Source organism: Silurus meridionalis, chromosome 1, assembly GCF_014805685.1.
Source record: "Silurus meridionalis isolate SWU-2019-XX chromosome 1, ASM1480568v1, whole genome shotgun sequence".
NCBI lineage: Eukaryota > Metazoa > Chordata > Actinopteri > Siluriformes > Siluridae > Silurus > Silurus meridionalis.
In genome coordinates, this window is record NC_060884.1 from 34,522,982 (window position 1) to 34,580,202 (window position 57,221).

General features: G+C 43.0%; 1 protein-coding gene and 1 pseudogene across 1 annotated transcript; both read right to left on the reverse strand.

Annotated features, from left to right (window-relative positions):
* Positions 1–1,567: 1,567 nt before the first annotated feature.
* On the reverse strand, positions 1,568–4,549 carry LOC124386175 (annotated as a pseudogene).
* A 16,324-nt stretch (positions 4,550–20,873) lies between these two features.
* Positions 20,874–39,636, reverse strand: LOC124382821 (transmembrane protease serine 9-like). Its single transcript, XM_046845095.1, has 14 exons — positions 39,457–39,636; positions 38,242–38,262; positions 37,964–38,135; positions 37,580–37,848; positions 37,241–37,380; positions 36,949–37,124; positions 24,862–24,874; positions 24,543–24,618; positions 22,586–22,606; positions 22,324–22,492; positions 21,951–22,219; positions 21,561–21,706; positions 21,292–21,467; positions 20,874–21,188 (listed from the first exon to the last, which is right to left on the reverse strand). Coding segments are annotated over exons 1-14 (1,698 nt in total). The 5' UTR covers positions 39,506–39,636; the 3' UTR covers positions 20,874–21,187.
* Between the last annotated feature and the right edge of the window lie 17,585 nt (positions 39,637–57,221).

Consider the following 57,221-nt stretch of genomic DNA (forward strand, 5'->3'; position numbering starts at 1 on the left):
TCTAAAGATGTCCTGTACAATTGAGTGCCTCCAGCTTTGTGGTAACAGTTTGGAAAGGAACAGATACAGCAACAAAGGTCAGGTGACCCAATACTTTTGGAAATATCGTGTATGTCTCACATGTAACAACAAATAATAGAAAGGAGTGGGCCATGAACTGATAGTAGCTAAATGTGAAAATGAGTAGGATAGGAAAAGCCTGTAACTCCAGTGCATATGCAGCAGTTTGAAAGAATATAGAGGTTGGTTTGATGTAGATGTTGGTAGATAGTGAGTGGAATCACATTGGACACTGCTGCCATGAGACACAGCAGCCTCTGGAACTGCTTCACAGTGAGTGGAGGACAAATAGGAGGACCTGGTATTGGTAAGCTTTGTCCCCATAAGCAAACCACAGGAACCTCCTGTGTGTGGGAAGGACATGGAAGTAAGTGTCCTTCAGATTGATCGTGACAAACCAGTCTTTGGACTTGATTTGATCTTTGAGAGTGAGCATCCTGAACCTGAGCCTCATGAGTGAGCGGTTCAGAATTGGAAGCAAACCCGTCATCCTTATTTGGAACAAAGAAGTACGGGCTGTAGTAGCCTGACTCTCTGACCGTGGGGGGAACCAGCTGAATAGCCCCTTTCCCCTGGGAAGCGTGCACCTCCTGTTCCAGGACCAGAGCCTACTCGGGACCCACCACGGTGGAACACACCCCGTTAAACCGGGGAAGAGCAGAGCCGAGCCGAGCCGGGAACCGAAGTGCGTTGAATGCGAGCGGAGCTGAGTCGGGAACCAGAGCGAGTTGTGCGTGAGCAGAGCCGAGCCGGGAACCGGAGCACGTTGAGTGCGAACAGAGCAGAGCTGAGATCCGTAACACTGAGGGGAGAGTTAGGAAAACAGGTGGGGTCGGGAAGCCAATTGTAGGTTTCTGGCGTCCTTATATGTGTTTGAAATATGGATGCCATTTCTGTGTAGCAGGTTGCAAGGGGGAGGTTCCTTGGTGATGGAGGCAGCAATGCTGGAAAGGTTCAAGCAGGCTGACAATTGTCCATTGTGAAAAGCGCTATAGAAATACACTTGACTTGACTTTACCTTGCATTACAAGTGATAACTGGTACAGTTTCTTTAAGTCTGTTTACAGATGCCTTATTTCCTACTCAATTGATATACAAAGCAATTAGTATCAACACAGTGCAGAAGCAGCATGTACTGCCTTTAAAGGCCCTTAAGGATGGGAGACACACCAAAACTGTTGGGCATTCGTGTAGTAATTATTCAAGGTGAAAACAATTATTTGATTAATTTACATTTATGGCATTTGGCAGACGCCCATTAGACAAGGTGGCCTGCAACTGAGCATTTGAGTGTTAAGGGCCGTGGGTAAGGGCAGCTTGGTGTTGGAGTCCAATGCTTTAACCACTGAGCTACCACATCCGATTACACCCTATTCCACAAAATGTTTTACAATCACATTTACATTCACCCATTCTTACCATCTTTATTACCACTTACCCACACTAACATTTCACTAATGAATCTATAACGTTCACGCCTAAAATAATGACTCGGACAAGAGGTTCATACAGGTAATTATATTTTTAATCAGGTGAGTAATTTAATAAGATAAATAGATTACATGAATAATATGTAATCTTGATGTAAACACGGAGTACTGTACAAGAGCATCACACGCTTCCTTATAATTAAAAAATATAAAACAGCTTTACATATAACTACTATGTATATCAGATTCATCGCGTTAAAAAAATAAATATAGACAAGCATAGTAAATAACATTTATATTAAATAATATACACAGTTTATTAAAGGAAAATTTTTTCATTGCACTTGTTCCATCGGTACGTCCATCAGTCCTTCTACTGTGTTAATACCTGCAAGATACAAGAACAAATTAGGACCAAAAACTACTGAGTTGAAGCTCAAGCCAGTTAGAGACTCATGGCCTAACATACTCCTAAGTAAATAATGTCTTACTAGATAAATCCTGGCAGGTTTTGGCTGATGACACTCGATAACCAGGTCTGGTACTGAGACACCTGAGTATACACACCAGGTGAATAGGACAGAGCACAACCTCTACCCCAGCTAGTGATACCAGCCTGAACCCAGACAGCACCCTGCTTAGTGACCAGCGGACCTCCAGAATCCCCCTTTCAAAAGAGAAATAAACTTTTGTCATTTTTTGATTGTTGAAGGTTGATACAAGTTGTATTTATTTACAAATGTCTTCTTAATGTGTGTTTACCTGGCAGGTATCTTTGCCGCCTTGGTAGTAACCAGCACACATCATGTTTGGGGTAATGGAGCCAAATCCCAGTAGAAAATCACAAATCTGTGTATTGATAGTAGGCACCATTGCCTCCTGAAGAACACCAGGAGCTGGCAGTTGCACTATACAAAAAAACAAAGACATACATTCTTATTTCAAAAAGTTATCAAATTATACCCAGGTTTGCCATAGAAACCCACCTCAACAACCCTTAACAACCAAACCCTGCATAACTACCATTTCTACTACAACTATTCCTGATGATGCAAACAAAACACCTCTGTAGGTGAGATTTTCCTGACAAGTACAATATGTTTGTTTTTTTTATTACAGAAACCTGTGTGTTCATGTCTATGTATTTTACCTCCAGAGGCAATGCTTCCCCAGCCTGTGATCCAGCAGCTGGTTTTATCTGGAAAACTGCTGCCTTGCCCTGCCAGACACACTGGTCTGATGTAGTCCGTGAAGTTGACTGAAGAATTCAGGCGTAGAAGGGCGATGTCATTGTTTTGGGTGGCGCTGTTGTAGCTGGGTGAACCATCACCTGAGTTACACCTCTCGTAATTTGATTGGGATTAGAACCGGTTAGAGTCTGTTTCCCCAAATGCACCGTCACAGCAGAAGAGATGGTGCTGTAGAATTAGATTCTTTTTATTCATTTAGAATAGAATAGCCTTTATTTGTCACATGTACATTACAGCACAGTGAAATTTTGTTCTTCGCATATCCCAGCTTGTTTAGAAGCTGGGGTCAGCGCGCAGGGTCTTCCATGATACGGCGCCCCTTGAGCAAAGAGGGTTAAGGGCCTTGCTCAAGGGCCCAAGAGTGGCAGCTTGGCGATACCGAGGATTGAACCCCTGACCTTCCGATCAGTAACCCAGCGGAGGTTGTGGTCTTGGTAGAGGGGATAAGCGGAGGCGGAGGGAAAACTTGTTTTTTTACTATCACTCCTGCACACTACGTATCCCTAAACTTTAAAATGTTTACCTTTTCTTCTTTGCTTATCTTAATTTTCGTCACAATCTTCGCTTTCTGGATTCGATTCGCCATCTAGCAGCGGCGTCTCGAGCTCGTATCTCAAGTTTTTGCTCGTGTATCAAAACAAAAAATCGACAGAGTGACCGCTCGTATCTCAAAAAACTTGTATGTTAGGGCACTCGTATGTCGAGGTACCACTGTAAAATGTATTTGAATGAAACAAACCTGGAGAAACAGTGGGCTGCTGTCAGAACAAAGTCTTTGTTGATCAGGGTTCCTCCACAGAAATGTCCATTATAATCAGGGCTCTGGAGACTAACCTGCCATGGCCACCCTCCTTCTGAGGAACTCTGCCCACCCACAATACGGGTGTTAAAAGGGGCACGACCGCATACTAAAGAAAGAGAAACATCAGTTACAATCCGAATGTCATCATTTAGCAGAACAGAGAAGAATAAAAATTAATTAAGACTAAGAGAAATACCCACCATCCAGCTGTGAAAGAGAACCTGGAATGAAAGAAAATGCTAAGTTCAACAAGATGCAGATGTAGATTTAGACAACTTTAATATTTAAAAAAAAATGCCAGAAGTTCAGGTGTTTAACAAACAGAATGGAAAGAGCAAGGCAAGATAAAAACACAAGTCAAGATTAAACTATTCTGTGCTTTAAACAAAACACACTGTTTAAAAGAATCTTTACAGAAATTAATAGGTATAAAATTACTAAATAATAAATTATTTACTAATAAATTAACTAATAAATATTTATACATTAGCACATATAAGTATGTCGCTAATAAGTGAGCAACTGGCAATTGTAGCAAAGAAAAACTCCCATGTGGTTGTCTTTTAGATGTCTGCATCATTTGTATGTTTTTATTATTTTATAAATTCAACAAATTCAAAATACAATGTGTGATAAAATAGTCAAGTGTTATCATTTCATAATCTTTACCTTCAATAAAATCTGTTTATAATCAAAGGTCAGTACATATTATAACAAAATAAAATGGAAAGCTACAGGATTTGCTGGATCAAGTTATACTTACAGCTATAGCTATTTGCACAATGACCAATGTTGTATAAATTTGCACATAGCCATTATTGTAAATAAAAGTAAATAAAGAAACATTCTTCAGTAATTATTGCTAAAGTCTTACCTTGTAAGCATAAGAGCAGAGCCACAGCCACACACTGGAATCTCACCATGTTTGGATCTAGTTCAGTATCTGTCTGTTCAACTTGCAGGTTAAAGTGACACTATAGCAGGTTCCTTGACGCTATTTTATAGCAGTCCTCCTACAATTAACAGTGTTAACATACTGATCTGTTACATCACCGGACTGTCCCACTTTATTTAGGAAACATTCCTATTAGTCTATCAGTAACAAACTTTCCAGTCTTCACACCTAGCATGTAATTATCTTCATGACAAGAATCCAGGTATACTAGAAACAAAACACACAGGAAATCTATTTATAGGTTTAAAATGTATACTTCCTCATCTATAACAGGGGACAATACTTCAATCTGAATTCATATTTACAAACAACATTTTACTATTACTGAAAAGAAATGTTGCCAGGGTCTAATCCGACATGATGGGTTTATTGAATCTTCGGCTTTTAAATGACTTTATTATTGTCTGACAACTTTATCTTATTGTTTACATGATCCCTTCACTGGAATCCATCACTCAGTACGTGATGGTATTTCTGAGGGGACAACATCCTTCAAGGGTCCTGGAGCTCCCTGGTTAAGGAGAGACACTGTCCCAATGCAGCTTTACAGAGATATATAGATTATGTATATACATTGTAAATCTATGAATTATTCTCCAAGTTTAACACTAATGAGTCAGGTGGTGGTGGTGGTGAGAAACTCCCAGAGCTGGTATGAGGCAAAAACCTTGTGAGGAACCAGACTCAAAATGTAGCCCCTCTACATGTGGGTGACACTAAAGGTTTATTCATTATACAAGGTCGTATCAAAAAGTTTAGAGACTAATGGTGCTACCTGGTGTTACTCTGACCCACGTGTATTATCACACCTGCAATTACATAATGGAAAGCAAGCCATAACAAAGAGCAAACGTGAAATAGTGCATGAAACTGTCCAAATCTGCCACAGAGATATTTGATCACAGGGCGACGAGAAGAGATCAGGAAGACCACCTTGAAAATTTACAATTACAGTACAATAACATTTGGCAGATGACTTCCTACAGAACACCTTGCAATTATCTTGCTCAGATGTTTATACATCTGAGCAAGTGAGGATTTAGGGCCTTGCTCAAGGGCCAAGCAGTTCCAGGTTGTGGTACTGGGATTTAAACTGACAACCATTTGAACAGTGTCCACTGAGGTGCCTACTTTACTTAAAACAAAACAAATATATCAGATTTATATATATATATATATATATATATATATATATATATATATATATATATATATATATATATATGGTAGAGGCCAGTGGTAGAGGCGATAAGCGGAGGTGGATGGACACTCGTTTTTTTAATAGAACTCCTGCACACTACGTATCCCTAAACTTTAATATGTTTACTTTTTCTTCTTTGCTTATCTTAATTTTCGTCAAAATCTTCGCTTTTTAGGTTCGATTCAGCATGTAGCAGTGGCACCTCCCTCAAGCTTGTATCTCAAGTTTTTGCTCTCGTATCAAAGCAAAAAATTGACCGATTGACCGCTCGTATCTCAAAAAACTCATATGTTAGGGCACTCGTATGTCGAGGTACCACTATGTGTATATATATATATATATATATATATATATATATATATATATATATATATATATATATATATATATATATATATATGGCCAGCAGGAGCCGCTTCTGCTCAACAAAACTGTTTTGAGTGCACTGACTGGGACATGTTTAGGAAGGCTGCAACCAATGGCGATTCCATCAACTTGGAGGAGTACACGTCACCAGTGACCAGATACATCAGCAAGTGCATTGATGACATGACCATCTCTTAAACTATTACTACATGCTCCAACCAGAAGCCGTAAATGATTGCAAAAGTGCGTACGCTGCTAAAACAAAGAGACTCTGCCTTCAGAGCAGGGGACAAGACGGCGTTAGGAACAACAAGGGCAAAACTGTCCCATGCCATCAGAGAGGGGAAGCGTGCACACGCAAAGAAAATCCACGACCACTTTCCAGACAGCAGAGACACCCGACGCATGTGGCAGGGCATCCAACCGATTTGGAGTACAGAAGTACAGACGTTTTGAAGTACAGAACAATGTGAAGGCAAGGAAGACCACCCTCCTCCTAGTGACCAGGTGCACCATTGACCAGACTGGTGTGAAGCCAACAACCTGTCTCTGAATGTTGAGAGATGGTTGTGGACTTCAGGAGAGCACAGAGTGACCATTCTCCACTGAACATCGATGGATCCTCAGTGAAGATCGTCAAGAGCACCAAATTCCCTGGTGTTCATCAGGCGGGTAACCTCACCTGGTCACTCAACATCAGCTCCATCACCAAGAAAGCCCAGCAGTGTCTCTACTTCCTGAGAAGGCAAAGTAAAGCTCATCTCCCTCCACTGATCCTGACAATGTTCTACAGAGGGACCATTGAGAGCATCTTGAGCAGTTGCATCACTGGCTGGTTTAGGATCTGCACCGTCTCAGACCGCAAGAACCGCAAGGATAGTTAGGACTGCTGGGAAGATCATCGGAGTCTCTCTCCCCTCTATTATGGACATTTACACCACACGCTGCATCTGCAAAGCCAACAGCATTGTGGCCAACCCCACACACACCTCATACACACACTCCTCACACACACCCACCCGTCACACACACTCTTCACCCTCCTGCCATCAGAAAAGTGGTTCCGAAGCATTCGGGCCGTCACATCCAGCTTTTTCCCGCAAGCCATTAGGTTCCTCAATACACAGAACTGAACTGGAACTCACACACACACACACACACACACACACACACACACACACACACACACACATTACTCATCTCAATCCATTCCTCCACTATTTATAAATTATTATTTATACTTAACCATATCACACTGTTTACATGCTGTTTTTTGCATCTCTTGACTGCTGCTACTGCTGTTTTTGTACTGCATTGTGTTTGTTTACATATAATTATTGGTTATAGTTTTTATAGTTCTCTTTGCACAGTAATGTATATTCAAAGTATACAGTAGGTTTACTAGTCTGCGCTATTTTGTGGTATTGTCTTGTCTTGTCTGTCTGTTTGTACTGTCTGTCTGTACTGTTTTTTGTCTGCACTGTTTGCACTCGGTTGCACTCGATGCACTTTATGTAGCTTTATGTTGTGTTGTAGCTCTATGCTGTTTAGTGTAGCACCAGGGTTCTGTAGGAACGTTGTCTCGGTTTTTACTGTGTACTGTGTACCGCTGTGTATAGTAGAAACGACAATAAAAGACTCTTGACTTAACTAATGATGAGAATCAACCTTTCTATCAGTGAATCAGAGGAATGCATTCATAGCAGACATGGAGAAGGAATCAGGCAAGCTAAGCAGAACCAGTAATGTGGTGTTCGAGGAAGTCCACTGAAAGGTGTGCCTATGAGTACTGGTAAAAATTTTAGCATGCCTGCCAGTAAATGACTGTGGCTTTTGGCTTAACAACAAAACAAGACCTAACCCAATTCTGAATTTCCCGCATGTAGAGTAGGCCTCCAGTCAAAATCTGACAATGATTCAAAGCAATTATCAAATTCTTACACTCCAACATAACTTAGCACAAGATGTGTTCCTTCTGTGCTTATTCCTGATTGTTTTCCTCATACCGTCTCAGAGACGCTTTTATTGTCACTGCTGTCGCAGGCTTGGCTACAGGGGGTACAGAAATAAATAGTCCTTGCTTTTGCTACCTTGACGGTGAACTATTATAATAACTATTATTATAAATTTCCCATAGCTGCATAACCTGAAATACTACAACATATGCAGCCTTATTGTCATAACTACTACAATAAAGAAAATGTTAAAAAAATCGTTTGTCCATGTGTCCATCCACATGTTCAAATCAATTGTGTTTATTTGTAGTTCCCCTTCAGGAACTCGAGCTGCGTCGAAACGCTATGGGAACGCCCCTGCGTGACCACGCTCTGAACCACGTGTGAAATCTAGCCAATAGGCAAGCCGTGACATCATAGACAGGTGATGTCGCGTAAACCAGGAAGCTACAAGATGGCTGTGCGGTGGTAGCGACATTAGCTTCTGCTCGTTTAGGTAAGCGCTTTGAGTGTGTTATCTGTGCAGTTAGGAGCTTATATGCAGGCAGAATTCCGTCTGCGTGTTTCCTGCTTGCACAGATTCATGGGTTGTTTGCTTAGATTAGGAGCGTGCTTAGTCGGCTCTCGAGGGTATCGGTTGTTAGCATTTTAGCCGTGTGGCTATGCGCTCCCAGCTGCGAGGCGAGCTCCCGTTCCCCAGGGATTGCACTCATTTGGCGGTTGCTTCTCCGGTGCGTGTGACGCGGTGCTCTGTATTCTTCCTCCGAGGTGGGAGAATTTTCAGAGAGCACTCTCCGAGGTGAGCACTCTCTCTCGCGGCTTCGGCTCTCGAAGGTATCGGCTGTTAGCATTTTAGCCGTGTGGCTATACGCTCCCGGCTGCTAGCCGAGCTCCCGTTCCCCAGGGTGAGCGCTCGTTTGGAAACGGTTCTTTTCCTGGTGTGTGTAACGCAGTGCTCCGTATTTCTTCCTCCGAGGTGGAAGAAATTTCGGGAGATTCGGGGAAGCATGCCTGGACAGCTGCTTCTTCTCCCGGTGCGGGCGGCGCAGCATTGCACGTCTCTCTCTCCAAGGAGGATAAGATGATGGATGCTGGCGAGCCTGCGGACTCCTCACAGCCTGTGCTGTACGTGGAGCTCCTTGAGGTCGTGGCACGGGCCAGGTCTGAGCTGGATCTAGCCGGTCATGTAGCAACAGCAGCGCACACCCAGTGAGCTGGATGAGCGTTTCCTGCACCATGTGCCACAGCCTCAGCGCCTTCCCTGATCTGCGCACCGAGGTGTCTGAGTCCTGGGAGGCCCGTGTGCGCGCGTGCTTTTCCAGTATTTCTTGCTGTGCGTGAATGTTATTGGAGCTAAGTAGCGCGGCTACGGGACGATGCCGCTTGTGGTAGAGACGCTAGCTAGCTATCTCTCCCCGAGTGATGCGTCTGTGATGGCTATCGGTTTGCCTACAAAGAGCCGCTTGGCTCTGGTGGGTAGGGCTACGCGGCAGGTCAGGCTGCAGGTTGCTTCCACACGATGAGTGTGTTGCAGGCATACCAGGCTGGCCTGCTATGGGGATGATGTGAGCTTCCTTCTGTGCACCACAGTGACCCCTCCTGGCCTGACCTGGTGATGCTGTAGGTGAGGGCGATTGCTGGCGGGTTCGGGAGACCGCGGTGGCGTTTCAGTGGTAGTTCCTCGCTGCTCCGATGGGGCTGCTCGGCGGCTCCGATTCCTGCGGGGAGGTCCTAGGGGCCCCTGGCAAAACTCTAAGCCTGAGGATGGGCTGGACGACCTGAGGTTCGTCCTCGCCTCTAGTGTACGGACTGTGGTGCGTAAGCCTGATGGCTAGCATCTTGGAATGCACCTTATGCTACAGTGCCCGTCCCTCCCCGGCACTGCCGGGAGGTTGGTCTGTCGGCCCTGCCACAGGGTGTTCAGGACGCTGCCCCCCTCCAGCGGTTAACTTCCTTATTCCACCCGAAAGTTCGTTGCAGATGGGGGTCATCCGCCGCCTCTCAGGATGCTTCAACGGCCGCAGTATGCTGCTTCTGCTGTTCGGGTTCTGGAGGACTGTCTGCTAGCCCTGCCATGGGTCGTGTTCAGGGCGCAGCTTTCTCCAGCGGTTTGCTCCACGTATTCCGCCCGTATGATCGCTGCGGATGGGGGGATCCGCCGCCTCTCAGGCCACTCTGAGTGGGTCAGGGGCCAGCCCCGAGGGTTTGGTTCTCCCTGTGGAGACTTTCTGTCAGTCTTGAGGGCTGCCAGGAGTCTCTCAGGGGTCCTGCGTACTGTGGAAAAGGGCTGCACGATTCAGTTCGCGTCTTCTCCTCCCCGGTTCAACGTGGTGTGTCCCACCCTGGTGGGACCCGTGCAGGCTCTGGTCCTGGGACAGGAGGCGCGTGCTCTCCTGAGGAAACGGGCCATCGAGGTGGTTCCTTCCTCCTTGTTCAGAGAGTCAGGCTGCTACAGCCCGTGCTTCAATGTTCCGAAGAAGGACGGTCTGTTGCATCCCATTCTGGATCTCCACTTTTTAAACCACTCACTTTTGAGGCTCGGGTTCGGGTTTCTCGTTTAGAGTGGTTGTGTCTAAGGTCAAGTCCGAGGACTGATTTGTCATACGTTAGATCTGGAGGTTACATGCTCCATGCAGCTGTCCTTCACCGCACACGGGAGGTTCCTGAGTTTGCTTTCGGGGCGAAGCTTACCAATATTGTTCGGCCTAGCACTCTCACCCCGTGCCTTCACAGAGTGCGTGAATGCGGCACTGACTCCGCTGCAGCTTTAGGGCATCCGCATTGTGTATTATATCGACGATTGTTTGATGTTGGTTTGTTAGAGCACCAGGCAGTTCGGCATTGAGATGCTGTTCTCGCCTGCATGAAGGTACTGAGGTTCAGACTGAAACGCCGGGTAAAGTGTACTTTCCCCAGTGCGGAGAACCACTTTCTCAGCGTGGTGTGGGACTCGGCCGGGTTGCGGGCACAGTTGTCTCCTGCCCGGTTTGTAGTCATCCTCACTGCAGTCAGGAGGGTAGGAGCAGGCCAGCCAGTCACTGTGAGGCAGTTCCAGAGGCTGCTGGGTCTCATGTTGGCTCATGTTGGATGTCTGAGCAGACGCCCTGTCGAGACAGTGGCTGCCATGGGACAGTCTTGGCCGAGGCTACGCCTGTACGCCTTTCCCCTAATCGCGCTGCTCTCAGGAGTTCTGGAATAAGTTTGCCGGGAGGGAGTCTGTCTCCTCCTGGTAGTGCCTCGATGGCGGGCGAAACCCTGGTTCCCCCCCGCCCGAAGTTGTGGAGGCTGTGGCCCCTGAGGGGGCGCGGTTCATAGCGGCTGTTCTCTCTACCGAGGTAGTAGAGGCCCTTCTCCACTCCAGAGCTCCCTCCACGAGGAGGTCGTACGCCGCACGATGGCGACTGTTCGCGTCATGATGTGAGCACCATGACTTGGACCCAGTTAACTGCCCGGTCGGTACAGTTCTGGAGTTTTTGCAGGTACAGTTTGCCGCAGGGTTAACCCCTTCGACCCTGAGGGTTTCCGTGTTCGCTGGGTAGGTCCCATTGGTGACACATTTCCTCCGCGGCGCCCGGAGGCTGAGGCCCGGGACGCGACTCAGAGTGCCTGTCTGGGACTTGGCAGTTGCCTCGTCCCGCCTGGAGTTGCCCCCTGGCATGGCCAGGGTGTTTCTTTATGTGAGGCTGGGTGCTCCCACACGATGTGTCGTGTTACAGGCATTCTGCCCTCCTCTGTTTATAGCCCCCGACCAGGGGTCAGGAGACCCGGCTGTGTCCAGTGTGAGCACTGGGTGCTTATCTTCACAGGATGGGTCCTTGGAGGTGGTCGGTGCAGCTGTTCGGCTGCGAGTCCTGGTCCCCGCTCTGATCGCGGTCAGGGCTCGCTCCGCCGGGAAGTGTGGCGGCCTCTACGGCCGAGTCCGCTGGAGTGTCACTCCAGGACGTCTGTGACACTGCGGGTTGGTCCACCCCGCTGAACTTTGTCAGGTTCGGGCTCCTCTGTCCTGCGTGCTGGTGCCGAGGCCCTCACTCTCTCTGCAGGGTCTGGTCAGTGTGGCGTGATTGGACACTCGTTCCCATAGCATTTCGACGCAGCTCGAGTTCCTGAAAGGGAACGTCTCTAGGTTACGAACGTAACCCTAGTTCCCTGAAGGAACGAGACGCTGTGTCTCCGTGCCACACTCCCTGCATCCCTGCGGCGCTTACCTGCTCTCTTTGCAGAAGCTAAGTCGCTACCACCGCACAGCCATCTTGTAGCTTCCTGGTTTACGCAACGTCGCCTGTCTATGACGTCACGGCTTGCCTATTGGCTAGATTTCACACGTGGTTCAGAGCGTGGTCACGCAGGGGCGTTCCCATAGCGTTTTGATGCAGGGTCTCGTTCCTTCGGGAAACTAGGGTTACGTTCGTAACCTAGAGACGAACATTTTTAACAATAGACATTGTGTCAAACCAGCTCTGCAGAGATAATGTGGTAATAATACCGCCCTCTTGGTCCACTTGGAGACTTTCTAGGAGAGATGGACACAGACTATGTCCATTGTGAAAAGCGCTTTAGAAATACACTTGACTACTCAGCACTTTCCATTTTGACAGCACTTCTCTGACAGTTCCTGGTGACTTCAACCTCCCATCAGACAAATTTAGTCATCATGCCTCCTGAGTTTTGTGAATACTTTCTCCTTGACATTTAACAGCTGCCTTATCACACAAAAGGGAGGAAATTAGATTAGATTCAACTTCATTGTCATTACACATGTACAAGTACAAGGCAACGAAATGCAGTTTGGGTCTAACCAGAGTGCAATAACAGCAAGTGCAGGATATATAGTTTTTACATGAATTTACATAGTTAAATAAAATTAAATATAGACTATAAACAGTAATTTAAAGATGTATATGTACTATAAATGTAGTATACAGATGAATTAAGATAAGATAAGATAAGATAAGATAAGATAAGATAAAACTTTATTCGTCCCACAGTGGGGAAATTTCTTTGTTACAGCAGCATGAAAAAAAAAGGAAAAATAAATGCAAATATATAAAAGAATAGATAAATAAGACATACTATAATATTACAAGTATATACACAACACAATATATAAATACAGATGAGGGAAAGTGCGTATTACAGGTGGTATTGCACATATTGCAGGTTGTATTGCACACAGGTGGTATTGCACGTATTGCAGGTAATATTGCACGTATTGCAGGTAATATTGCACACAGTAGTTTTATTAAATAGTTAAACAGTAAAAACAGTAATTGAATTGAAATTGAACAGTAATAGCAGTGTGTATTTTGATTAATGGTTTCACTGGGAGCAGCTTTTATTGTACAGTCTAATAGCAGCAGGGAGAAAAGATCTTCTGTATTGCTCCTTCAGACACCTAGGATGTAACAGTCTGTCACTGAAGGAGCTGCTCAACGAGGTAACAGTTACATACAGGAGTGTGGGAGGAGTTCTGCAGTAATGATGATAGTTTTGCTACCATCCTCCTTTTTCCCACCTCCTGTACAGTGTCAAGGGGAATCCCCATGACTGAGCTGGTCTTCCTGATCAGCTTGTCTAGTCTCTTCCTGTCTGCAGTAGAGATGCTGCTACCCCAGCAGATCACTCCATAGAATATGGCTGATGCCACAAAAAAGGTCAAAAAAGGTCTTCAGTAGCTCTCCCTGCACTCCAAAAGACCTTAGTCAAGTCAAGTCAAGTGGCTTTTATTGTCATTTTTACTATACACAGTGGTACACAGTACACAGTAAAAACGAAACAACGTTCCTCCGGAACCCTGGTGCTACACAAAAACAACAAAACAACATAAAGTGCATCGAGTGCAGCCTGGTGCAAACAGTGCAAACAAAAGAACAGTACAGACAGACAGAGTGCAGACAGACAACACAAGACAAGACAAAAGACAAAAACCAAGTATAGACAAAAACCAAGTATAAGACAAAAACCAAGTATAGACAAAAACCAAGTATATAAGTATATAGTCTCCTCAGCAGAAAGAGTCTGCTCTGCCCTTTCTTATAGATTGCCTTAGATTATCTATAGATTATTCTTATAGATAGTGTTGTCTGTCCAGTCCAGTTTGTTGTTTAGGTGAACACCCAGGTACAGTGGTCCCCCAGTTATTGAACCGCTCGGCTATCGAACATTCTGTTTAGCGAATGGTTTTCCGAACGAATTTTCGGTCCGGTGAATGAACAAAGTTCCAGTTATCGAACGCCACCCACGCTGCCCAACCCAGCGCGAGGGGAAGAAACTGCTTCCGCTTCAACCATCGCTGAGTAAGCATCTATCGCAACTTCTGTTTGTGAACAATATTAGTGATATTTAGCGGTAAGTACAGTAATCATTTTGTTTCTTACTCTTGTAAAGTTGTTAATTTATACTTTTACTGAGCCAACACAAAATACCCACAGAAATCGGGATAATCCGGCAAAAGGCAGTCCATAAATAATATCCACGGTGCTTTACGGAGGAAGCCCGATAGCGATGAGCTCAATGTGGGCGGGGCACGCATGAGCGAAGGAAAAGGGCATTCCTTCCCTGAAGCACCATGGCAGCCACCGTAGGGGCGTGGCAGGGGGATTCCTGACTAATGTCTGACTAAAACAGAAAAAAAAATTATTATTGGGTATTGGTGGAGTTCGGGAGCGGATTAATTGGTTTTCCATTATTTCTTATGGGATAATTAGGTCCGGTTTTCGAACATATCGGATTTCGAACGGTTTTAAGGGACGAATTAAGTTCGATAACCGGGGGACCACTGTATTTGTAAGAGTCCACTCTTACAATGTTCTTTCCCTGAATGTTTACCAATGGAAGTGATGGTGTGTTTGTGCCTACGGAAATCCACCACCAGTTCTTTGTTCTTTGGTTCTGCAAATCCTAGCCTGTAGGGCTACAATACTATGCATTAAATAATAATAGTGTATCCATTTGAGGAATCGACAAGAAAAAACAACTTGAACCCCCACTTAGTTGGCTTGGCTTTCATGTACGGTGTCCTCCCAGTGTTAGCTTTGCATGCTACCATCCTCTCATCCACAGCTAAATGTCTTCTAGTATGATCAATTGCTTTGCAGGTCTTACGGATTGTGTCCATAAGCGGTTTCACTCTGAACAGACGGTCATGTTCAGATGTGCCCCTCTTTCTGTCATTTTCTTTGTCTGCATCTGGGTGACTCATGTGTACATTCCATGAAATTGTCCTGTATCTGTCCCTTGACATAATTGTTGCTGGAAAGGGAACTGTGAAAATTCTGCTCTGTCGCCAGTAGTCTATGATGGAGGGTAACTTTACCACTGCCATGTAAAATAAGAGCCCAATGTATCGATACATCTCACTCACGGTTATATCTTTCCATTTGTATTTGTGTCCCTTGGCTATTGACTTGGCAGCTTGAGCATTTGTGTTGTGGCACAGAGTTGACAAACATTTGAAAAACATTTTAAATAGACTAAATGGAGAATGAGAGTCAGGAGACCTCAGTTGAGGTCCAGGTTCATGTGCGGGCAGGAATCGCAGAGTCTGTGGAACTGTGTCGTTATCTGTCTGATCCTTCCATGACATGGTGGACTGTGTGTGCTACCTTTGCCCTTTTTTGGAGCAGGTGCTTGATCACATCTGTTTATGAAACACACACACATTCACATTCTCGAGTCACAGGCTGTCACAGGCTGTCGGTTCTTGAATCTTGAACCCGGCTTCGGATCTCTTCCGGAAGTTCCATGCCGCTCCTCGCGGTTCAAAGCCACTGACGCCGACTCATGCAAGCGCAGCTGCGCCACGCCCCTACGAGAGCGCAAAGGGATTCCCGGCTCATTTTTCCGGAGAGAGCAGCGAACTGGGCGGATTTCTGAGGAGCATCGGCGAGTATGTGGAGGAAAATTTTTTCCGAACGAGCCAAGATCACCTTCTGCGTTTCCCTTCTGTCTGGTGATGCTCCCTCCAAAACCAGCAAATTATGGAGCGCCAAAGGGGGCAATTTTGGCTCACTCGCCGGGTTTTGTAAGCTTCTTCTGGGGATGTGTGGGATAGAGGTGGTGAATCCCCACGACAGTCCCCTCGGTGAGGACAATGCTTCGTTCCGGGGTTCTGCAGAGCATGTGACTTCGACTCAAGGTCCTCCAAGGCAAGCAGCTCTGGTTCAGGTGGTTCCAAGGTTTTCCCCGTCCCAAGGTTCTTCAGCGCACGTGAATCGGTCACAGGGTTCCTCGGAGTGCGCGGCTCTGGTTCAGGATTCCCCACGGTGCTCGGGTGCGGTCCAAGGTGCTTCAGAGCGTGCAGCTCCGTTCCAGGATTCTCACTGGTTCTCGGTTCCATCCCTGTGCATCCAAGAACGCGAGGCTCCATTCCAGGGCTTTCACGGACACACGGCTCTGCCCCTGGATCTGTACAAGTGCGCTGCTTTGTTCCAGGGTTCTCGTGGACGCTTTGCACCATCTCCGAGCGTCTGCGAGCGCGCCATGGCATCCCAGCATTCCCATGAGCTGTCCGTGCCACCACAGAACATCTACAAGTGTGCTGCCCTGTTTCGAGGTTCCCGTGGGCGCGCCTCTCCGTCACAGTGTCTCCAGGAGCGCGCCTCTCTCCGGCACTGTGACGGAGAGAGGCGCGCTCCTGAGGCACTGTGACGGAGAGAGGCACTGTGACGGAGCGCGCCTCTCTCCGTCACAGTGCCTCCAGGAGCGCGCCTCTCCGCCACAGTGTCTCCAGGAGCGCGCCTTTCTGCCACAGTGTCTCCAGGAGCGCGCCTCTCCGCCACAGTGCTTCCAGGAGCGCGCCTCTCCGCCACAGTGTCTCCAGGAGCGTGCCTCTCTGCCACAGAGTCTCCAGGAGCGCGCTTCTCCGCCACAGAGTCGTCACGAGAGCGCCGGGCCGCCACAGACCCGTCACGAGAGCGCCGGGCCGCCATAGACCCGTCACGAGAGCGCCGAGCCGCCACAGAGGTCCGCCCAGGGTGCCGCTTAGCCACAGAGTTCCGCCGAGGGTGCCGCTCAGCCACAGAGTTCCGCCGAGGGTGCCGCTCAGCCACAGAGTTCCGCCGAGGGTGCCGCTCAGCCACAGAGTTCCGCCGAGGGTGCCGCTCAGCTCCAGAGTTCCGCTGAGGGTGCTGCTCAGCCCACGTTCCAGAGTCCCCAAGAGAGCTCAGCCCCGTTCAAAGGCCACGAAGAGATCGTCGAACCGGCGCCTAGCCGCAAAGAGGTCGTCGAACCGCCGCCTGGCCGCGAAGAGGTCGTCGTACTGCCGCCTGGCACCCCAGAAGGCGACGGCTCGCCCCCGGGCTCCCCAGAAGGCGACGGCTTGCCCCCGGGCACCCCAGAAGGCGACGGCTCGCCCCCGGGCTCCACAGAAGGCGACGGCTTGCCCCCGGGCTCCACAGACGGGGACGGCTCGCCCCCAAGTCCTCCTCAGGGCGAAGGCTCGCCCCCAAGTCGTCCTCAGGGCGAAGGCTCGCCCCCAAGTCCCCCGCAGGTCGACGTCGGGCCTCCAGGTTCCCCACAGGATGACGTCGGGCCTCCAAGCTTCCTGCATGAAGACGTCGGGCCTCCAGGTTCCCCGCAGGGCGACGTCGGGCCTCCAGGTTCCCCGCAGGGCGACGTCGGTCCTCCAGGTCCCCCTGACGACGGCAAAGCTCTCCAGAGGCCCTCCGAGGGTGTCGTTACGGTTCAACGTCCTGCCGAGGGTGCCCCTGTGTTCCTGGTCTCCGCCGTGGACGTCACTCGGCCTCTGGTCTCCGCCGTGGACGTCGCGCTGCCGCTGATCTCCGCCAATAATCCTGCTCAGCTTCCGGTCTTTTCGAGGGCCACAGACCCTTTTCTGATCACGACCGAGGACACCGCTTTGCCTTGGGCCCCTTCCGATCTTCCCCTGTTCTGCTGCGATGCTCACGGGGCCTCCTTTGTCCCAGGTCGGTTGGAGAGGCCTTCCTCAGAGTGCCCTGGCCCGCCTGGCATTGGTGGGTTTCGTGGCGTCAGGTGCCGCCCCTGGAGGGGGGGTACTGTCAGGGATTCCCTTGCCTTGTCCCCCTCAGTAGTTGTCAGAGATGCACCCTGCCACTCCCCCCTCAGTAGCTGTCATGGTTCCTCGTTATCCCGTGCCTGCCCGAACGACCGACAGCTGTGGCTTGTTACGGATCAGACTATAAAGACTCACGTTCTCGAGTCACAGGCTGTCGGTTCGTGAATTGTCATGCTGGTGATACCCGTGGCTGCTCGACCGCCAGCATTCCCCGCTGGTTCCGTATCCTGGTTCTGTTCCTTATGGATTACTCTTTGCCGTTGCAGTTTACTTTCGTTTTCGGACTCTAAGTTTCGTTTAGGATTACTCGTCTCGAGCGGATATTCTTGGTTTGTTTTCCAGCCACGGCAACTGTGAGTGTTTCTTTGTTGAATTGACTGAATAAACGATGATTGACTTACTTCCGCTTCTGCGTCCTGTCCATCAGCCTGACAGTGTTAATGTTGAACGTATCAAATCAAATAAAATTTTATTCGTCACATACACATACATACAGAGTACGAGATGCAGTGAAATGCTTTATACGACTGACCGGCATGTGGGAATAGGGTGGGAAAATAAAACAAGGAAAAAAGGATAAATAAAACCAAAAAAGTATGTAAAATATATAAAGATATATATATATATATATATATATATATATATATATATATATATATATATATATATATATATATATAGGAGAATTGTATAAACAGGGTATGCTTATTATACAGGGTATGCTTATGTACAGTAAACAGTAATCACATAAGGTGGTTGATGTGATTGTCTTTAAAGTGAACGTGTGCAGTATGGTGTGGTATAAGCTTCAATTAGTTCAGAATGCGGCATCAAGTGTTCTTACTAGGTCAAGAAAATATGATCACATAACCACAATCTTATCGTCCCTACATTGGCTTCCGGTTAAGTTTCGAATATAATACAAACTACTGCTACTCACTTATAAAGCACTAAATGGTTTGGCTCCCATGTATCTCTCCAGTCTTTTAACACGCTACAATCCGTCACGCTCCCTGAGATCTCAAAACTCTGGGCTTCTAGTAGTTCCTAGAATAGCAAAGTCCACTAAAGGTGGTAGAGCATTTTCACATTTAGTTCCTAAACTCTGGAATAGTCTTCCTGACAGTGTTCGGGGCTCAGACACATTTTCCCAGTTTAAGTGCAGATTAAAAACATATCTTTTTAGCAAAGCCTAAACATAACATCATAAACTTGTGCTCCAGAACATCTGATCACATGCACATTATCAACTTGTGCTGTTAATATCATGAACAGCAGCTACGCTAATTCCTCTGCACTGCTTCTCCTTCTTTCCCCATCCCGAGGCTTCCTGAGGTTAGTACTCACTCTCCAGTGTTCTGTATTGTTTGATGATTTATGATCAAACTCTTGATGTCACACAAATGAGGATGGGTTCCCCTTTTGAGTCTGGTTCCTCTCAAGGTTTCTTCCTCATAACATCTAAGGGAGTTTTTTCCTTCCCACAGTCACCATGGCTTGCTCATCAGGGATAAATGCACACCGTTCACCTTGACTGTTGATTTCTGTAAACTGCTTTGAGACAATGTCTGTTGTGAAAAGCGCTATAGAAATAAACTTGACTTGACTCTTTTACACTTTACCTGCATCATGCATTCGAGTCCCTCTTGTCTGCTCTAATACAGTGATTTCCTAGACTTGATTCTTTAAACACAATTTATATTGATGCCTTTGGCTTTTCACAGATATAAAATTTACCTGGGTGAGTTGCATAAGTTAAATTCTTTGGATCTCTGGGACCCAGGTTGTCAAAGCTCAAGAGTGGCTTAGATATCCTGTCAAGCCAGATGTTTTAACCTTGATCATTTGATGGCCTTGATGTCCGGTTGATTCTGAATACTTCCACTGACAAACCTGCCAGATTTCAGAGCAGACTCTGAAAATTTTGGTTGAGCTTCTTTGCTTCAGGTTGAGGAGTCTCTCTTTAATCTTCTTGTTGAGGATATTGATGGAAAAGCTTTTTAAAGAGCTGAAAGAAGCATCTATGTAAAGTTATATGTTTAACACATTGGGAGTGTACACCTCTAAAACATATAGACTTTGTTTACATTTACATTTAAGTTTTTATGGCATTTATCAGATGCTCTTGTCCACAGCGACTTACAAATATCTTATATATACAACTGAGCAGGTTAAGGGCCTTGTGCAAAGGCACAGCAGTGGCACCTTAGTGGTGTTGGGATTTGAACTTATGACCTTTCGATCAAACAGCTTAATGAATTGGGCATTCTGGGGGAGTTTGGGAAGAATCACATATAGGTGTAATGTCCATACAATTTACCCAAATATGGTACAGTTTCTTTAAGTCGGATTACAGATTTCTTATTTCCTACTCAATTGATATACAAAACAATAAGTATCAACACAGATCATAAGCAGCATGTACTGCATTTAAAGGCCCTTAAGGATGGGAGTCACACCAAAACTGTTGGGCATCCGTGTAGTGAATATTCCAAGTGAGAACAATTCTTTTGTTTAATTACATTTACATTTATGGCATTTTGCAGACGCCTTTAGACAAGGTGACCTACAACTGAGCAACTGAGTGTTAAGGGCCTTGGGTAAGGGCAGCTTGGTGGTGGAGTCCAATGCTTTAACGACTGAGCTACCACATCCCATTACGCTTGCCCTATTCCACAAAATGTTTTACAATCACATTCACCCATTTTTACCATCTTTATTACCCCTTACCCACACTAACACTCACATTCGATCCATTTCACTCATGAATCTACAACTTTCACAATGTAGAAATGCGTAAAATAGTGACTCGGACAAAAGGTTCATACAGGTAATTATCTTTTAATCAGGTGTGTAATTTAAGAAGATAAATAGATTACATGAATAATATGTAATCTTGATGTAAACACGTGGTACTGTACAAGAGCATTATCACACGCTTCCTTATAATTACAAAATATAAAACAGCTTCAAATATAACTACTATGTATATCAAATTTATCACAGTAAAAAATAAATATAGACAAGCATAGCAAATAACATTTCATATTAAATAATAAACAGCTTATTAAAGGAAAATTGTTTCATTGCACTTGGTTCATCGGTACGTCCATCAGTCCTTCCACTGTGTTAATACCTGTAAGACAAAAGAACAAATTAGGACCAAAAACTACTGAGTTGCAGCTCAAACTAGTTAGAGACTCATGGCCTAACATACTCCTGAGTAAAAAATGTCTTACTAGATAAATCCTGGCAGGTTTTGGCTGATGACACTCGATAACCAGGTCTGGTACTGAGACACCTGAGTATACACAGCAGGTGAATAGGACAGAGCACAGCCTCTACCCCAGCTAGTGATACCAGCCTGAACCCAGACAGCACCCTGCTTAATGACCAGCGGACCTCCAGAATCCCCCTTTCAAAAGAGAAATAAACTTGTCATTTTTTTAATGTTGAAGGTTGATACAAGTTGTATTTATTTACAAATGTCTTCTTATTGTGTGTTTACCTGGCAGGTATCTTTGCCTCCTTGGTAGTAACCAGCACACATCATGTTTGGGGTAATAGAGCCAAATCCCAGGAGAAAATCACAAATCTGTGTATTGACAGTAGGAACCATCGCCTCCTGAAGAACACCAGGAGCTGGCAGTTGCACTATACACAAAAACAAAGACATATAAACATATTTTGGTTTGCCATAGGAACCCACCTAAACAAGACTTCAGATCATCTTTTGTGTCTCTGATTAACAACCAAACCCTGCATAACTACTGCTTCTACTACAACTATTCCTGATGATGCAAACAAAACACCTCTGTAGGTGAGATTTTCCTGACAAGTACAAAATGTTTGTTTTTTTGATCACAGAAACCTGTGTGTTCATGTCTATGTATTTTACCTCCAGAGGCAATGCTTCCCCAGCCTGTGATCCAGCAGCTGGTTTTATCTGGAAAACTGCTGCCTTGCCCTGCCAGACACACTGGTCTGATGTAGTCCGTGAAGTTGACAGAAGAGCTCAGGCGTAAAAGAGCAATGTCATTGTTTTGGGTGGCGCTGTTGTAGCTGGGGTGAACGATCACCTGAGTTACACCTCTCGTAATTTGATTGGGATTAGAACCGGTTAGAGTCTGTTTCCCCAAATACACCGTCACAGCAGAAGAGATGGTGCTGTAAAATTAAAAACGTTTATTCATTTCTTTACTTACATTCACAACTGATTAAAGTATTATATATGTATAAATACAAATAAAATGTAATTTAAAGAAACAAACCTGGAGAAACAGTGGGCTGCTGTCAGAATAAAGTCTTTGTTGATCAGGGTTCCTCCACAGAAATGTCCATTATAATCAGGGCTCTGGAGACTAACCTGCCATGGCCAACCTCCTTCTGAGGAACTCTGCCCACCCACAATACGGGTGTTAAAAGGGGCACGACCACATACTGAAGAAAGAAAAACATCAGTTACAATCCGAATGGCATCATTCAGCAGAACAGAGGAGAATAAAATTTATTAAGACTAAGAGAAATACCCACCATCCAGCTGGGAAAGAGAACCTGAAATGAAAGAAGAAGAAGTTAAGTTTAACAAGATGCAGATGTGGATTTAGCACATGTAGCACATATAAGTTTGTCACTAATAAGTGAGCAAGTGGCAATTGTAGCGAAGAAAAACTCCCTGAGAGGGTATGAGGAAGAAACCTTGTGGTTGTCTTTTAGATGTCTGCATCATTTGTATGTTTTTGATATTTTATAAATTCGACAACTCAAAATACAATGTGTGACAAAATAGTCAACAAGTGTTATCATTTCATAATATTTACCTTCAATAAAATCTGTTTATAATCAAAGGTCAGTCCATATTATAACAAAATAAAATGGAAAGCTACAGGATTTGCTGGATCAAGTTATACTTACAGCTATAGCTATTTGCACAATGACCAATGTTGTATAAATTTGCACATAGCCATTATTGTAAATAAAAGTAAATAAAGAAACATTCTTCAGTAATTATTGCTAAAGTCTTACCTTGTAAGCATAAGAGCAGAGCCACAGCCACACACTGGAATCTCACCATGTTTGGATCTAGTTCAGTATCTGTCTGTTCAACTTGCAGGTTAAAGTGACACTATAGCAGGTTCCTTGACGCTATTTTATAGCAGTCCTCCTACAATTAACAGTGTTAACATACTGATCTGTTACATCACCGGACTGTCCCACTTTATTTAGGAAACATTCCTATTAGTCTATCAGTAACAAAATTTCCAGTCTTCACACCTAGCATGTAATTATCTTCATGACAAGAATCCAGGTATACTAGAAACAAAACACACAGGAAATCTATTTATAGGTTTAACATTTATACTTCCTCATCTATAATAGGAGACAATACTTCAATCTGAGATCATATTTACAAACAACATTTTACTATTACTGGGAAAAAAAAGGGAATGTGCTGCTTGTAAATGACATTTATATTGTCTAATAACATTATCATATTGTTCATAAGATCGCTTCAGTGGAATCCATCGTTCAGTACGTTGTGGTATTTCTGAGAGGACAACATCCTGCAAGCTATAAAACATGTGATCTATATCTGATACAGAGAAGCTCGTCCATGCGTTCATGACCTTCAGCCTGGACTATTGTAATGCATTACTAGGTGGATGTCCTGCATTATTAATAAACAAGCTACAGTTTCTCCAGAATGCAGAAGCCAGAGTTCTCACAAGGTCGAGAAAATATCACCATATAACCCCAATCTTCTCGTCCCTACACTGGCTTCCTGTTAAGTTTCAAATCCACTACAAACTACTTCTTCTCACAACTGAGCAACTAAGTGTTTAGAGCCTTGCTCAAGGGCCAAGCAGGTGCAGGTTGTGATTCTGGGATTTGAATTTCACTTTAAACAAATAAATCAGAATTGTGTGGCTGATGATTACAATTAACATTTCTATCAGTGAATCAGAGGAATGCATTTATAGCAGACCTGGAAAACAAATCAGACAAACTAATCAGAACCAGTAATGTGGTGTTCGAGCAAGTCCACTGAAAGGTGTGCCTATGAGTACTTTTAAAAATTCTAACATGCCTGCCAGTAAATGTCTGTGGCTTTGGATTAAAAACAAAACAAGACCTGACCCAATTCTGAATTTCCCGCATGTAGTCCTCCAGTAGTTGGTCTCCTTTCTGTAGTTGGCCTCCAGTCAAGATCTGACAATGATTCAAAGCATTTATCAAATTCTTACACTCCAACATCACTCAGCACAAGATGGGTTCCTTTTGTGCTTATTCCTGACAAGGTTGTTTTCCTCATACCGTCTCAAAGATGCTTTTATTGTCACTGTTGCCGCAGGCTTGGCTACAGGGGGTACAGAAATAAATAGTCTTTGCTTTTGCTACCTTGAGGGTGAACTATTATAATATCACGCTATCTGAAATTTCCAGTATCTGCATAAACGAGCCATAAATACTACAAAATATGCAGCCTTACTGTCATAAGAATCATTTTCTGATATACTTGCAGTTCCATTGCTGAGGTGTGCAGTGATTAAAAGCAGACTGTGGTCCTGAGCACATTGTCGCAGAGTGTTAATATTAATTAGAGTTTAAATCCGTCCTCAAAGTTCTGGAGTTGATCAACAACTTTATGCATCTTTAGGCTGTTGATGTAGAACCATCCTCACAGAGTGATATCTAATTGAAGAGAACTCCATACAGAGGTAGGATGTCAGTATGAAGCAGGCAGATTTAAAGAGAGGAAAGGGACACTGATTACTCATACCACAGGTAGGGACTCCAATTATACTCACTTTGGCAGTAGAACTAAAAAGAAGGACTAAAAGGTAACATAGATATGAGGGATCTCTTTGGGATAAGAGACGTCACCACACCACCATCAACAAACCTAAATGAACGTGAGAGTGAGGGGATGACAGCCTACAAATATCCCAGTTCATAGAACACTCGATATCCACCTGCTGTAGTCTTCATTATTTGAGGTACCAACAAATAGCCTGTATCTTTTTGATAGAAATAGGTGTGGGGGTTCATAATGGCACAGAAGTTCACTCAGATAGTGTGTTGGGAGACTGTTAAGTGCTTTATACCTCAGTAGTATTTTGTAATCAATGTAATATTTATGTCCATCTATCAATCTATCTATCCATCCATCCATCCATTGTTGCTAGTGTAATAACATAAGAACAAATGTTTATATAATTTAAACGGAATTCTAATTTAAAACCCAGCCATTAGGGAGGCACAAGCCAGTGCACTCTTAGTGCCGGTCCCAAGCCCGGATAAATGGGGAGGGTTGCGTTAGGAAGGGCATCCAGCGTAAAACATGTGCCAAATCGAAAATATGCGGATTACAAATCACAATTTCATACCGGATTGGTCGAGGCCCGGGTTACCAACGACCGCCACAAGTATCGTTAGCCAACAGTGTACCTGTGGAAATTGGGCTACTGTTGGCCGAAGGAGGAGAAGGAGAGGAGGAAGACATCTACAGAGACAGCAGGTAAAGGAGAAGTGTAGGAGAGTGGAGGTTTGGGTTGGTGCTATGACTGGTAAAGGAAGAGAGGGAGCTGATATGATGGAGAGGAGAAAGGTATATATGTTGTGTGTTCAGGAGACCAAGTGGAAAGAGAGTAAGGCCAGGAACATTGGAGGTGTATAAACTGTTCTATCATGGTGTAGATGGAAAGAGAAATGGTGTAGGGGTGATTCTGAAGGAAGAATATAGTAAGAGTGTAGTGGAGGTGAAGAGAGTTTCTGATAGGGTGATGAACGTGAAGCTGGAAGTTGAAGGGCTGATGATAAATGTCATCAGTGCCTATGCTCCACAAGTCGGCTGTGAGATGGAGGAGAAGGAAAGATTCTGGAGTAAATTAGATGAAGTGTTAGATGGTGTACCTAGGATTGAACGATTAGTGATTGCGGCAGACTTAAATGGGCATGTAGGTGAAGGGAACAGAGGTGATGAGGAGGTGATGGGTAGGTATGGTTTTATTTAGAGGAAAGTAGAAGGGCAGATGGTGGTAGATTTTGCTAAGAGGATGGAAATGGCAGTGGTGAATATGTATTTTAAGAAGAAGGAGGATCATAGGGTGACCTATAAGAGTAAAAGATGGTGCACACAGGTGGACAGTGTTCTATGTAGGAGATCTAACCTGAAGGAGATTGGAGACTGTAAGATGTTGCCAGGGAAAGTGTAGCTAGACAGCATTGGATGGTGGTCTGTAGGATGGTTTTGGAGGTGAAGAAGAAGAGGAGGAGAGTCAGGACTGAGAGAAGAATAAGATGGTGGAAACTGAAGGAGGGAGACTATAGTGTGAGGTTTAGGGAAGAGGTCAGACAGGAGCTCGGTGGTGGTGAAGAGGTGCTGCGTGATTGGGTAATTACTGCAGGAGTGATGAGGGAGACAGCTAGAAAAGTACTTGGTATGACATCTGGAAATAGAAAGGAAGAGAAAGAGACATGGTGGTGGAATGAGGAAGGGCATAAGGAGAAAGAGGTTGGCAAAACAGGAGTGGGATCGACAGAGTGATGAGAAAAGTAGGCAGGAGAACAAGGAGATGCAGCAGAAGGTAAAGAAGGATGTGGCAAAAGCTAAGGAAAAGTCATATGAGGAGCTGTATGAGAGGTTGGACACTAAGGAAGGAGAGAAGGATTTGTACCGATTGTCCAAGCAGAGGGACTGAGCTGGGAAGGATGTGCTGCAAGTTAGAGCAATGAAGGATGGAGATGGAAATGTGTTGACTAGTTAGGAGAGTGTATTGAGAAGGTGGAGGGAGTATTTTGAGCAGCTGATGAATGAGAAATATCAGAGAGAGAGAAGGTTGGATGATGTGGAGTTGGTGAAGCAGGAAGTGGATAGGATTAGTAAAGAGGAAGTGAGAGCAGCGATTATAAGGATGAACAGTGGAAAGTCGGTTGGACCAGATGACATACCAGTAGAAGTATGGAGATGTTTAGGAGAGATGGCAGTCGAGTTTTTAACCAGATTGTTTAACAAGATTCTGGAAGGTGAGAGGATGCCTGAGGAATGGAGAAGGAGTGTGCTGGTACCGATCTTTAAGCATAAGGGAGATGTGCAGACCTGCAATATCTACAGGGGAATAAAGTGGATCAGTCACACCATGAAGTTATGGGAAAGAGTAGTGGAAGCCAGGCTGAGAGAAGAGGTGACCATCTGTTAGCAACAGTATGGTTTCATGCTGAGGAAGAGCACCACAGACACATTATTTGCTTTGAGAATGTTGATGGAAAAATATAGAGAAGGTCAGAAGGAGCTGCATTGTGTGTTTGTGGATTTAGAGAAAGCGTACGACAGGGTGGAGAGAGGAGTTGTGGTATTGTATGAGGAAGTCTGGTGTGTCAGAGAAGTATGTGAGGGTGGTGCAGGACATGTTTGAGGACAGTGTGACAACATTGAAGTGTGCAGTAGGAACGACAGACTGGATCAAGGTAAAGGTTGGACTGCATCAAGGATCGGCCCTGAGCCCTTTCCTGTTTGCAGTGGTGATGGACAGGTTGACAGACGAGGTCAGACAGGAGTCTCCCTCGACTATGATGTTTGCGGATGATATTGTGATTTGTGGTGAGAGTAGTTAGCAGGTGGAGAAGATCCTGGAGAGGTGGAGGTACACACTGGAGAGAAGTGGAATGAAAGTCAGTAGGAGTAAGACAGAGTACATGTGCGTAAATGAGAGGGAGGGCAGTGAAGTGGTGCGGTACATGTGCAGAGAAGAGGTGGAGAAGGTGGAGGAGTTCAGGTACCTGGCATCAACAGTGCAAAGTAAAGGAGAGAGTGTTAGAGAAGTGAAAAAAAGAGTGCAGGCAGGGTGGAGTGGGTGAAAAAGAGTGACAGGAGTAATTTGTGATAGTAGGGTATCTGCAAGAATGAAAGGAAAAGTTTATAAGACTGTGGTGAGACCTGCGATGTTGTATGGATTAGAGACAGTGGTATTGAGTAAAAGACAGGAGGTGGAGCTGGAGGTAGCAGAGCTGAAGTTGTTAAGGTTTTCGTTGGGAGTGGCGAGGATGGAAAAGATTAGAAATGATTTTATTAGAGGGACAGCCCATGTAGGACGTTTTGGTGACACGGTCAAGGAGGCAAGATTGAGATGGTTTGGACATGTGCAGAGGAGGGACATGGGGTATATCAGTAGGAGAATGCTGAGGATGGAGACACCAGGAAGGAGGAAAAGAAGAAAGCCAAGGAGGAGGTTTATGGATGTGGTGAGAAAAGACATGCAGGTAGTTGGTGTGAAAGAGGCAGATGTAGAGGACAGGGTGGTATGGAGACGGATGATCCGCTGTGGCGACCCCTAATGGGAGAAGCCGAAAGAAGAAGAAACGGAATTCTAATTAAGACCAGCAAAAGAACTGATTCATTTTTTTAACCGATCCAAACAGGGTGAAGTTTACAGTAAGCTCAAATTCCTGAAATAGTTTTATGGGTATCTTAAATCCTGTTTACAGTATTAGATTAGATTCAAATTTTTTGTCATTGTGCAAGGTACATGAACAGAGCCAATTAAAGCAATATATTTCAATGGCAAGTAAGAAGGACTAGACTTGTTGGCAGTGAAATCATCCCTTTCTACATGATCAGTGTCAGGTTTTAAAATAAAGGTGCTTCATGCTTAGCAAAAGTGCTTTTTACAGCACAGTGAAATTCTGTGAAACACAGTGAAATTTTTTTCACATATCCTACTAGTGTTATGAAGTTGGGGTCAGAGTACAGGGTCAGCCATGGTACAGCAGCCCTGGACAAGGGCCGCTGGATAAGGGCGTCCGCTAAATGCCGCAAATGTAAATGGACTACAGAGGGCTAAGGGCCTTGGTGAAGGGTTCTGAACGTGGCAGCATTGGGATACCAGGGCTTAAATCTCCAACCTTCCAAACAGTAACTCAGAACTACCATGTCCCAAATAAGCTTCAGTCAGTCAAGAATGCAGAAGCCAAAGTCCTTATTTAGGAGGTGAAAGCTTAGTGGACCCTGGTTTAGAACATTGTAAGTTTAAATCCAAGCCACACCAAGCTCCTACTCCTGGGCCCATGAGCAAAACACTTAACCCCATAGCTGCTCAGATGTATGAGCGAGATAAATGTAAGTAGCTCTGGATAGGGGCATCTGCCAAATACTGTGGCTTATAGCCCTGACCTTCCAATCAGTAACCCAGAGCCTTAACCACTGAGCTACCAACTAGTGTGATTTCATGCTCTCATTACTGCACTTTCACATCTGATTCTTAAAAAAAAAACTGTATAAACATAAATGGACTAAGGGTAATAGTTCAGGTACACAAATAATGGGATATCAGGAGCTGCAGAAATCGCAAACTTTAGATAAGGTAACAAGGCTCAGTTACAACAAAGTGTAAAGCAACTGAGCATATAATTCACAGATTTCTTTGGGGATCAAAAGTCTTTTTAAAGTACTTTTAGGTGAATAGGAGACAGGAGTGCCTAATCAGCAGCTCTGTGAATGGTAGCACTGTGAGTGTTGAGGTGTTGAAGGAGTTGAAGTTCATGTTGGTTATGAATGATCATAACCAACATTCCCACTACTACATTCCCCCCACACCTCACACTCTTTGCTAATGGACTCTCTGAACAAAAACTTATGCTCACCAAGACACTGATCATTTCTCACCTCACACTTTGTTGTTGCACAGACTGTTTACACAAACCTTGCTCATTTGCACACTGCTCTTTTTTTATTGCTGCTCACGATAAACTTATCACCACTGTACATATACCTGTTCTCTGTTTATAGCTATAGCAATATTATTATGTCCACTGCTTACATCCTTCTGTAAATCTTTGTGTATAGTAATAGGCATCTGTATAGCATGTTCATAATACATTTATATATATATATATATATATACATCTGTATATTATTGTTCATAGTACATATATACTCATCTGTAATTATATTTATATTTATAGTACATATATATATATATATATACACACTACTCTGTATATTGTGTTTTACATATATAACATATATTCATCTGTATACAACATTTATAGTACATATTCATCTTTTAATTACTGTTTATAGTCTTTATTTTATTTAACTGTAAATTCATGTTAAATCTATATATCCTGCACTTGCTGTTATTGCACTCTGGTTAGACCCAAACTGCATTTCGTTGCATTGTACTTGTACATGTGTAATGACAATAAAGTTGAATCTAATCTAATCTAATCTAATCATCAGGGATTGACCTGAAGAATGCAAATATTTTGAGAATCTAACAGGAAATGACCACACCAGTGGTTCTGTAATGCGAGAAGCTGAGGCGGAAGCCGAAGTAAAGCAAAACAATGTTTAATGTGAAATCCCAGGCAAGTCAAACACAAACACATGCAAAAGGTGATATCCAGTGGTGCGTTTACTGTAGCGCGGCCCACAGAGTCCCGAACCTGAGCGTGAAGTATAATCCAATGGTGCGCGAAGGGAAGTGCGGAGCTGAGCGAAACGGGAAGCGTAACGCCAAAACAAACGAAGGGAAACAACACACGTACAAACAATAACGGACCAGGAGTGCGTGTGAAGCGAGTGAATATATATGCGATGTGATGAGTGTGTGAATGAGCCTCAGGTGTTCTCCATGAAGCCCGATTCCGAGCAGCTCCATGCGGGCGGGGCACGCACGAGAGAAGGAGCGCGGTGCTTCGGGGAATGCCGAGGTTTGACAGCCCCAAAAGGGGGCGTGGCAGGGGGATTCCTGACAGGTTCACATAAAAATTAAAAGCTAAAAAACGCAACACTTTTTCATGGTAACTGGGCCAAATTTCTCCTCCAGTTATTACAGTTAAAATGCGATATGCTTCTTTTAGTGTTTATAAACAAAAAGAGGTGGAGTTTATTAATTAAATGATTAGATTGCTTACAATTTGAAGAATCTATCAATAACTTTTTTTAAGAAATTGGTTTGACATAAAAATATTCTATTCTATTCTATTCTATTCTATTCTATTCTATTCTATTATTTTCTGCGAAACTGACTTTTTAATGGTGTAACTCAAAAAGATTGTATGAATTGGTGTCCTGTCAGTAACTAAAAGCTGCTACAGTTATTGTTAATCCCAGTGGTGGGCCGTGCATTTGGTACCTGGGCCTTCAGTGGGGACGTACCTGACTTTATTCACCTCTTAATACCACCACTATCACATCGGAATTACAGAAACCATCAATACTATACAAAACACAATATAACAACACGTACATTACAGAGAGAAAGACATTTCACATATGGAGGTGAAAACTGTTTTACTAAACAAGAAACCCAGTTAAGACTCCAAACCTTTACACTACAACCACAACTGTGCACCTACAACATCTGGAGCAGTTCACAATCAACATTTGTTTATTAACACGACAAAAGCACAGAAACTTAAATAAAATACAACCTACTCACCAGAGATTCAGACTCATATTTTGCACCACTCCTCAGAGGCTGTAATCCAGTGGTACTGTTGTATTCACTGATCTGGAAGTGGAGAATAAACCCTTTCCCAGGCTGAGACATGCTAGCTAGCTTCGGGGTTGACTGACCTGCTCATGGTGTCTAGCTTTTCTTGAAAATGGATTGTAAGAATGTAAAAGATCAAATCAATATCTTTTCTTCCGTAGGCATAGAAAGTTTAACTCTGATGTATTAATGTGTGCAGAGCTACACACGGGTTTTACCAGTTGAACTCGGCTGTAACAGTTTCCCTCTGACCAACCAATCAGAGGATGGAAAAATGCTGACACTATTCTGGGGAAGCTAGCTGCCCTGTGAGGAGAATATGAAATCTGATTGGTTAAAGAAACAGATTTATTTATTATAGAGACGATGGTAAAAGGCCAGCAGTACTGACTCTGAAGGCTCTGGGCAGATTAGATTGACATGGCAGCACATAGAGGCTGAAATCTGATTGGACAAAAAAATCTAACATCCACATACACGTACTGGAAGCAGTGCATCCGAGAGAAACACTACGAAATGAAGAGAATAAACTCTTAGAAAAAATTGATACAATATTATGGAACAAATATTAGAAATTAGGTTGTAAATGTAGGTCAGTGCTTCTGACAGTGTTTAGACAAGCAGAGAAGGTTAATCCCTTTATTTTAACATTGCTAACTAGAGAAGCTAAATTGTTTGCATTTTTGCAGATTGCAAATGGGTTTTAAAGACTTTATATCAAGGGTTTCAAACTGAAATTAACAGTGGGCCAAAATTAAAACTGTGCTGAAGTCGCGGGCCAAACTCAATATTTATTGAAAAATTGACTGCAATTGTGCATGTTTTCCGTCTCTCCAGATGTGTAATGTTAAACTTTTTTTATATGGAAACAAACTTTAGATTTGCATAAACATTGAATCTGGAACAACCAAAGTTTAATATTATAAACACATGAAATCTATTTAAAATAAAACACACATCAGTGGTATTCATTTCTTATTATCTCTCTCTCTCTCTCTCTCTCTCTCTCTCTCTCTCTCTCTATCTATAGCCTTTAGAATTCCTTTTTAATGTAATTCTTTTTTTTTACAGGCCAACAACAAAACAACCAAAAATAATAATAATTTCCTTCAATTAAAAAAAAAAAAGCAATCTTTTAACTATTACCAGTTCATGCTTTGGAGTAGAAAAAGTACATAAAGACAACATTCATTCAAGCTCAGTTTGCTCAAAAGCTCAAATTTACTCTGATGCACATTGGTTGAAGCCATATACCTGGCACCATGTCTGGGTTTGGGCTCTGAGCTGTGCATCAGGTCTTGGTTTAGGCTCTGAGCTGAGCATCATGTCTGGGTTTAGGCTCTGAGCTGAGGAGATCCTCAGGATTGAGTGATGTTGTTCATCAGTGAGACTCCTGAGTGTTGTTTTGTTCATCTTCATTAAAGAGAACAGTTACACACACAGATATGTGCTGGTGAACATAGAGAGCGTTTGAGCAGCTTGGGCACGGAGTTGGAGCAGTGTGTTGGGGAGGAAACATGGAAACTGTGCAGCACACACAGAGTTGTATTTTGACTTGAGCGTTTCTCTACACTGGAGTTCAATCAGCTCCATTTGGAGGTTGGTTGGTTCGATTTCAAAATCAACCACAAACAGATTACTGAGCAGTTCAAATCTGCATTTCTGGGCTTCAAAGTCGGCAAATCGCCTAGTAAAATTCAGCGCTGAGTACCTGGTCTTGACTTACGCGCCAACGCACTAACAAAGCATTCTGGGATTTGTAGTATTAGCGGTGTATGCACTATATACTGGCAGGCCAGCTCTAATACACATTTGATATGATCTCGCGGGCCAAATATAATTACATCGCAGGCCAGTTTGACACCCCTGCTTTATATCAATCCAGCTCTTTTCAAAAGATCTACGGCAATGGTCCCAATATCATTCACTTGATCAAAAGTTGAAGAAGCAACAATCAAATTTGTTGCAGACGAGGCCTAAGACACTTCGATTCTGGAGAATAATTTATTCAACAGAGTAAGGTTTTTTACTCTTTACCTATGGACCATTAAATGAATCATATCACAAGGTTTCATGGTGCACAAATATTTAAGTACTACATAGAGATCTCCACTTTCATTTAATAATTTTTTTACTTATGTGCATTTTTTTTTAAATACACGGTATTGTCAACAAAATTGAAAAAACATGAAATCTTACATTCAACATAAAATTTTCCTGAATGCAGATATATTATTTTGACAATCACGTATCTGCTGCCTGACCACCACACTTTATCTTGTCCACAGGACTCCATATCACCATACTAGGCTGAGCAACACATTGTTAGCCTTGTGACCCAGTCACCACCAAGTCCTGGTTCCAAGGAAAGTGTCCTGGGAAACACCTTTTCAAGAGATTCTTTGTGATCTGCTCGCATCAAAATGTAATTGATACCAAATTGTTCACAAATAGTCTACAACTAAAATGAGACACAACAACCAAGACATTCGTTTATGAGTCATCATTTTAATAATGTTAAATAAGCAGATTATATTATTAGTACAACACTTCCTAACAGCTGTAACAACTATATATCTTTTATTTTATCTTCACCTCCAGTAAAAAAAAAGAGACACATAAATATAAATATAGACATTAACAAAATTTAATATAAGTCATAAAAAATTATAAATTTTGTTAAATTAAAATGTGTTTATCCTGCTTGGTCAATCAGTAGAACCACTGGTTCTTTGGCTGAATCAGTACCTGAGAGGACACAAGAACACATGACCAAGATTTTAGTGATTGCTTTAAAAGCCAGGCAAAGAATCATGACCCAGGGTTATAATGTTATATATATACAGTGCCTTGCGAAAGTATTCGGCCCCCTTGAACTTTGCGACCTTTTGCCACATTTCAGGCTTCAAACATAAAGATATGAAACTGTACTTTTTTGTGAAGAATCAACAACAAGTGGGACACAATCATGAAGTGGAATGAAATTTATTGGATATTTCAAACTTTTTTAACAAATAAAAAACTGAAAAATTGGGCGTGCAAATTTATTCAGCCCCTTTACTTTCAGTGCAGCAAACTCTCTCCAGAAGTTCAGTGAGGATCTCTGAATGATCCAATGTTGACTTAAATGACTAATGATGATAAATAGAATCCACCTGTGTGTAATCAAGTCTCCGTATAAATACACCTGCACTGTGATAGTTTCAGAGGTCTGTTTAAAGCGCAGAGAGCATCATGAAGAACAAGGAACACACCAGGCAGGTCCGATATACTGTTGTGGAAAAGTTTAAAGCCGGATTTGGATACAAAAAGATTTCCCAAGCTTTAAACATCCCAAGGAGCACTGTGCAAGCGATAATATTGAAATGGAAGGAGTATCAGACCACTGCAAATCTACCAAGACCTGGCCGTCCCTCTAAACTTTCAGCTCATACAAGGAGAAGACTGATCAGAGATGCAGCCAAGAGGCCCATGATCCCTCTGGATGAACTGCAGAGATCTACAGCTGAGGTGGGAGACTCTGTCCATAGGACAACAATCAAGTCAAGTCAAGTCAAGTTTATTTGTATAGCGCTTTTCACAACAGACATTGTCTCAAAGCAAAGCAATCAGTCGTATACTGCACAAATCTGGCCTTTATGGAAGATTGGCAAGAAGAAAGCCATTTCTTAAAGATATCCATAAAAAGTGTCGTTGAAAGTTTGCCACAAGCCACCTGGGAGACACACCAAACATGTGGAAGAAGGTGCTCTGGTCAGATGAACTTTTTGGTAACAATGCAAAACGTTATGTTTGGCGTAAAAGCAACACAGCTCATCACCCTGAACACACCATCCCCACTGTCAAACATGGTGGTGGCAGCATCATGGTTTGGGCCTGCTTTTCTTCAGCAGGAACAGGGAAGATGGTTAAAATTGATGGGAAGATGGATGGAGCCAAATACAGGACCATTCTGGAAGAAAACCTGATGGAGTCTGCAAGAGACCTGAGACTGGGACGGAGATTTGGCTTCCAACAAGACAATGATCCAAAACATAAAGCAAAATCTACAATGGAATAGTTCACAAATAAACATATCCAGGTGTTAGAATGGCCAAGTCAAAGTCCAGACCTGAATCCAATCGAGAATCTGTGGAAAGAACTGAAAACTACTGTACACAAATGCTCTCCATCCAACCTCACTGAGCTCGAGCTGTTTTGCAAGAAGGAATGGGCAAAAATTTCAGTCTCTCGATGTGCAAAACTGATAAAGACATACCCCAAGCGACTTACAGCTGTAATCGCAGCAAAAGGTGGCGCTACAAAGTATTAACTTAAGGGGGCTGAATAATTTTGCACGCCCAATTTTTCAGTTTTTTATTTGTTGAAAATGTTTGAAATATCCAATAAATTTCGTTCCACTTCATGATTGTGTCCCACTTGTTGATTCTACACAAAAAATTACAGTTTTATATCTTTATGTTTGAAGCCTGAAATGTGGCAAAAGGTCGCAAAGTTCAAGAGGGCCGAATACTTTCGCAAGGCACTGTATACACACACACAGTACATTTCACGGTTGTGTTCCAAAAACGCCCACCATAAACGATAAATGGACGCCACCCCAAAGGTTATAGTTGATTTATACAATACTGTATTAACATTTCACTTAAGTTTTTAATTAATAATTATATTTTTATTAATACATTTCATTATTTCAACATAAATCTTCATAAAAACAATTCTCTATAACAGTGGTCCCCAACCTTTTTTGCGCCACGGACCGGTTTATTGTCAGACAATATTTTCACGGACCAGCCTTTAAGGTGTGCACGGATAAATACAACAAAATTAAATGATACGACCATAAAAACTGGTATTTTCTAAATATAATAATAAACGTGAATCCACTATGGGTTTGAATTTAGCGGTGATGTATTATGTGTTAGCGGCCGGAGCCCCTTTAAGAATTTTCCAAAATAAAACATCGTTCAGAATCAAATAATAAATAAAACGGAAATAATGTAAGTTATGTATTCTTTCTGTGCGGCCCGGTACCAATTGGCCCAGGGGTTGGGGACCACTGATCTATAAGTTTTTTGGTCTATCGTGCTATCACAGATTTAGTTTTGTGCATGTGAGAAATCGTTGCCACTTCTGTTTTTCTGTCTCGTGATATGGATTCTTTAGCATTTTATGTATTAAAAATGTGAACTGATGATGTTCACAAATGTTAATAATAATAAACTGCGCTATTAAAAAATTACAAGCAATTTTATGTTTTGCATTTATTTCCCTCGAACTGTACAGAAATTTAACCAAACTGTGAACCTGTATGTATGTATATATATATATATATATATATATATATATATATATATATATATATATATATATATGCATATGTACAAAATTATCTTGTACCTGACAAATCCAGGAAGGTTTTTTTTGATGATGTTGGAGATCCAGATCTGGTACTGGGATATCAGAGTGTAAACACTGGGTGAGCTGTGCTGTGTACAGCCCTTACCCCAGCTAGTGATACCAGTTTGAATCCAGGCTGCACCCAGCTTGGTCACCATTGGACCTCCAAAATCTGCCTTTAAAAAAAAAAAATCTATGTTGTAAAAAAAAATTTCATTACATTCACACTAGAAAGTTGATATTATAAGGTTAATATTAAATAGTTGTTCATATTTTATGATATTAAATGTACCTGACAGATTTCCGGGTCCCCGTGTAGATACCCGGCACATATCATGTTTGTAGTAATGGGCTCGGGTTTTAGTAGAAAATCACAAAAAGCTGCATTAATAATGGGCGCCATCGTCTCCTGCAGCACACTGGGTGAAGGCACTACACACAATCACACAAATATATTACAATCTATTGGTACTATCATATACTTATATCTGTGTGTTTACGTGTTTGTGTATGGCCTGATGGACCAAAATTTGCATTCTGTTGTAAGGCAACCAGTTACACCTGCTGAACCAAAAATCTTCTCCCTATAACTGGCTACTGGACCAGAGAATGTGAATTGTGTGCAGTTTACCTGCAGTGTTGACGCTCCCCCAGCCTGTGCTCCAGCTTATGGTGCCATCAGGAAAACTGCTGTTTTGTCCAGCCAGGCACACTGGTCTGATGTAGTCAGAGAAGGTGACGGAAGAGTGCAGTCGCAGAAGTGCGATGTCATTGTTATTGGTTGTGCAGTTGTAGTTTGGGTGAACGATCAGTTCTTTAATGTGTCTGGTAATCTGATTTGGATTGGAACCATTGAAAGTCTGTTTCCCCAAATATACAGTAACTTTAGAATGTCTAGTCCTAAAAGAAAGAAAGAAAGAAAGAAAGAAAGAAGGCTGTTTAGTTCATTGGGCGTTTTTCTGTTCACTCTCAGTCTCAGTACAGTGTTATGTATAGAACTGTGTGTAATATTTACCTGGAGAAACAGCGGGCTGCGGTCAGAACCCATTCTTTGTTGATGAGGGATCCTCCACAGAAATGACCACCACGTATACCAGGCCTCTGTAAACTAACCTGCCATGGCCACGCCCCCTCTGAAGCACTCCGTCCATCCACAGAATGGATGTTAAGTGGTGCACGACCACATACTAAAATGAGAGGAACTCTATTAGATGATCATTTTATCATTTAAATTGCCTGAGCAGAACAGAACAAATATTAATGTAACTTCAGATAAAATTCAGATGAACCTACCACTGAGTTGGGAAAAGGAATCTGTAGTGCAAAAAGATCATAGAATATGCATTATAAAATCGTATGCTGACTATTTTGTTACTGTAAATTACAATGTGTACATACATTTCACTCTAAAATAAATTATATCCTGAACAAAATTATAAAACGCGACACTTGTTTTTGCACCCATTTTCATGAGCTGAACTCGAAGATCTAAGACTTTTTCTATGTACACAAAAGGCTAATTTCTCTCAAATATTTTTCAAAAATCTGTGTAAATCTCTGTTAGTGAGCACTTCTCCTTTGCTTAGATCATCCATCCACCTCACAGGTGTGGCAGATCAAGATGCTGATTGGACAGCATGATTATTGCACAGGTGTGCTTTAGGCTGGACACAATAAAAGACCACTCTAAAATGTGCAGTTTTACCGTATTGGGGGGTCCGGGGGGTCCGAAAACCAGTCAGTATCTGGTGTGACCACCATTTGCCTCACGCAGTGCAACACATCTTCACATAGAGTTGATCAGGTTGTTGATTGTGGCCTGTTGTATTTTGGTCCACTCCTCTTCAAGGGCTGTGTGAAGATGATGGATATCAGCAGGAACTGTAACACGCTGTCCCAAACGACGACGAGCCTGTGGATGAGCATCCCTGAGACGCTTTCCGACAGTTTGAGCAGAAATTCTCATTCAATTCACGGCCAACATCTCTGGTAGACGTTCCTGCAGTCAGCATGCCGATCACATGCTCCCTCAACACCTGCAACATCTGTGGCATCGTGCTGTGATAAAACTGTACATTTAGAGTGACCTTTTATTGTGTTCAGTCCAAAACACACGTGTGCAGTGATCATGCTGTTAATCAGCGTCCTGATCTGCTACACCTGTGAGGTGATGATTCTCTGGGTAAAAGAGAAGTGCTCACTAACACACATTTACACATTTATGAACATATTGGAGAGAAATAGACCTTTTGTGTACATCGAAAAAGTCTTAGATCTTCGAGTTCAGCTCATGAAAAATGTGTGCAAAAACGAGTGTTGCTTTTTTTTTTTTTTTTTTTTCAGTGTATATACTATATTATATATTATAGTAAGCAGATATCTATTAAATAAAATCTATTTCTTTGTAGCAGGACACATTTTTTTATATTCCATTTTCCTGTAATCTGATCTTCTTTATTCAAGAAAAACAAACAGCAATAAATGTAGAAACATTAAGAGATTTCTTACCTTTTAGCCATAAGACCAGGGCCACAGTCACACACTGAGCTTTAAGCATATTTGCATTCAGCCCTCTGTCTCTTATTGTGATCCAGCGAGTGTTTTTGTTTCCTGCTGTCACACTGTTATAACCACCCAGACTTCACACGGTGCAGTTTGTCAGACCTACTACATCACTGGAACGTCCTCCTTTAGTGTGGAAATAACCTTCTGTCACATTTCCAGTTGAAGCACATAGCATGCAATTATCTTCATGACTCGAGCTGCATGTGCTTGATGAAACAAAAGAAGCAGGAAATATGTGTAATGAGGTTAAAAATACTGCACCTTCTGAGCTGTGATCACAATTTTTCATTTACAAAGTTTGATAAATCTGCATCCATCATGTAAGTGCATTCATAATTCATAAACATGTTCTTATATTGGTTTATTAAGACACAGACTACAGTATATTAACTACCACCACCATCACCACCACAACCTCCACCGCAACCACAAATACCACAACCACCACCTCCACCACTGCCACCATAACCACCAGCTACTTTGGTCTCATACAATTTGAAAATTATTCACTGAAATCTCACATTCACCTGCTGATGGTTCATCTTAGATGGAGTCGGACAGGTTTGTGTCGTTCGGCTGAGATTTTTTACATTTTCAAACATTTCATATTGTTATTTTAATAAATAACTTCTGCATCACTGCATCAATTACAGCACTGGTCACATGATTTTCAGTCTTAACACATGCCAGGTAATTATCTGCTGGAAATTCAGGTTATGAGCACACGCACACACACACACACACACACACACACACACACACACACACAAACATGAGTCATGAGAAACGGCAAAGAAAGTAAAATGTTGTAAATATTATTGGTGATGATGAAGTCATTACTATTTCCTGTCAATAAAAGCGCCGCATCCTAATCACTAGACCACCAATAATAATAATAATTATTATTATTATTATTATTATTATGACTATTATTAATATGATTATTGTTATTATTATTATTATAACAATAATATAAAAAAACTATATAAAATATTATTTACAAAGTTCAGGGAAAATATATATTAAATATAACCTTATATGGACAGAAAATCATTTTGAACTGACAAACAGGAAGTGCTCCTGAAATTCAGATTCAGATGAACACTTACTTTAGTGAACACAGTAGTACTGAATTTTTTTCATTTTAAATAAAATACAAAAAAAAAAAATTAAAACTAGGTTTTTGACCACAGCTTGCATAGTCATTCAACAATTCGGGAAGATTAATGTAAAGTTCTGTAGATGCTTTCTCATGGAGACATTAGGACAAGGTCTCACAAGTATCTTGTGATTCAATTTGCCAGTACATTACAGGGGACTGGTTTCAATACCAAAATCCCTTCAATAGTCAGAATGGTGTTCAGTGAAGCTTGGACAAAGCTGGAAAAAGAAAGAGGAGGAGCAAAATTGAATGAAATCGTGGGCATGTTATTGTAACATTTGACCAGTAGGTGGTGCTAGCTGGAGATTTGTTGCATAGTATCAGGTCCTGGTCCTGGCGATTCCCACCAAAGTTTGTGTTAGTGCTCAAAGTCATTGCTGCGATACAGCCTCACTTTTACTGGTGGATTTGATGTTGAATTTGTTGGCTGATTATGGGTGATTATGGGTGAACTGTGTTCAAAATTCTTTTGATAACCTTTGCCCAGGTTGGGCTTTTTGGAGACAATGTCTTAAAGATCACATCTCTGAAGATCTTCCTTTAGAGGCAATGCTCTCTGGAAGAGCAGACGAGGATGTGCTGGATCATGTGCTAGTTTATAAGCTGCTAAATCGGTGTATTTAATGTTGTAGAATGTCCTCTGTCCTGAACACTCACAGCTTTACTTCAGGTTGTTATGAAGTGTGGACTCTGAAGACACCTTCCATGATAAGTAATTAATGTATGCATTATTAATACTACATTTTTTCAAGTTTCTGTGAAAGAGCCGTTACTGTAGAAATTACAAAACTGAAATTTTTGTTTCTAGGAATTCGTTATTATAGAGAATTAATCAACAACTTCTGACCAATCAGAGTCCAGTATTATACCTTTGATCATCTCTTGGGCTTCGATGTGAGTTTAATCAAAAATCTTAAACGTTCATGCAGCAATTGTATTGTACTTATTTTTCAATCCTTTAGCGCCACTGTGTGCTGAGTTCTGACAGTGCAGGTTTACATTAATGCACTTGTTCTGATACTGTATACTTTCCTTACTATAGCAACATCTCGTGTACAGCAGACATTTATAAATGATGAGTAATCATTAATTTGGTGAAGTTTTCTGTAAAAGAGAGGTTTATTCAACAATTTTGGAAGGAGTCTTCAGTGTCAGCACATATATTATTATTATTATTATTATTATTATTATTATTATTATTATTATTATTGTTATTATTAAAAATCCTACAAACATGTCAAAAGTTGACTGAGACTGTGTCTGAGTCCTGAACAATATTTAAAAAGTTGTTTCTTTGTGGGACTGTAATGAAAAGCTCTGGCTCTTGTTATAATCAACATCTATTCGTTTATTTAGCGTTTAGCAGAGTGGACGCACGCAAGGCAGCTGGTCCGGACGGCATACCGGGACGTGTTCTAAGAGACAACTGGCACAGGTTTTCACTGACATTTTCAACCAGTCACTGGCCCAATCCACGGTTTCTACATGCCTAAAGAATACAACCATTATACCAGTGTCTAAGCACTCAGCTGCCGAATGCCTAAATAACTTTTGCCCGGTTGCAATCGTTATGAAGTGCTTTGAGAAACTGGTTCTGAATCACCTCACTGCAGGGATACCACCTACACTGGACCCGAACCGCCCGCATAAGTCAAATGAGGATGCAGTTTCCACGGCTCTTTATTCAGTCCTCACCCACCTGGATAAAAACAACACTTTCATCAGAATGCTGTTCATTGATTTTAGTTATGCGTTCAATACAGTCCTCACCCACTGTACTGATCACTAAGCTCAGTAACCTGGGTATCTGCACCTCCACTTGCAGATGGATTCTGGAATTTCTCACCAACAGAACTCAATCTGTTAGTTTGGGCAAACATGTATACTTAACCCTCATTCTGAACACTGGCATCCCACAGGGCTGTGTTCTGAGCCCACTACCCTACTCCCTGTTCATCCCTGTTCACCCACGACTGTGCTCCTCTGCATAACTCCAACATCTTCATTAAGTATGGAGATTACACCACCGTGGTCGACCAGATCAGCAACAATGACAAATCGGCCTACAGGGAAGAGATGCGAAGCCTGACAGCATGGTGTGCCACTAACAACCTGACCCTCAACACTAAATCAAATCAAATCAAATCAAATTTTATTTGTCACATACACATACATACAGGGTACGACATGCAGTGAAATGCTTATTACGACTGTCCGGCATTAGGGAATAAAATGGGGTGAAAAGGAGAATAAAAATGAAAAATATAAAAACAAAGAAAAAGAAGGCAGATAAATAAAGTATAAAAACTATATAAAAAAGAATATATGAGGATATAAAGATATATACAGTGGAACCCGGTTATGTCGATGTCCTAGGGGGTCGCCAAAAAGCATCGAGGTAACCGATGATCGAGATAAACGAAAATCAAAATGGCGGCAGTATATTAACGTGCTTGAAATGTCTTTATGTACATGATGTGCGTTATTAAATGAGAATGTGCATGCACGTGTTTTTGAAGGGCTTTTTACACAACAATGTTGCCGCGATTTGTTTGATGAAGGCATGCTATAAAAATACATACAGTACATGTTTATCTGTCAGGAATCCACCTGCCACGCCCCCTTCGGCCCCCTTCGGCCGTGGCACCACACATGGTGCTCGTTTAGCATCATCACCAGCTCCTATTTAAACTTCCACACTCTCACTGTCCGTTATTGTTGGTATATGTTGGTTCACGGCGGTCGTTGTTATCGCTCATGCGTATCCCGGTATGTGTCTTCCCACCGGCACTCTCTCAACGGCTGCGCTTTTCTTCCCAAAGCGCACCGCGGATCCCCCCCGATCCTGCCGGTGTTCATTCTATGATTTTGGATGGTCATCACACGTTCCGCGCCGCCAAGCGGCTTTCGCCTCCGTTCATCGCATAACATTTAACAACAAAAGGCATATGTGCACTAACTAACAGCAGAGATTCACCAGTATACAACACCTGTAGCAGCTGTAAGCCTTGATTTTTCCGCCACTTCCGCGAGTTCTTTTGCGGCTGCACCGAGATAACCGACGTTAAATGGCAAATTTTTCTCCCCTTGTGCTCGAGATATTAGGGTTCGGCGTAACCGATAAAAAATGCTTAGAAAAAGCGAGAATTTGGCGGTTCCACTTCAAAAACGTGGACTTAATAGGGTTGTCGAGTTAACCGAGGGCGAGATAACCGGGTTCCACTGTGTGTATATATATATATATATATATATATATATATATATATATATATATATATATATATATATATACAAAGAAAATGTAAACAACAGTAAACAAGTTAAGCATGGTTTTTGATTGTCCATAAAGTGTCCGTGTGCGGTCTGGTGTGGTGTAAAGTGTCCATAAGTGTCCGTGTGCAGTAAGGTGTGGTGTAAAGTGTCCTTGTGCGGAATTGTGTGGTATAAAAAATATGAAATGTAAAGTTCACTGTGCTGTGCAAGTCCAGTGTCTTAAGTGTCGTAGCACGAAAAGTGAGATATGTGCAGGGAAAAAAGGTCTGATGATGGAGAGAGTTGGCCAGTTTTTTAGATCCTGGGTGTCTCCTGGTTTAAACTCCGAATGGCCTGCGGGAAGAAGCTCCTCCTTATTCTCTCTGTGTTCGCTTTCAGGGAGCGAAAGCGTCAAGTCAAGTCAAGTCAAGTTTATTTGTATAGCGCTTTTCACAACAGACATTGTCTCAAAGCAGCTTTACACAAATCAACAGTGATGGTGAATGGTGTGCATTTGTCTCTGATGAGCAAGCCGTGGCGACTGTGGCAAGGAAAAACTCCCTTAGATGTTATGAGGAAGAAACCTTGAGAGGAACCAGACTCAAAAGGGGAACCCATCCTCATCTGGGTGACATCAAGAGTTTGATCATAAATCTTTCAACAATACAGAACACTGGAGAGTGAGAACTAACGATTACTGGAGTATAAGATTATAAGTAATGTTCTTTCTGCAGTCTTAAACAGTCTATATGGTTAGTAGCTCCGAGTTTTATAAGCTCAGCATTTGTGATCACCACAGATCCAGCATCAGCTTCTCCATGCCAGAGCCTTTAAACACTCCAGGAGGTCCAATGTCAAAACTCCACACATGTAGCGGGATCCAAATGGCACTGGTACGTCTCTAGATGGTTCAGGATGTTTGTGAGTTCGGCATCTACTTCTTTAAAGGTCCGTAATCATCACGAGGTGGGAGGTGACTGAGCTGGAGCAACCTCAGGATGCCTCGGGATGGGGAGAGAAAGAGAAGCAGTGGAGAGGAATTAGCGTAGCTGCTGTTCATGATATTAACAGCACAAGTTGATAATGTGCATGTGATCAGATGTTCTGGAGCACAAGGTTATGATGTGATGTGTGTTATGTGTAGGCTTTGCTAAAAGATACGTTTTAATCTACACTTAAATTGGGTGAGTGTGTCTGAGCCCGAACACTGTCAGGAGACTATTCCAGAGTTTAGGAGCTAAATGTGAAAATGCTCTACCACCTTTAGTGGACTTTGCTATTCTAGGAACTACTAGAAGCCCAGAGTTTTGAGATCTCAGGAGCGTGGCGGATTGTAGCGTGTTAAAAGACTGGATAGATACACGGAGCCAAACCATTTAGTGCTTTATAAGTGAGAAGTAATAGTTTGTAGTCTATTCGAAACTTAACAGGAAGCCAATGTAGGGACGATAAGATCGGGGTTATGTGATCATATTTTTTTGACCTTGTAAGAACTCTGGCTGCTGCATTCTGGACTAACTGAAGCTTGTTTATTAATGAAGCAGGACATCCACCTAGTAACGCATTACAGTAGTCTATTCTGGAGGTCATAAACGCATGGACGAGCTTCTCTGCATCGGATATAGACAACATATTTCTTAGCTTAGAAATATTTCTAAGGTGAAAGAAGGCTGTTTTGTAACCTGATTGATGTGATTTTTGAAAGACAAGTCGCTGTCTAAAATAACACCCAGGTCTTTTACCGTTGAACTAGTGGTTACAGAACATCCGTCTAAATGCAGGTTGAGATGCTGGAGCGTCTGTATACCAGTTTTTGGGCCGATGAGCAAAATCTCAGTCTTATCAGAATTTAAAAGTAGAAAGTTATGGGTCATCCAATCTCTTAGTTCCTTAACACACTCAGTCATCCGGGTTAATTGAGCTGTATCGCCTGGTTTAGATGAAATATATAGCTGAGTATCATCAGCATAACAATGGAAGCTAATTCCATGCCTTCTAATAATATTTCCTAACGGAAGCATGTATATTGTGAAGAGCAGGGGTCCTAGAACTGAACCTTGCGCACGCCATAATTTACTTGCATTAGCCTGGATAGCTCTCCATTCAAATCTACGAAATGGTAACGATCGGACAGGTAGGATTTAAACCAGCTTAATGCCTGTCCCTGAATGCCGATGTAATTTTGTAAGCGATCTAGGAGGAGATCATGGTCTATAGTGTCGAATGCAGCACTAAGATCTAGTAAAACCAACAGCGAGATGAAGCCTTGGTCTGAAGCTAAAAACAGGTCATTAGTTATTTTAACTAGAGCAGTTTCTGTGCTATGATGGGGCCTAAAACCTGACTGAAATTCTTCAAAGATATTGTTCTCTTGCAGGTAGGAACATAACTGTGCAGCGACAATCTTTTCTAAAATCTTAGACATAAATGGGAGATTTGAAATTGGTCTGTAATTTGATAACGTGTTTGGATCCAGATTAGGTTTTTAATGAGGGGCTTAATAACTGCTAACTTGAGGGATTTAGGGACGTGACCTAAAGATAGTGAGGAGTTAATAATATTTAGAAGAGGCTCACCAGTTGTATATAACACTTCCTTCAGTAATTTAGTAGGAATTGGATCTAACTGACATGTTGTCGATTTAGCTTTGGCAATAACATTATACAGCTCTTCCTGTCCTATACATGTAAAACAGTGGAGTTGTGGAGTTGAAGGTAACACTGTCTCAGGAGATGCTGTAAGAGGTTGAACTGCCACAATTGTTTTTCTAATGTTATCTATTTTTTCAGTGAAGAAAATCATAAAGTCCTCACTACTAAACTGTGATGGAACACAATTTTCAGAGCCCTGATTTGTAGTTAGTTTAGCTACTGTACTGAAAAGGAACCTGGGATTGTTTTTGTTGTTTTCTATAAGTTTGCTCAGGTGTTCAGCTCTAGCAGCTTTTAGCGCCCGTCTGTAGCTGAGCATACTGTCTTTATACGCGATTCTAAATACCTCCAATTTAGTTTTCCTCCATTTTCTCTCCAGATTACGTGCTGTTCTCTTGAGGGCATGCGTATGACTATTATACCAAGATGCAGGTGCTTGTTCTCTAACCTTTTTTAACCGGATAGGGGCAACGGTGTCTAATGTGCTAGTGAGGATAAGGTCTATGTTCTTAGTTATCTCATCAAGATTAATAGTAGTTATGGGTTTAGTGAGAAATTGAGATAAATCAGGCAGGTTATTTACGAATCTGTCCTTAGTGGTTGGAACAATAGTCCTACCAGGTCGATAACGTGGTGCAACACGGCTAATCTGCTCTACCGGTAGTGTGTACAGTATGAGGTAATGGTCTGTGATGTCATCACTCTGAGGTAAAATATCTATATCAGTGACGTCTGCTCCGTGGGATATTATTAAGTCTAGTGTGTGGTTAAAGCGATGAGTTGGTCTGGTGACGTTTTGTTTAACCCCAAAAGAGTTTAATAAGTCAACAAATGATAATCCTAGAGCATCGTTTACATCATCTACATGAATATTAAAATCTCCTACAAGCAGCACTTTATCAAAATTGATCAAGAGATCTGATAGAAAACAAGCGTTTCCTGGAACGCAAAAAAAAGAAAAGAGTCCATTGTTGGGATGGCTGAGGTCCTTCACAATCTTCCTGGTTCTGGTCCGGCATCACGTGCTGTAGATGTCCTGTAGGTTAGGGAGCTCGGTGTGGATGGTACGTTCAGCTGAACGCACCACCCTCTGGAGGGCTCGCCTGTCCTGCATGGTGCTGTTCCCAAAGTGATGCTACCCGTCAGAACACTCTCAATGGTGCAGGAGTAGAAAGTCTTTAGCACCTGAGAGGGTAGTTTAAAGTCCCTTAAGCATCTCAGATTGTACAGACGCTGCCGGGCCTTCTTGATGTTTAGCGGTTGGTATGACCGCTCCTGCTTCGTGCTGAAGTCCACAATCAACTCCTTAGTCTTGCTGACGTTCAGGAGAAGGTTGTTCACCTGGCACCATCTCTCCAGGTTTTTAACCTCCTGTAGGTAGGCCGTCTTGTCGTTGTTGGGATCCGGCCCACCACAACAGTGTCGTCAGCAAACTTGATGATGGTGGTGGAGTTGGAAGTGGCCACACAGTCATACATGTACAGTGAGTACAGCAGGGGGCTCAGAACACAACCCTGGGGAGCTCCAGTGCTGAGGGTGAGGGTGGATGAAGTGTGTTTTCCCACCCATACGGCTTGTGGTCGGTTAGTCAGGAAGTTAGAGATCAATTGACACAGCGGCTGGCTGAGTCCCAGGACCTCCAACTTAGAGGTGAGTGTGGAGGAAATTATAGTGTTAAATGCTGAACTGTAGTCCACAAACACCATCTTTGTGTAATTCCTGTTTCTTTGGTCCATGTGGCTGATTGTAGTGTGGAGAAGATGTGCAATGGCGTCCTCAGTCGAACGGTTCTGACGGTACGCAAACTGTAGTGGGTCCAGTGTGTCCGGTAGTGAGGCAGTGATGAAGTCTCTGACCAGTCTCTCAAAGCACTTCATCACTACTGAGGTCAGACCTACAGGGCGGTAGTCGTTAAGGCAGGCGGGCTGGGGTTTCTTCGGGACAGGAACAATGGTGGACTGTTTGAAACATGAGGGGACAACAGATTGTTCCAGTGAGAGGTTGAATATCTCAGTGAACACCGGTGCTAGCTAGTCAGTGCAGGCTTTCAGAACCCGACCTGTAAAGCCATCTGGTCCTGCTTCCTTCCTGGTATTCACTCTCTTGAATGCCCTCCTCACGTCATGCTCCGAGATGGTGAATGTGTTTACCTCTCCGGCTCTCTCGGCGTGCATGCTGGCTGTGCCGCTAGCACTGCTAGCATCGCTAGCATGGTTAGCTGCATCCTCGAAACGAGCATAAAAGGTGTTTAGCTCGTCTGCCAAAGAAGCGTCCACATCCACCATTCTGGAAGATGGTGTTCTATAGTCCATTATTGTCCTTAGTCCCTGCCACAGGCTCCTATTGCCACCTTGTTGGAACTGTGACTCTAGTTTTCCCCCGTAGCGCCGCTTTGCATCCTTCACTGCTCTGCGAACACTGTAAGATGCAGCCTTGTATTCATCCATGTCCCCTGTGGTGAGCCCCGTGTTGTAGGCAGCGGAGTGGGATCTCAGAGCATCGCGGATGGTTTTATCCACCCACGGCTTCTGGTTGGGAAACGTTCTGATAGTGGTTTCTTGCAGGTCAGTCTCACCCCACATCGTCACATATCGACGTTGCCTCGGATGGCGTAGACATCCGACATAGAAGGAAGTCCCTTTGCGTCGCTTTTCAACGTAGATGGCCGTCCTATACACTTAAGCACTTATTATTTATAATAAATACTATTTATATCAATAAACACTTATTATTTATAATAATAAGTGTATCGGATTATTTATACTATATTTAATAAATAATAATAATGTAACGAAATGTCCACTACATTCATTGGTTGTCCCCCGGCCCAAACCCTAACCCTAATCCGAAGATGAGGGATTTGCATTGAAGTGTATAGGACATCCATCTACGTTGAAAAGTGACACGAGATTTGCATTGAAGTGTATAGGTTGGGCATCTACATTGAAAAGCGACGCAAAGGGGCTCCCTTCTGCGTCGGATGTCTACGCCATCCGAGGCACGTCGATATATGACGATGTAGGGTGAGACTGTGTAGTTTTTTGCAACGTATCATCGGCTAGTTTCCCGATGAATCCCACAACCGCTTCCGTAAACATGTTGACATCATCAGAGCTGCGCCGGAACATGTCCCAGTCTGCATCATCCAAAGCGTCCTGCAGAGCGGCCACCGATTTGTCAGCCCAGCGCGCAACCTCCCTCTGAACCGGAGCTTCCTGTTTCAGCCTTTGTTTGTGAACAGGCATGAGGAAGATGGCGGCATGGTCCGATTTCCCAAACGGTGGACGTGGTTGTGCCTTGTAGCTGTTTTTGAATGTTGTATAGCAGTGGTCCAGTGTTCTTTCACCCCTGGTGGGGCAGGTGATAAACCTCCTCCTTGGTCTTCCTCTTTTCCTCCTTAATGGTGGCTCCATCCTCAGCATTCTCCTACTGATATACCCCATGTCCCTCCTCTGCACAGGTCCAAACCATTTCAATCACACCCCCCTTTGCTTGTCTCCAAACATCCTACATGCACTGCGCCTGTAATAAACGAATTTTTAATCCTGTCCATCCTTGTCACTTCCAATGAAAATGTATGAATTTCTCATTCGTGATCCATGTATTTAATTTGGCACGTTTTATGCTGGATACTCTTCCTAACGCAACCCTCCCCGTTTATCTTGGCTTGGGACCTGCACTAAGAGTGCACTAGCTTGTTTTCCAAAAAGAACTTAAAATTTTGATTGGTCTGACCACAGAACAGTTTTCCATTTTGCCACAGTCCATTTTAAATGAGCCTTGGCCCTGAGAAAATGCCTGAACTTCTGAATCATGTTTAGATATTGCTTCGTTTTTTTTTGGTGGATTTTGTTCATCGATTATGTTTTCTGAGTTTTAAGTTTTCCTGAGCCCATGTTGTGTCCATTATTCTATTGTGAATAAAATATAAGTTTATGAGATTTGTAAATTATTGCATTCCTTTTTTATTCACAATTTGTAGTGTCCCAACTTTTTTGGAATCAGGTGTGTATTTACACAATTCAAATCAAATTAAATCAAATCAAATTTTATTCATCACATACACATACATACAGGGTACGACATGCAGTGAAATGCTTTATACGACGGTCCGGCATGAGGGGAATAGGGTGGGGAGAAAGAAAAAAGCAGATAAATAAAGTATAAAGTATAAAAAAACTATATAAAATTGTTATTCTTTGAACTCCTGGTAGATCCCAAACTGCATTGCGTTGCTGTGTACCTGTACTATACAATGACAATAAAGTTGTATCTCTCTATCTATGTCTGTATTTTGAGAGTCAAAAACAGCTGGAACCAAATTCCTTGCAAACACACTTGGCCAATAAACCTTGTTCTGATTCTGATTCAAATAAAATTCAATTCAATTTTTATTGAACTTTAAACACTGAACATAATAATGTGGTGCTAAAAATGAATAAGATGTTCTTTATAAGTGTAAGTTTAGTGTATGTGTAACTAATCAAATCTTCTATAAACATCATGATAATACATGATACTACAGTCATTAAACCCCTGTTTTAAAAATCCCAGACATCGATCCCTGTCAGCTCTCTAACTGTAGGTCAATACCGAACCTTCGCTATATCTTCAAGCTTAAAAAAAAAAGAAAAAAAAAATACATTGTAGCACCGCATTTATGCTTATTCTTACAGAAATAAGAATACTGAAATATATCAGTCAGGATTTTTCATTTCAGAAATTAGATGCAAGAATCCTTATTAAAACTATAAGAGATAACACATGAACAGTATGTTATCTACAGGGCAGGTTCTTTGTTGGTACCTTGCGATAGATAGATAGATAGATAGATAGATAGATATTAGTTTAACCAACCAGGAGGCGGGTTCTGCAAAGGAGGCGGAGACCAGTTTCCAGATCCTGGTTGAGCTTCTCAGTTTGTCTGTTTGTCTGGGGTCGAATCCAGATGAGACTGGTCGAGATGCCCAGAAGATGGCAGAACTTTCTCCAAAACTGAGCCAAGAATTAGTGTCCGCGGTCCAAGACGATTTCTCTGGAAAATATATGGAGTACGAAATATGTACTGGGCCAGCTTGGCAGTTTCCTTGGAAGTCGGCAGCTTGGGTTGAGCAAGTGGCCCATCTTTAAAACTGATCAAAGACCGTCATGATGACCGTGTTGACATTGGAAGGGGGCAGCCCGGTAACGAAGTCCATGGCGGGGTGTGACTACAGACGTTTTGGGATAGGAAGGGGCCGAAGGAGACCTTGGGGGTGGCCGCGAGGGTTCTTCAATTCAATTCAATTCATTTTTATTTGTATAGCGCTTTTAACAATGAACATTGTCTCAAAGCAGCTTTACACAGATAATGTGGTGATTAAAAGTAAATATGTTCTTTGTAAGTAAGTTTGTCCCTGATGAGCAACTGTGGCAAGAAAAAACTCCCATAAGGAAGAAACCTTGAGAGGAACCAGACTCAAGAGGGAACCCATCCTCATCTGGGTTGCACCGAATGTCCATTTGAAGCGGGGTACAGTGATGGTGATCAGAAGCAAACTGTAGTCCTGAGTCAGTGTAGGAGACTGTTGACATTAACCATAGTCCAATCCATCCTCAAAGCGCCCGTTCTTACTCTGGAATTTCATGGAACCACCCAAGGCGTTGATGAGAAACTGTCCCAAGCTGCACAGAATGGCCTCCAGTCGAAGAGAACACTATCCAGAGGCAGGCCTGGACGAAGTGGGAAGATCCACGGAGGGGAGAGGGGCAGGAACCGAGAGAGAGAGAGAGAGAGAGAGAGAGAGAGAGAGAGAGAGAGAGAGAGAGAGAGAAGAGGGTGACAGAAAGAGAAGGATATGGATTATTAAGTGTCCTTATTGTTGTAAGAAAGTTAATGTCACTGTGCAGTTTGGACTCCGGACAAGACAAGCTATGGCAGCATAACTAAAAGGGAGAACCAGAAGGTAATACAGACATGAGGGATCTCTGGGAGATGAGACGACCCACCACACCACCGTCAACAAACCTGAGTGAACGTGTGAATGTGAGGAGACGACAGCATACAAATATACCAGTTCACCAAACACTCTATATTCATGATCCCTCCAGATCTGAGCCTTTACCTAAGAAAAAAATCTACTGATCAAAGGCTTGACTGAATAAATATGTTTTCAACCTCAACTTGAACACTGAGACTGTGTCTGAGTCCCGAACACTGGTTGAAAGGCTGTTCCATAACTGTGGGGCTTTTTATAAGAGAAAGATCTGCCCCCTGCTGTAGTCTTCATTATTTGAGGAACCAACAGATAGCCAGCACCTTTTGATCTAAGTAGGCGTGGAGGATCATACTGGTACAGAAGTTCACTCAGATACTGCGGCGTGAGAACGTCAGTAGTAGTATTTTATAATCAATGCAAGATTATATTTCCTAGATCTAGTGAGGAATCTTGCTGCTGCATTCTGAACTAACTGTGTAGTGTTTTTATGGGAAATGAAGAGAGAGAGACACAGAGGTATGTCATTTGCAGTCTTTACTGTTTTTCCTCTAACTTCCAGTCTGCTAAAGAGACAACACACAGCGCATGCGCGCTATCAAAATACCGTAATACCTGTAACAGTTGCACCAATATACCACACTCCTCCCTCCTTAAACCGAAACCTAACATAAACCAAACTTAATATGGTCTAGCCTAAACACATGCATTACTTTAAAGTGATCAACCAATTTAACTTAATTTTTTTCTGAACAGTACTTATCTACAACTTAAACCTAAAAATCGAGTCTTTGTGGTGCTTTGCGTTGCCTTTGTGGATAGCGCCGTTCAGGTTGAGCTTCCTGAATTTGATCAGGTTGATCTGGGTCAGATGTTTCAGCTCTCTGCATTCCACCAACTGGCAAGCAATCAAACATGTCTTCAGTCATTCCTTCACGCTGCTGTGCTGTAGACCTTGATGGTAGCATGTGATCGACGTGCACTTTAACTTGTCGATGGCCTATTTGCACACAGTAAGTCAGAGGTCCTGTACACTGCAGAATAGTTCCAGGTATCCAAAGCTTCTTGGGATGTCTGAAGTCTCGTACCAACACCCTCTCCCCCAAACTGAATGTCCGGAGAGACTTTGATTTCTTATCATGCGCTTTCTGCTGTTGGATCTGGTGCTTGGATACAACATCTGACACATTAGGCTTAATCAATGAAAGACGAGTGCGTGGTTGCCGTTTCAGGAACAACTCGGCTGGAGTGCGCTCCGTGACAGTGTGTGGTGTATTCCTGTATGTAAACAGGAAACGGGCTAGCTGCTGATTTGGAGATGCTGACTGAGACTGTAGTCGAATCCATGCCTTCTTAAAGGTTTGAACAGCCCTCTCAGCTGCACCATTTGAAGCTGGATGGTATGGCGGTGATAGTATATGCCGTACACTATTTCCCTTAAGGAATTGCTCAAACTCAGGCGCTGTAAACTGAGGGCCATTGTCGGAAACCAGAACTTTCGGCAGGCCATATGATGCAAACAGATTCCTGAGAAGGTTTTCAGTCTTTTTCGCGGTTGTCAGCTTTGTGGGCAGGACTTCGATCCATTTTGAATGGACGTCTATCACCACCAGGAAATGCTGCTTGTTGACCTCCGCATAATCAACATGAATTGTCTCCCATGGTGCTGTGGCCCATGGCCAAGGGTGAAGAGGGGCTGCTGGGGGTCTATTTAGTGTAGTTTCACAAGGCGTACAGTGAGCCACAAATGTCTCAATCTCATGATCTAACCCCGGCCACCAAAGGAAGCTTCTTGCCAGAGCTTTCATTCGAGTGACTCCCGAATGTCCCTCATGTAAATCGGAAAGCAATCTTCTTCTGTACTTAGGTGGTATGACCACCCATGATCCCCAAAGAACACATCCTTGGTCTGTAGACAACTGATCTTTCCTTTCATAAAAAGGTCTAAGATCTGGATTCGGTACAAACTTAGGCCATCCGGTTAGTGTGAGATCCAAAACCTTGGATAGGATAGAGTCATGCCTGGTCTCTTCTGCAATGTCTTTCGCTAAAACCGGTAGTTCCTCCACATGAGAGATCAGAAACACCCCTTCCTTCTCCTCCTCTGAAGGACCATGATTGCATGGAAGATGGGATAATGCATCTGCATTTGCGTGGTCACAGGAACGACGGTACTGAATCTCATAGTCATAGGCCAAGAGAATTAATTCCCATCGTTGCATTCGTAGTGCAGCCAGAGTTGGAACTGCGGATGTTGGTCCAAATATGGCCAAAAGTGGTTTGTGATCTGTCAGTAACACAAACTTTCTTCCATATAGATACTTATGAAATTTCTTTACACCAAAAATTATACCCAGAGCTTCCTTTTCTATTTGAGCATAATTGCACTCAGTAGGTGTCAGGGTCCGTGATGCGAAAGCAATCGGTTGCTCTTCTCCTGATGGTAAGATATGTGAAATGACCGCACCCACGCCATACGGAGAGGCATCACAGGCAAGTCTGAGAGGTTTTCCTGGATCATAATGCGCAAGGCACTTACTGTTCAGTAGCCATTGTTTGCTGGCTTTGAATGCCTCTTCACAATTTTGTGACCAATTCCATTTTGTGTCTGCTTGCAAAAGCTGGTGCAAAGGGTGTAACAATGTTGAAAGGTTGGCCACAAACTTTCCATAATAATTTAGCAAGCCTAAGAATGACCTTAGCTCTGAGACATTCCTTGGAGCTGGGGCATTTATGATTGCTTCCACCTTCTCTTCTGTAGGGTGCAAACCCTGCTCATCTATCCTGTATCCCCAAGTATTCTACAGAGTCTTGAAGGAAAGCACACTTTGCGAGTTTCATCCTCAATCCATGCTTCTCTAGCCTGGCCATTACCTGATCCAGTACTGTTAGATGTGCTTCTTCAGTAGATGTTGACACCAAGATGTCATCCATAAAACAGACCACATTGTCTATGCCTTGCAGTATCTGGTCCATTGTTTGCTGAAAAACAGCTGGAGCTGTCGAAACACCATAGGCCAGGCGGTGATAACGGAAAAGACCCTTGTGGGTGTTGATTGTCAGATACTGCTCTGACTCAAGATCTAGAGGTAACTGTTGATATGCGAATGAGAGATCAAGTTTGCTAAACACTTTACCTCCTGCTAGGGTGGCAAATAGATCCTCAGTATTTGGCAGTGGATATTCTTCAGGGAGTATACAACGATTAACAGTCACTTTGTAATCACCGCATACTCTGACAGAGCCATCCTTCTTGGGAACCACTACTATAGGCGCTGCCCAATCACTTCGTTCCACCTGAGTGATGATTCCATTGCTTTGCAGTCGCTGCAACTCTTTCTCCACAGCATCCCTCAGCGCATATGGTACAGTTCGCAGCTTATGGAATATTGGTTTGCTATCACGCTGAACTCGGATTCTAGCCTGGAATTCTGTAATCTTTCCATAACCATCTTTGAAAAGATCTTTATGCTTGTCCAGTATGGCTTTAAGAGGGAGCTCAGTTCTTGTCTCTTGTTTTAGGCTGAAAATTTTAACCCAGTCAAGCTTGATCTTCTGCAGCCAATTTCGTCCTAGTAATGGCGTTTTGTCACCCTTGACTACCATCAATGGCAGTCTCCATTAATTTCCATTATACTGGACAGGAACTTGAATTTGTCCCAGAACCGGTATTGTATCCCCTGTATATGATGATAGATGAATTTTAACCTGCTGCAAGGGGCAGTCATTCAGGAGATCTTTGTATACGGATTCTGGAATTAGAGAGACAGATGCACCAGTGTCAATCTGCATGGTTACTATCTTCCCTGAGAGTTCCAGTTGTAGAAATAGCCCATCTTTCTGTCCTTGTGCAGTGTAAACTGTAAAAAGTTCAAATGCATCAACGGGAGCACTTAATTCGTCAGCCGTAGCTGTCACTAACTGGGCTTTACCTGCTCGTTTACTGCTTTTGCAGACCTTTTTCAAATGGCCTGTTTTACCACATGCATGACATGATGCAGTGCAAAAATGGCATTCATGTGGCTGATGACCCTCTCTGCCACAACGATGACATGCAAATTTTCGTCTGGCCGACGAGCTCTGTGCCGCTCTGCTCGATGCAGAGAAACTTGAATGCGAAGAATCTTTCTGTCGTTTGTTCATCTGTCTTCCCTATGAAAAACTGGCAACCTTGTGAACGCCAGCACTGGAATGGTCAGCACGCTCCGTCAGCTCCTTAGTATCCTTGTATGCCAGTTCAAGGCCCAGAGCAATTTCACAGGCTTGTTTGAAAGTCAAATCCTTCTCAGATAAGAGACACTTGCGGTAAGCTTCACCTGACATACCACAAACAAACTGATCCCTCAGTGCATCATTGAGGAACTGGCCAAACTCACATGTGCTAGCAAGTCTTTTCAGGTCAACAATATAGTCTGTCAACGCTTCACCTTCTTTCTGGTATCGTCTGTGAAATCTGAAGCGTTCAGCGATCAATATTGGCTTTGGCTTAAAATGCAATGACAAAGTTTCAGTCATTTCCTTAAACGTTAGTTCAGTCACTTTCCTTGGTTGACTCAAATTCTTCAGTAGTCCATACTCTGTCGGACCCAAGACACTTAGGAACACGTCCGCTTTCTTCTCTGCAGCAATCTCATTTGCATAAGCCATCTCTCAAATCTTTCTAAGTAA

Excerpts from the sequence above, each read along its gene's own strand:
- LOC124382821 (XM_046845095.1), bottom strand. The coding sequence starts at position 39,505 with ATGCTTAAAGCTCAGTGTGTGACTGTGGCCCTGGTCTTATGGCTAAAA. Across the intron at positions 38,263-39,456 it reads CCTGGTCTTATGGCTAAAAG|ATTCCTTTTCCCAACTCAGT; the intron begins GTAAGAAATCTC and ends TTTGCACTACAG. Across the intron at positions 37,125-37,240 it reads GGGACCCGGAAATCTGTCAG|GCAGATTTTGGAGGTCCAAT; the intron begins GTACATTTAATA and ends TTTTTTTTAAAG.